At 40.4% G+C, this 59,213-nt stretch overlaps 2 protein-coding genes across 3 annotated transcripts; one reads left to right on the forward strand and one right to left on the reverse strand.

The window, feature by feature from the left end:
• The first annotated feature begins 10,828 nt into the window (after window positions 1–10,828).
• On the forward strand, window positions 10,829–25,073 carry LOC109981497 (tissue factor). The gene is made up of 7 exons (XM_020630313.3): window positions 10,829–11,046; window positions 14,969–15,077; window positions 19,263–19,349; window positions 20,958–21,064; window positions 21,905–22,083; window positions 22,492–22,663; window positions 23,500–25,073. Exons 1-7 carry the CDS (start codon window positions 10,980–10,982, stop codon window positions 23,649–23,651), a joined length of 873 nt encoding a protein of 290 aa, XP_020485969.2. The 5' UTR covers window positions 10,829–10,979; the 3' UTR covers window positions 23,652–25,073.
• Window positions 25,074–30,414: 5,341 nt separating this feature from the next.
• LOC110005710 (uncharacterized) lies at window positions 30,415–53,181 on the reverse strand. Of its 2 annotated transcripts, none has more exons than XM_020661023.2 (10): window positions 52,834–53,181; window positions 46,287–46,448; window positions 44,231–44,428; window positions 43,407–43,565; window positions 42,036–42,116; window positions 41,410–41,566; window positions 40,293–40,337; window positions 39,052–39,519; window positions 36,248–37,725; window positions 30,415–34,893 (listed from the first exon to the last, which is right to left on the reverse strand). In XM_020661023.2, exons 1-10 carry the CDS (start codon window positions 53,062–53,064, stop codon window positions 34,846–34,848), a joined length of 3,027 nt encoding a protein of 1,008 aa, XP_020516679.2. In that variant the 5' UTR covers window positions 53,065–53,181; the 3' UTR covers window positions 30,415–34,845. The 2 variants fall into 2 exon arrangements, with proteins under 2 accessions (XP_020516679.2, XP_020516738.2); XM_020661082.2 differs by having other exon boundaries at window positions 52,861–53,180.
• Window positions 53,182–59,213: the final 6,032 nt, after the last annotated feature.

Here is a 59,213-nt window from a genome sequence, read left to right on the forward strand (position 1 = left end):
TGGGCCGTCATTTGTTCCATTGTGTACATAATGTTTGAGTTTTTCTAACCATTGGTCAAGCAAGGAAGAGGGTGGGGGTGGCTTCATCCAGTTAATAGCAGCTGTTCTCTTTAAAAGAGCCACATGTTGTATTCAAAATCAAATTAAGTTATATCCTCCATTATGAATTAGATTGAAAGGTTACGTGTGAATTTTTGGTACTTATATAAGAGTCACATCCTCTGGAGGAGCATTCATTCATCTGTTTCCTGTGAGTCTCCGTTTACCTGTAAATAGTTAGTCAGACAGAGGCTCCGCTCTGGAGAACTTCAGCGGTATGAACCTGAAATGTAGTTGTCTCTCTTGGGCCGTCCTTTCTAATAAAGGCAAAAAGACCCCCAAAATGACCTTTACTCCACCAAATACTGATTTCTGAACTCTTCCTAAGTTAAATGTTAGTATCTTGTGGTTTTCAAATAAATAAATAAACAAAACCTATTTTTGTTGCATTATTTGTGGTCTGATGAATGTTTCATCTTTCAGTTTTTCTTAAACATTTGTCATTTTCTGACAGTCAAATATACATAAATGAGAGTATTTCATTTAGAAGTTGGGAGAAATGTTTGGTACAATAAAACATTACCAAATGTGTTTATTTTGTTCAAACACAAACTTATAAAAAGTAGAATTTAAGGAAACATTCTGCAGTGGTCCCCATTAGGATCTGTGGGTGCTGTATAGAAAGTAGAAACAGGACAGATGGTGCAAAACAACCCCACAAATGATCCTCAGTTAGCTAATATATATAGTCTTGGAACAAATCTGCAATCATCGTCCTTCATACTTTGATACACGGTATTCCTTTGGAAACAGATCCAAATATTCAATTCTTGTGATTTACTTGCAATAAACAAATTGTTAGTTTGATGTAATAAGAATAGTAAGATGCAGATTTGTAAGAAGTTAAAAGACAAGCTCTGTCAGGTCTGTCCTCAAAGAGAGAAGAAATGGAGGTCGAATCGATCATTTGTGATGCATTCAAAGAAGTTAGGAAACACTATTTGTATTTTTTAGACTGAAACTTTTATTTATCCCAGACGACAATTTGGTTCCACAGTCCACCAAGACCATGCATACATTTACAAACAAACAACAGATGGAGTATGTCGGCGACAACAAACCAATCAGGGCTTCACAAAGATGATTAGAAGAAGATTACTTTCAAGGAATGGACGTACAAGTCACTGATGCAGGAGTCACAGGAATACACCACTATGTGGTTGAACACAAGAACAAGGGACATGCTAAGGTTCGTATCGAGGTTTAACAGCCTTATGGAAGAGGAAATGAAAGATTTGGAATAGCGGTTTGTTTCCCTGAGGGGCGCTATGAAGCGGCGGCCTGAGGGCATTACTTTAAACCCTAACCCGGGGTCACGTTGGGACATTATTCCTTTAGCTTTTTGGACCACCTGCCTCTCCCTCAAAGAACACAAGTCCTACAGCTGGTTTTGACACGGTGTCGAGGAGATTTGTGGCTCAAGTGTAAATGTTTGATCCTGATCCGACTGTTAGCTGCTCTTACATGCAGATATGGGTTTATTGAGAGAAATACATCATGGTCAGATCACCTCTGATGGGAGTCAGGATTTAATTACGGCGGATTTGGCTCTGCCTGTTTCTGCTCTCCATACAGACTTTGTTTTTTCCTGTATACATCAAAGCCTGCTGATACTGTATGTGATTGGTCAAAACTACTTGGACTACAAACTCATAACAAAAGCAAACCACAACATTTTTCATTTTAAAATCCAACCGTTCAGTACGGATTCTACGTTTTTAAGCAGAATCTGTAGGTAGAGATTCAAACTAAGACTTTTTCACATGGGACACTTTCATCAATATGTTAACATGGACATGCTTTGGTTAAAGCTCAATTCGGCCGTTTAATTGGACTACTGTCTTAGTCCCAGTGTACGAGGGTGAATCGTTTAGTGACAGAAGTATGTCTGACTCCGCTACAGTAGGTGGCGATATGCCCCCTTTCAGTGGGTTACTATTGGACCTTGCTTTCAAGCTATCGTGCTTATGGTGATATCTAATGGAGAGACAACTTCTTCTACTATGCTACATATTTATGCTGTTGGACCTTTTGGGTCAAAGTCCAACACGGGAACTTGAAGCATACTCAGAACGCCTGAACGGTTTGGGTCTGATTGAGGCAAATACAGTACATGTCATTGTAAACTGACCCCTAACTCCAAACTGTATCAGTCGGACTCAGAATGATTTCATTTGCACTAACATGTTTGCATTTATTCTAAAAGTCCATCTTATTGTTGAAAGGAAAAGAGCTTTAAGGCATAAAGCTCTTGATTAAACTTTCCCACAAGGTGTTTGAAGCCTGCAACGCTTTATCCTGAAAGCCACACCCACCAGGGCAAAATACCGTGATTGTAAGGACATCAGAACAACTAGAAAAGTATCAAACATATCATAGTAGATCAGATCATGTCATTTATGGCATTATGGTTAAAAACGACTTTGGTCCCTCTACAACTGAAGCCAATGAAACACATGAAAAACGGTTGTACATGCTTTAGTTTTGCTTTATAATGATCATAATGATTCTGAACACTAAAGCTCTAATGATAGAAACAAACAGCCAGCTGTGATGCAGATGTTGCAGCTGCAGCCGAAGGTTACACCATCTCAGCCCACAGTGTATGTTATAACATGTGGGTAAAGCTGAGACATACAGAGTTACTCAGAGTGAGTCAGAAACATGAGCTAAATGTATCAGAAACATGATGTGAGGGGCGGGTCAGCTGTGTGTGTGTGCGTGTGTGTCAGGCAGCAAACTTCCAGGAAACTGAAATTCCTCACATGAAAGTAGGGAGACGGAGATTTCCACACCCAAAGAAAGGGAGGACACTGATGAAATATTATTCACACAAAGTCTGAGTTCCTGCAGGCGTTCTGTCTTACATCCTGAAGTCCCTGCAGAGACAGCTCAGACTTCAGGCGCTGTTCAAACCCCGCAGGAGAACATTCGGTCCAGAACTGATAACTGCTCTGTTCAGCATCCATCTGTTCTGTTTCATACTTATTGCTATTTTATTGCTGATTCAATCTGACTCTGATTGGTCTTGATCATCTGATTGGCTACAGAAATATCTGCACACACTGAATGTTTAAAGAGACGGTCTCATTTCAGGGGGCATCAAGGTCAATGTTCCAATTCACGTCTTGGTTTTCTTTGGATATTTTTACTCTTCAGAGTTTGCAAAAAGAAGAGAAAATGCATTCTTACTGACAGACTTTTTGATAAAAGAAAAGAAAATGTGGTGGTGCATTGATTTTAAACCACAGGATGAGTCAGTGGGAGAATGAGCTTCCCATTGTTTTAAATAAATGTTCCCTTTCAAAAAAAAAAAAAACATGCTTTGCTCCTTTTGTTCGTGCTTTTGTGGTGTCTCTTACAGATGTTTACAGACCTGCAGTCTGTCAGGTTACTAAGAAAAACCTCAAAGTAAGCGTGTTCATTTGACTCCATGATAAGGTCGTATGAATTATGTGTTTGGACAGAAAAGATCAGATAACACACACAGAGCATTCATTATTGGAGCCGCAATCCAGTGAGTCAGGACAAGAGAGGTCATTTTACAATTCTGTTTTATATTTTTTTTTTACGTTTGTATTTATTCAAACCCATTCGTCCCATATATATACGTTTTTGAAATGCTTGTTTTGAACTGAGATTGGATCCACCATTATTATTAAGAAATTGTCAACACATGTAGTTGACAATTTCTTATTGTACGAACATACATCTTCACTTGTCTTTATTCCTGACTTTTTGCATTTGATGTCTTTATGTCCTGACATTGGCTTAGTTTTGATTGCACTCCGTGCTACTTTGTATTTTTTTGTTTTAAACACACCTTAACTTTCCTCTGAGGTAAACTCTCGGCTCAAACAGTCGCTAAAGCGTTAAGAGGAGAGCTCTGTGTTTGGCCGTGACTGCCACAGACTTGAACATGCTTGTAAGGTGTAACAGTTGAAATTGTGGAATGTACCTTTAAGACATATTGTGTTGCTTAGTTACTAGGGGGGGCCACGTCACTAGACGGTGCAACATCGACCTAGAAGCCGTACAACTGGGCTTTGTAAGGTCGATGTGTAGTTTGTAATAAAAGACAAGCATTGTGGAAACCCCAGACACGTGTAGTTGCGCACTTTTGGCTAGAGTCTGTTGTCTCTCAACTGGAAGGTGGGGGATTTGATCCCCAGCTCCTGCAGCCAGATGTCCGATGTGTCCTTGGGCAAGACACTTAAACCTAAATTGCTCTCGCTGCTTCATCGGTGGTGTATGCATGTGTATGAGTAGTCAGAAGATGAGAAAACCGCTGTATAACCTCAAGTCAGTTTACCATTTTGACCATTTGTTTTTGGCTTTAAAGATTAGTTGGAGCCGTGCTTCTGCCATGGACGGATGCCTGTGACCAGAGCTCCTATTTTCCTTTTGCCTCTCAACTCAACAGTGATGTGAGGGTTTGTGTGTGGACACTATTTTGCTCATGTATGAAAAATAGAAGAGGTACAACTGGGCTTTGTAAGGTTGATGTGTAGCTTCAAATAAACAATGAGCATTGTGGAAACCCCAGACACGTTTGCGCACTTTTAGCTAACTTATTGTCTCCAATGCTCTACAAAACATCATAAACCAAGAGGCACCGACCCAAACCGTTACTTAGGACATATATAAAAAAGAAATCTGCAAACTGAAAGTGACTTTACTGTGGCATGATTTTGAAGGAACAATGTCTTTTGAATGTAGCTTTCTCAGGTCCGCGATGCAAGCACACGAGAAGCTACAGGCGAAAATTTTCAGTGTACGACAGAGTGTTTTCTTTCTGTTTGTATGTCCCTGCAACCAGCCGGCATTTGGCTGTGCATGGGGGGTCCTGTTTATCCTTAATTATTTGTATTATGCTGGTAAGAGCCTCACAGCTGGATCAGGCCTCCAAAGTTTGACTGATGCACCCTGGGTAAAACACACCTCAGGGGAATCTCCACCATGCTAATGTTGTTTCTGCTGTCTCACTCAGACCACAGTGTTCTCCTTAAACCAATCAAATGTCTTCAACATGTTTGCCTGTAGGAGAGGATTGAGCTTTGGCAACAAAATAGATTCCTTCTTGATCTGTAGCAGCTGTTAATGCTTTCATTTGGAGCGCTAACAGTGCTTTCAGCTCTACTTTGTCTGCAGCGATTCAGTCAGAGTGATATTTAATCTTCAATGTTTTAATTTTTATGAAGGGATGCTTTTTAACACAAACTATTTGGGTTTTCAGCGGCTCGGAGTGGAAAGTTTCTTCTCAGGCTGAACTGATCTCTGAATGAAGTGGTCCCCCCCTCAGGGTGCTGGACGATGAGTCAGAGACTTCACGCAGCTTCTCCACAATCAGGCAACAGAAAAACATCTTTATTAGATGTTTTCAGACCAAACAGTTCCAAACAGGAACTATCGACAAGGGAACTTCCCACCATGGTGACTGTGATTTCTGTCTGCATTCGCACCGTCATGGTGATGGAAGATTCTTAGAGTGACGCAAGCTGGCCGACAGTTGCAAAAGTAACGTCGCTAATGTGACACAACTGAATATATGGAGGACACTGTGGTGGTGGGAGCTGGGGTTTTTGTGTTGTGTGATTGGGTTTATGGATAGAATTGAGTTTGCAAGGAGACATGCAAGCTTAGCTGAGGCACTTGAGAGAGTAAGAAGACGAGGAGCAAAGTGTCAAAATGGCGTTGTATTAAACAATACAACAATGCCTGGACCTTGTTGTCAGCCCATTTGTCTGTGTTTTCTTTCATTTTTAATGATTTTAAGAGCTTCTACCGACTGTTTTTCCCTGTTAATGATTAACATTTACAGTGGGATTCCAATATGGCGGTTGGTAGTACTGGATTGGCTCTTGTTTTTTTACTAATCAATGTACACTGTACTGTATACTATGGACCAATCACCCTCAAAGTCTCTCTGTTGCTTGGAGAGTACCTCTGAAGCAGGAGCTAAAAGTTTCCAAACAGGATTCTAGGAACTAAAATAATTCATAGTTCATGTCATGCACGATACATAAAAAAGGGGAGGGGGAGGAGGAGGATTCCAAGAGTTCCTAGAACTATAAAAAAGTTCCTGCGGTCCGAGAACACCTGTTGATTGGCTTCTTTCCAGGCTGACCCTCTGATATGACCACGACTCGTTCGCCCATTGTTTGCATTGAGGTGGTCATGTATCAGATAATCTCTATCTACAGAGTCTACATAGACATTTTAATTCTGTGAGTCATGATCTTCAGCATGGAAAGGTTTGTGGTTTCGTTTTAGTAGTTCATTTGTAGTCCCAGCATGATAGACCAATCACATGTCAGCAGTGGTGCATGCAGGAGAAACAGACCATGTGACCAGACCACCTCTTCAAGCGGACTCGGGCACAGTACCCGGGCTTGTCTTCACACTGATTAGATGACCTGGACTTTGGGGTTAATAAGGATCCAGGCCCAGGTCCCTAGTGTGAAACTACCCTGAAATGCATCCAGTGAACGATCAGATCTCCATTCAAACAAACAAACTTAAAAGTTGTTTTCTTCTTGAAGACAGACCAGGCAAAGCTTGACTTTCTACAAATCTGCATCATGATGTTGTTATTTCAGCAAATTTATTTTAGTGTATATTGGAAGTCAAAAAATTTCAAGCTCACACCGCTGAAGTGGAGCTGAGTTGTAATTTATAATCTATATTGTTGAATTTAACTGAGACTTAACAGATGAACGGGCGTTACTCCGGGATATTATGGACCAAAAAAAGAAGGCGTTTACAATGCAGATAACACCACACAGAAAAGGAAGTCTTGCCTGGAAGTTGTTCAGTGCTTACCGCTGCCTGGTGATGGACGTTGATTGCCGATTGGTTCCACAATTGTATATCATCTGTCAATCATCTGTTCTTCTTTTTGCACCATCTGTGCTGTTTCTACGCACTATGTGTGACTTTATGACAATGGTGGGTTCATGTTTGAAACCGGAGCGATGCAGCAGAGACAAGGGCTTTAATTACCTTTCTTTTATCTTTCTTTATTATAGATTTCTCCTCAAGATATACACATGTCCGTCCACTGAACCTTATTGTTGAAGTAAGTTTGATCGTTGACCCACTGACAGTACAATAAGTACGGGTCTGGAAAACACACCCCATGAATATCAGCTTGTCTCTGTCAGACAACTTCTGATGCTAAACAATACAAATATTCGGAAAAGACGTCCAGATGTTCCAAAGCTTCCTGATGTGAACTGACAGTGAGCTATGACTTTATGCCAACAAAACATCAACAGTCATCCCTGTGTGAAAACATTGAAATGGTCTATACGAGTATTTTGTGTTTGCTTCAATGTGGAAGTGTCTCCATCATGTTGTAAATAAAGAAAATGTAGGAAGCCTAACATAAACTAAATATTCTAATGTGAGTGTGTTGTATAAGTTTGACTTTCAGGAGTATGTGCCGAGCTTCTGAGATCCTTTGTGTTTGTGAGGAGGCAAGCTACAGAAACAGTGTTTCTAATTGTTACCAGCAGGTTTCTCGTCAATGACACAGCACTGTTCCCACAGTTACTCAGGGCCATACTTTTTGTGGAAAGAGGTCATGAAATGTTTACTGAAGATCCCTGAATCATCCCGATGCCCAAATATTAAAAAGTTAAAATTACAGACATTTAATGTTTCCAGAGAAATCCCGAAGACGTCCCTGCTTCAGCTGGGATCTCTGTAACTATGCACTCTTTTTATTTTTTTTTCTCTCCAGCATTCTTTGGCTTCTTTCCCTGCTAATAGAAAACAGATGTTGTGCACATGTGTGGCACCATTTCTCGACTTACACCAAGCAAAACAGGATAATGAACATAGTTATTGTGTGAACATGTTTAAATGTTATAATATGTCATGTTTTTTACGAGGACACAATACGTTTGTTTCAACTGCAGAAAATGCTGCATTTTATGTCCAATGTTTTCTTCAGCTCAGGGCCTGATTCACTAAAGGTTTGCATGAGTATAAAACGTGTATAAACATGATAGCACCCGCAAACAAATGTGCAAGCTGATTTACTATCGACTCGCACTGAGGATTGGTGCGCCCTTTGCCAAACTTAGAAAAATTGCATGAATGATAAACGGTGCAATGATTGTGGAGGCCGATAATATTAAATTAGGCTTTTGTGTGTTTTAATGGTTTATGTCACAGAGAGTTTAGACAAGAAACTGAATGAATGAAACTCAGTCCTATGTAATTAGAGGTATTAGTAAAGAGGCAAAACATATATTTTCTAGTTGCAGCAAGAAAATATAAATATTACAAAAAGAAACGCAATATGGGAGAGTATAAGTGAGAACGTCAATGCTAATGGTAAAACAAAAACAACAGAGAAGATGGCTAGATAAAAATGAGAAGAAGAAAATAAAATTGGGCTTAAAAATAAAACATCAGCACACAACAGGGTCCTCTCTTCTCTTCCCTTCACCTCTTTTAAGGTAAGGAAACGGCTTCCGGCTTGTGACTTGATTCTAAGGCACTCGTTCACTCTGCAGCCTTCAGCTACAATGCAGCTAGTGAGTCGCCTCTGTTTGATACAACAGCTGAGGCTAAGAAATGAAGCTAAGAAGAGAAAAAAGAGTGAGTGAACAAGGAACCAAACTGGAGTACATATTTGATAGAGCTTTTAAATGTTGGCCAGAGCTTTTTGAAACAGTAGACTGCAAGATCGATGTCGACCTGGCTGTGTCAAAACACTAAAAGATTTCACTGCTGGTGCTAAACTTGTGCAAATGAGAGTAAAGGTGTGTTTCCACCAAGCATGTGCAAAGGGTGAAAGGCATGCAAACTGCAGTGCCAAGCAGATAGGGTTCCATATATATATAGCCTAGTAAAAAATGTGGCACTATACACCCTTCCATCTCATCCATAAAGACCAGCGCTCATTGCTTCAGGCAGTTACAGTGGTGTGAAATGGCGCCACTGAGACCTGTGTATTTAATCGGCGCATTTTCTCTTTTTCTCTCGCTCCTCTTACTCAAAGGGTAGGGTTAGAACCCAAAAGGACGGCACATTGCACTTAGCGGAAAAATAATTCTGCCTCTTTATGACATTCTGAGAGGGATTTTTTTCTAAACAGTGAAACTCAAATTGTTCAAGTCTGGCATCAAAATAAACCCGGAGCACATGGCGGGTGCTATTTCTGCACAATTCATGGTGCTATTAGTGGGCATGATTCATTCTGAGTGGATCTGGCCCTGTGTGTGTTTCACAACAGTGCAGTTGCGCTCAGAGACCTTTAGTGGGCGCCAAACCGCACACAACCAAACTCCCACATAATGTTGCTTTAAGCTGTGACTCCCCAAGAGGTCTACTGGTCTCTTAGTAAAGCTAAAAGTAATACATGATCCCTGTTGATTTAATAAATGTATTAATAGACTCCTGTTGTTCACAATAAACAAATGATCACATCACTGTGAGTCTTTATGATTGGTTCAAACTCGGACATTGTTTTTATAAATTCATGTTTTTATATATAAATCAGTAAAAAGTATTTCGATTGAGAGCGATGCTTTGTGTTTGTTAAGAGAAAGTGCTTTCAGAGAAGATGAATCATGGTACCTATAATGTTACTAATACATGGGTCTGATAGTTTCATGTGAAATCAGGTAATTTAATGGACGTTTGATAAATGTTTCATGAATTTGTATTTAACATGGCTGAACGGATATTGTAAATTTATTCAGGTAAAGTCAGAGTGATGGGACTGTTTATGGTGAGACAGTAAATCAAGAGTTCATCAGGATTTTAGTTTTTATTTTGACCTTTGTTGTAAAGTGTTTCTCAGCGTTACTGTTGACTTCATAGATGCTGATTTTCATTTTAAATTACACTCTTTAATGTTCATTTTTGATGCTGAAGTAAATCAATTACAGTTATGATTACAACATGAACAAACTTATTTTAAATTAATGTAATTATATTCTACAATGAAGCAGAAAAAACATGCTTACAGGGACTGGGGACATATTATGGTAAGAGTATAAATGTTGTCACCATGGTAACCACCTTATCACATTTTTACACACATAGCTACTTTGTGTGAGTAGCATGCTGGCTTCAGCTTGAGTAAGAGTGAACACAGACAGGTACGCAGACAGACAGGTCGCACTGAGCTGAGCCTTAATAAACTAAAGAACTTCTTACATTGCTGAAAGGCACACACATCGGATGTTGATACTTCTCTTCAAGGCATTTCATTTACAGATGATTACTGGTAACGTTAACAAAAGCATCCTTAAATCCCCTCTCCATCTTTATTTTTTTGTCATGAATAACTTTTGTGTGTGTCTGAGTCTTCAGTCTTTCTGTGAAAGTTTAGAAAGGATGAGAATGTTTCCTGCCAACTTGAACTTGAGCTTTATTCCCTGTTGCCTTGACGACTGATTGAATCAGTCCCAAGTGGGCCAGTTCGAGCGTGTTTGCTTTTTACGGACTACACAGCTGGGAACGCGGGCTGCATGAGAATCTGCTCCTCAGTGACACAGAATGAGTGATTTCTTCTTGTCAGGGTTGTTGCTCATCCTTCTCTCTCATCCAGTGACTAACACGCTGAACAGACTGTTTGAAAGCAGCACGAGGACATTCAGTAAACGCTTCAGTGAGAGGGGGCGGAGTTTAAAATGAGATGAAGAAACTTTATTCACCATGCAGGAATGTGGGAGGAGTCAGAAGGGAACCAAGGAGAACCTTAAACAGCTCCCCATCCACAGCTCCCTCACTTTGTGCTGCGGACCAGAAACATCCCAGTGTGTGTGTGTGTGAGCAACTTCAACATTTAACGACACACACTCCTGCTGAGCTCGCACACACTCTTCAACGAGACTGAGGGAGAAGGATTCTGTGCTAACATGGCCTCTCAGAAAACTTTACTTTATCTGGGACTGTTTCTGTTTGCTGAAATCATCACTGCTGCAGGTAAGAAGACTGAACACATGCAGACAGACAGGTACAGACAGATAGACAGGTTCATACAGACAGACAGGTTCATACAGACAGATACGTACAACAGTCAGACAGACATACAGACAGACAGACAGGTGTGTACAGATACAGAAAGACAGACAGACAGACAGATACATACAGACAGTTACAGATAGACAGACAGGTACGTACAGATACACACAGACACATACAGACATGTCCCTACAGATACAGACAGACCGATGTGTACAGATACAAACAGATAGACAGATAAAAGGCAGACAGACAGGTACGTACAGATAGTTTTATCTTTTTTCTTCTCTTTAGCTTTTTCTAATACATTTTTAGGTTTGGTGGATTATGTCTCGTCGATCCAATATCCTTCTCTCAAGCTTTACTTTGACTTTTTTTAACATGAAGAAATCATTAGCCTATATAAAAAGGAGACTGCAAATTATATTATGAAAACGGTCTGATTATTGGAAACAACATAGGAGAATGTGACAATTCAGACAAAAATAGAGAAAGAAAAATTATTCTCGATAGTAAATGTGAAATTGACAGCTCACGACATACAACGTTATAAAAGAGAGGATGTGCAGATGTTGAGGAAACATGTTGTTTCTGTGTGAACCAGATGTTAAACTTCAGTTTCTAAACAGTGTGTAATTGAATCTCTGTGCCTGGTGTTTAGTTTTTATGATCCTGACATTTGGGCTCCGTCGAGGGACTGACTACCCGGGGCCCCTAAAGAGGAAAGGGCCATCTATGAGCCAGAAGTAGATCTGTAGTTTGTGTTTGACTTTGAGGTCACTGAGTCTGCCAGAGTAAAGGTAAACATGTTAGAATAAATCAACATGATTCTTATCTCTAAAATAACCAACTGGGAAACCGTTAAGATGCCTAAAAGTTTCAAGAGTCATTTAAACTGCAACACAGTTAAAGGGTGTGACACCGAGTTACAATAAGTCCACAGATGGAGGTCGCTGCTCTCAGAGAAGGACCTGAGACACCTTAATGTGAAGGACTCTTCACACTGGCAGGATCCAGCACTTTCTACTTTCCCAGTAGATTCTGCCCGTGTGAAGGAGTCTTTTAAATTAATTAGGACAAAGTTATAATTATTTTTAAGTAGTCACGATCGCAGAATTTTAAACGTAGATATGATAGGAGAAAACATACAACAATATCAATACTTGTTTTGATACAACGGCAACTAAAACAGAAATCCTAGACGTCCTATATTGGGCGATTTCTTGTTTTTAGTGAACAAACATCATCAACTCCTGCACACTGTCTAAATAGAAAAAAAAACATGGGCAACTTTTCTATACCAAAGTGTTGACAAAGTGTTGGTCTGAACATGGATTGATTCTTCTCTTACAAACCTTTCCTATAAAAATAAAATAAAATTCAAGCTTCAGTACTTTTTGATTGAGTCGATCATTAAAATGTGTGGCATTGAAAAGTACTTAAGGAGGAAAAGTTGACGACCTTAATTAAACTCTCTATGTGTAATGGAGGTGTGGTTCACATCTCATGGTTGGCTGAGGCTGTGGTGGAGTCTAGTGTGAGGTCTTTTCATGGGGCGCAGAAATCCTGCAGACGCCCCGAGACAAGTCTGAACTATGAAGCTACAAGATGCAGAAAAAAACATTAAGAGGAGGGCCTAGTGGTTAGCATGTGTGTCCCACATACTTCAGAGTAGGCGGCCTGTGTTTAAATCCAGCTTGTGGCTCCTTTCCCCTTTCTTCTCTCTCTCTGGCTCAATCCACCGTCCATATCTCTAAAATAAAGTCATAAAAAGTCAAATATAAATCTTAAAATGAAAATAAACAGGTCTGCTGGCAGTACAGCACATTCTACAAATTACATGAAAACTATAATTTCAGACCATCAGAATCAGAATCAGGTTTATTGCCAAGTAGGTTTAAAAAAAACCCAAAACTGTCATATAGTGTTTTTTTGGCAGAAACAATGAACACATATAGAATATGAATGTTAAAGTCTATGAAACAGCACTGCTCCCACTGTCAAGGAACTTAATTATAAGATTAAATATTTAAAAACTATATATACTGTATGTATATGTGCAAATGGTAGAATAAATAAGCTGTACAGTTATAAGAGGTTAAAGCAAACATAGCTGCAGCAGCCAGATGCAGGAAATAAATCTGTCAGTTTATGAGTTAATGTTCTGACATCACTTCCCGGTCATATAGAGCCTCAGTCCATCAGAGTATAAATACATGTGTTTATTTCATGAAAAGGATGTTTTCCTAAGAATCAGAACCAGTGTTATTGCGCTCCATATATGTACACTAATGCACAATAAGTCACTAAAGACAGCTGTGAGGTGGTAGACGTCTTAATGTCAGAATCCATGAAGTGCATGAGCGGGATGATGAGGACTCCATTTAAAACTAACTGACCCTGGACTATCTCACACTAAAAAACTGTAACCTCCTCCATTACTCATTATTTATTTAAACTGTGCAATATAATAATAAAAATAAACTGTGCCATAGTCTTACAAATGTGTATATAGTCCATATTGTCCTCACTCTCTGCGCTTTTGTAAAGCACAACTTATTTCTTATTGCTTGATATTTTAATTGAATTGCTGTTTTATTAATATTTGATTGTATATAACTATATTTCTACTGCTTGTGTTTTAGTCCAACTGCAACGACCGAATTTCCCTCCAGGATTAATTAAGTATTTCTGATTCTGAAATGCCAAGACGTAAGAAACAGATTTAGATGATAGTCTGTAATATAAAACGAGACACAGTGGTGTTTGAGGTTACAAAGTTTAAGTCAGAGGAAGGAAAATGTCGGGTGAGGCAGACACTAACTCGTGGAATCACTATTAGAAATAAATAATCAATTAATATTCATGTCAGAAATAGACTGAACATACATTTGAGGGGAATCGTTCATGTGTGAGGTTTTGCCCAGTTGATCTTCATGACATCTTTACACAGTCGTGCCATTCTTCTCCTGCTCTGTGGAGCTATTCCAAACATGCAGCAGTAATCAGGTCATTAACCAACGATGTTACTGCTGCTGGAACTGACCAACCAGTGACGCAGCTTATTTTTTCTTCTGACGTGGGGATGCTTGAGTCACTAGTTTAGTAATCAAAATGTTACAAAACATTCTTTAAATCAGCGGATCTCAACTGGTGGGTCGGGGCCCAAAACTGGGTCGCAGAGCTGTTTTCAGTGGGTCGTAAATGTGGGCCTGGAAAAAAATGCTGTCAAAAAGTCAGAGAGGTGCTTTTTAAACCTGTTTGTTTTGATGCACCTCTTTGTTCTGCCACGTTTTCTACCATCTGACGTCTGCCCATTTTTCATTAAATACATTTGATAGGTAAAAAGAAAACTAATATTTGGGTCGCAGTTTCTCTTTAAGGAGTTGGTGGTGGGTCCTGAGGCGAGCCCGGCTGAGAAACATTCAGTGAGAAAGATTCATAGATGGAAACTCCCGACTCGTCCCAGAGGACATGCAGCAGCTTCATCTGGTTTGACCATTTAAAGAAGAGATTTTTTTTAAACATTGGCCTTATATTTGTAGGTTTTGACATCTTAATGACATGCAGGCTGAATGGTAAGATGAGGTCTGAAGGCTGTGTAGAGAGGGATGTAACCTCTCAAAAATAAACACAAACAAACTGCAGCTTCAAAGAAACTAAACTTATGAGTCTCTTCGTTTGGCTCACGCCCAGCTGTGCTCTCACTAAAAATCTGACTCTAATTATGATCTGTGGAGAGGAAGAGGAGGGTGGCTGTTTTCCTCGATTGTTTATCCGAGTCGTTCTACATGTTGTTTGATTTTTGAGAAAACAAAAACAGGATGTGAGAATAACAAGAGTCCGTGGCTGAGTGGAGACTAATGCTGCGTTTAATTCACAGATCCAAACTCCAAAGCGGAGAACGTTCGTTGGACATCCCTGGACTTTAAAACCATGCTGACCTGGACCAGCAAAACACCTCAGCAGACGTACACTGTAAAATTCTCTCGGTGAGTTAACACACACACACACACACGCGCACACACACACACACACACACACACACACACACACACACACACACACACACACACACACACACACACACACACACACACGGAGCTACACGCACACACACACACACACACACACACACACACACACACGGAGCTACACGCACACACACACACACACGGAGCTACACGCACACACACACACACACACACACACACACACACACACGGAGCTACACGCACACACACATTTTAGATGATTTTCTATGCCTGCATGTCATGGCTGCTGGTTAGATTCTGACATCACCATTTTCAGCATGCACACCTAAAGACCCTGTTCAGATCAGAAATCCTGAATTAATCCCCGGTGGGAAATCCTGACAACTCAGTTTCTCACAGTCATCCCTGCAAAGTCTCACAGGAAGCAAGAGGGACATTTACAGTCCCAGATCAGCTTAAGACCTTAAAGGCAGGGTTGGTAATCTTTGAAAACTAGCATGATTTTGAATGTAGCATTCCCTCAGTTCTCCGTCTAACTCCTCCCCTCTGTGCTCCCTGAAAAACTACATCGTCTCATGTCTGATTCAGTAAAGTAAACACTAAACTTTATCGTGATACATGAAAAACCAAACATGACTATTTTACTACTCACAACGGCCAACAACAAACTCACAGTATAAAGTCTGTCATCTTTGAGTGTGGGCTAGACAATGCAAGGGGTAGAGAACGCATGGCAGACATTGGCAGACATTGGCAAGTTTTTACAGGCTTACAATTGCAACAGATGATGGATTTTCTTCATTCCTTTTTCAGATCGCATGAGTTATTTATTTCTGTCAGGACCTAAAGACAATTTCAACCAAAACCTTAACAAAGGTATCTGGAGAAAATTGCAAACCCATCCATCACTGATTGAAGCGGACTCATGTGTGTCTTCATGCTCGTCTATAGGCTAATGCCGTGGCTCTGAAATCATGTGTAAAAGTCAGGAAATCAAAAATATGAATGTGCACGGTCCAATGTGTCTTTAGTAAACAGTAAGGATCTCTGTCGAGGCTTAAATCGAATGTCCTAAATTTAAGCAAACATTTGTAGGTTTGACTCGTCTTGTCCCCTACTGAAGGCTTCGATGTCTATGAAATCTAATTTCCTTCCCACTGAGGGGGCGTGGTCAGGAGGAAAGGTGGCGTCAATGCATACCCGCTATACAGTACACACAGTAGAAACAACAAAAAAACAACAAAGTCAGGCAGTGATGAACAAAAGGCAACCCCAGTATCCTGCGAGATAAAAAGACAGATTTTGTTGAGGGAGTCTGCAGGCTTTGAAGAGGATGATGTCACAAGATCGGACTCAGCAGAGACACTAGAATAACAATCTGAGCTGGTCAGTGAAAAAACAAAAACAATAACTTTAAGAGATTTTCTTTGTCTGGGGACTTCTCCGTCAAGGATTATGTTGCAGTCGTTACGTCCTGTTTCACTGCTGCCAGCTGAATTCATTCTGACACTTTTGTGCCTTTAAGTGTCAGACGCAGATTTAAAATGACAGAAATCTGCTTCACTTCATTTATTTTGTTACAGTTACATAATGTTTTAGGTTTTTCAAGGGAAAACAGCAGGCTCATGAGATTTTGCACTGATTTATACTTAATGATGATTTTTCTATACGTTTACTTCATTTGATCCAAAGTGGAGAAATGTGCAAATCACAACGATTTGCACATTTCTTCACTTTGGATATCTTTTCAACCATGATGAATGTTCTTCAAAATGATGTTAAAGTACAGAAACATGACTATAAAAACAAAAGGTTTGGCTTTAGCTGAGGAGGTAAAGGGGGCTTTGCATGGAGGCCGCAGCCGGTATGTGACTGTGTTATGGGTAAAGAATATAAACTTGGACCGAGCCTCAGTCACCTGTTTGTTTCTGAAGGGCTGATTTGGAAGCCTTTCTATTGCGATATTGTAAAAGCTGACCCTGCTAAACTTTGGTCAACCTAACGACAGACAAAGACCTGGAGCGGAGGCGGGCCTTAAGTCTCCAGACACACCGCTACAACCAGCCTGTTTGCAGTAAGATCAGTCACGGCCCTTATCATGCAAAACTCCTATCCTTCATAAAATGAAAATAGGTGAGTGATAAAAATAATGAATCCCTAGTACAGTGTGTGTCAATAAAGACATCAACTAACTTTTTGGCCCAGGTTTTAAACATGTTAATTTCTGCTGGTCAATTTAAATATGGTCCCATACAAATATGTATATGGGACTTCCAGGTCGTTTGGACCCAGCCCCAAGTGGACACTTGAGGAACTGCACTTTTTTGCACTTCCGCATTGGCTTCATTTTCCATTGCTGCAGGTTGCCGCGTGGTTATCAGAGGGACATGCAATGCACCCATGATGCACCTTACCCCATTTCCAGTAAAAAAAAAAAAAGTCAAGCATTTTGCAACATGGTGCTTGATACAAAGTCAAGTAATCTCTGGAATGTGTTCTTGCACATATTTAACGTCTGGGAAAGTAGAGCCTGGATCAAATAATAACCCTCTTATTGAAGAGAATTAGGAGCTGTGCTTGTTTTGGCAGTGGGGTCTCCTGGACTGCCCTCCTCGGGGAGATGAATGCTCAGACTGTTTAGTAAACTGGATGGAGCATCAGGGTCTCAAAAGTGAGTTCAATGTGGACTACCTTTGACCTGCATACTTTTCCCAGCAGGAGGCGACTCCACTGGTTGAACAAATAAGTGCTATTGTATAGAAGTCTATGATGACATTGTCCTACATATCAGTTGATTCATTCCCTTAGTAAACATTACCCTACGAGTTAATGGTCTTAATATCTAGTTTCAAGCCATCTATAATACAACATGACGTTATTTTTTGGTCCCATTTAGAGTCAAAAAAAGAAGGGGATGGAGGAATGGCAACTTAGCGATTTATAGAACCTGGCATGGTTATGTTAAATTACATGTTCAGATGAACTGAAAGAAATATTGTGTTGTCGACAAGAGGCAACCCCCGGTCTTGAAAAATGAAGCCTATGCGGAAGTGCAAAGTTCGTCGAGTGTCCACTTGAAGCTGGCTCCAGGAACACCAGAAGTCACACAAGCTTTTTTCACATATGCACTCTGGATAATATCTAGATAATTGCAGGAGGAACGCTCCGGGGATTCTCCCGACCTAGCTGTTCACATATGCTCCTTACAGCTGGAGACTTTCCCTGTCGGGGGGGGGGGGGGGGGGGCTCGGAGAATTTCCTGAGGTAACCGTGACGTAAATAAACAACGCGGAAGTAGTGGCCGAAGCAACAGAGTCCGCTACACAACGTTATAATGAGAATATTTGCCTTTATATCAATGCTATGTGTAATCCAATGGAATGACAACATCCACAAAAGAGAAGAGAACAACATACTGACGAACAGAAAACAGAATGCAGCCGTTTAATTACGTGCACGGAGATCGTAGTGGTCGCGGGCAGACACTTTAGGCATTCACTGTATATAAACGCCATTCTCTTTTCATTGACTCGAATTGAAATCTCCGGAGTATATTCGGCCGCGTTCAGACATCAGCTCACTCGGATATATTTTGCGGATAAAATACTAGAGGTCTGGCCGGATAAACTCCGGGTAAAGTCCGCGCGAAAAATGCAGCTGTTGGCGTTCAAATATAGCCTAAAGAACCTCCGGGTAGCCAAATCTTTCAGGAGATTTCTGTATGTGTGAAAAGGGTTATGCACACCACATTCAAAAAAGCTGTTTTCACAGCATAAATAAACATGTTTACAGCCTGGTACAAAAGAAATAGATCTGATTAGTTATTGTCCTCATGGGCACACACTGTAAGCATCCGTTTTGATTTGTTAAAGATACATGTTATCCATAGTTAGGCTCGTAGCTGACATGATTGACAGGTGGGTGTGGTGTAACAGTACTTCAAGAGGCTTAAAACCCGCCTCAGCTCCAGCTCTCAGCCTGTCGGGTTGACTGAAAGTTATTCTGAGACAGGATTTCCAACATGGCGGCTGCTGCCGATGAGCCTCTGGAGCCCCCTGTAGGAACAGATGGGTGACGTCACTTAGGCTTCGTCTATGGTTACCTTGTTTGTGTGTTTTAAAGATTGGAGTGATATGATTTGTGTTATTATTATAGTACTATATCTCTTGTGTCATTTGTCAGGCCTGAAGGTGACTGGTATGAGGCTCGTAACTGCCTTGGGACAGCGTCAGAGTGTGATTTGTCTGCGGAGCTCAAACCTTTTAACGAGTAAGTACATAACATGAACAGGGCTGTATGTTCTATACATATCTGTATACCTTTCTCTTATCTGCATTATATGTTTGCCTTGTGATCTTACTCACGGTCATTTAATGAAATATTTTAGTATCATTTGATAAAGCTTTTAACTGCAATTTAAAAATGAACACATTCATAGCAGGGTCATCAAACGTTCCCATCTCTCATTCCCTATGAAAAACCCAAATAGAAGAATGTCTTTTTGCTGAGTTAATTTTTTTTTTTTAAATGTGTAATGGATGAATGAACGAAGGGGGACAAACAGACAGACCTTACATTGTGGTCAACTCCTTCGATGTATTTAAAATCCTTTTAATAATTTTGGACTACGGCAGGATAATGGGGGACATTTCAGATATCTGTCGTTTCTGTTATATAAAGAAAAACCCTTAAGAAAGACCCATTTCAACATCTTTAAATGATTAATAATGGATTACCCTGACACTACTGTTGGAGAACTCGATATCGGTCTCATTTTTATTTGGTCTTGTCTCAGACTCAGACTGGGCGGAATCTGGATTTTAAGTCAAGAACACCACTGACAGGCTATTACTGTCATTATTGTGATTAGAAGGAAAACACCCCTTTCTAAAATAACAAATAACTTCAATTGATTTGATTTTAATCCCCCGGTTACGACCACAACTTCCCGGTGTAGCGGTCTTAGTCTGTAACATGCCCGCTGCACACAAGATGATGATTTTTCATTGATATTTATGGTCTTGGTCTTGACTCGGTCTTGGAGCACTCTGGTATGTCTTGGTCTTGGTTACTGTGGTCTTGACTACAACACCACCCTGACCCTAACAGATGTCATTTAGTACCATTATGTTCATCCATTAAGCCATACATGTAACCACCTAGATGTTTTGATGACTTGACATAACCAGCCTGAGAGAGTATATGATATGACCATATGATACAAGAGACCCGACATGGTAAAAAAACTGAACTGATGACGCTCAGGGATTATTGTGTGTTTTCCTGTTTGAATATTTAATTCAATTAAAGAGTTTGAATGTGAGAATTTTTCTGTAACAATAGCGCAATCCAGCTGTGGAACGACTCAGAGAGTAAACAAGAAGAAAAAATTACAGAAACTCTGGTGAGAATGTGAGGTCAATCAAAATTTAAAAAACTGCACCAAAACATGGACACTGCTACATCTTTGAATGTCTCCTTTCACTTGAAGAAAATCTCCAAAGTAACTTATGACCGACTTATGACATCAGACATTTAAGTTTGTTACCGTTCCTCTGAGCTGTTTGACTTTAGTTTCTGATCCCTAATGTGTTTCTACCTGAAGGTCCTTATTTTATTTCAAAATAAAAGCATGGGTTTTATTCAAACAAGTTCTCTCAGCCTAAGACAGTACAGCAATTCAAAATAAAAGCCTAAAATGTTTTTATTTTTAATGTAAATGTGAAATCATGGAATTTAAACATGTAATTAAAAATGGGATTCATCTGGATTAAATACTGAAATATAGCGATACATCACTATAAAAAAAAGTAAATCCTTTGACAGCTGTAATATGTATGTATGTAATATCTCTGATCCCCATCGTCTGTGTGACAGGTTTTACACTGCTGACATCCTCACAGACAATGAAGACCATGACAGCGACTACGGTCACGATGAGTTCCAGCACACTGAGTCCACACCCTTTAACCCTTATAGAGACAGTAAGTAGTACATACACGCGAGCACGCTCAAACACGCGCGCGTGCACACGCACACACACACGTATACACAGTTAACAGTATCCAGTCAGACAAGAGGAAATTAGATAAAATGTCTCAAAGTTAGAAAAAAATACTCTGTTGCAAGTCATTCATTCATGAGTCAAAGTATCATCAAAGGCCTTAAGTATGCTAGACAGTATCTCCTGATTGTGTCAGACACAATCATCTCTACAAAGGAGGAACTTATTGCTGTAACTATTTGACTCTGAGCTTCATTCAGATTAAGCAAAACATGCGAGCTATGCAGGCTTTACTGATTTCACAGAAGTCTTCTGAAATCCTGCCAATTCAGCGGTCTATTTAAGCTGCAGAGTTTTCAAATCTTTGCCTCTGCTCTGTCAGTTCTGCACGCACACTTTTCATTCACACTGAATTGTTGTAAAAAGTGATGTTTGTTCTCCAACGTCATGTATGGTAGGCGGCGATCGACACGCTCCTCTGCTCAGTGAGGCTAAGGGTGTCAGGAATCACCCCTCATAGTACGTGCATGCGCGGTATGCATGCACGGTGCGACCTCTGGCCAAAGCCGTTTACAGGATGGTCAGAGGGGAGATGATTGCTGCAGACGCACAACACACACAGCTCGTGCATTTCTATCTGTTACTACAGTGGCTGAAAGTTAAAATAAAAAAAATTAAAAAATGTATTCTTTAAAGAAATGTTGAAGCAGCTTTTTCAGTGTGTGTGTGATTGTCTCATCACTGTGAAGTTGGTGGGAAAATCAACATGAATAATTCCCTTTATCTGTAACCAGGAGTTCTGACTCTTTCCTTTCCTCAGGTAACATCAGCGCTGTGGAGTTCAGCGTGCGTGCCCTCAGTTCGAGCACAGTACGGCTCAACATCATCGACACTCTGACCAGCGTGCACGAGGGCTCCAAGCAGCTCACCATCAGAGACATCTTTACAAAAGACCTCAAGTATAAGATCATCTACACCAAGTCTGGGAATACAGGCAATGTAAAGGATTCAGCGCACACACACACACACACACACACACACACACACACACACACACACACACACACACACACACACACACACACACACACACACACACACACACACACACACACACACACACACTCTAACATGAAGCTCAGTTAGTTCATATGATTGAATTATTACAAAAGTTACTACACACAATAACACTTTGCATATTTGACAAAAGACAAAAAAAATTGATTTCCAATAAAACATAAAATTTAAAATATGTCGAATCGCAATTTTCCAATCCAACATTTTCTATATACCAAACGTTAGAACAGAAAAAAGGTTGAATTTCTCCCTGCTTCCTTCAGATTAAAAAAAGGACAGACTAATTCATCTGTATCCAGCTGTATGTAATGTGCTTTTGTGTCTCCACAGAGAGAGAACATATCTGACAGCAGTAGGGCGGAGGTGACCAAGCTGGACGCAGCTACCAGTTACTGCTTCATGGTCGCAGCTTACATCCCCTCCAGACCAACGAGCACCCAGCTGGGAGCGTGGAGCAGGCAGCTGTGTGAGAAAACACACGGAGAAAGCAGCAGCATGCATGGTACAGACAGACACACGCACGCACGCACGCACGCACGCACACACGCACACACGCACACACACACGCACACACTCACGCACACACACACACACACGCACACACGCGCACACACACACACGCGCACACACACACACACTCACACACACACACACACACACACACGCACACACACACACACACACACACACAGACCAGATCTATCATCACAGCCTGATGGACAAACCCGTCTTTCTCATGAAACATCTGTTAATAACTTTTTCTTAAGTCATTGTAAGGAAGTTATGGTTTGGGTAAAAAGCGTCCCAATTTGAGATATCCTGGCTTTTAATTAAAGGTCACATATTATCCTCCTTTTTATCAGGTTTAAATAAGTCTCAAAACATGTTTGTGAAGTTTGTTATGAATCCACTCTGATCCTGTATTTGATCATGTCTATAAACCCCTCTATTTCAGCCCTGCTCAGAACAGGCTGTTTCTGTGTCTGTACCTTTAAATATGTAAATGAGCTGCGTCTGACCACGCCCCCTCTCTGGAAGGGCTTTGGGTGGCTCAGGCTTTCTCGTTCCATGTCCTATTGTTTACAGTGAGAAGGTAGACTCAGAGGGCAGAACAAACACCTAGCTGTGGGAGTGTCACCCACCTGGGGGAGGGGCTACTGCCCTTTGTGATGTCATGAAGGGAAAATCTCCAAATGGCCTGGGGGGGTCACATAGTTTCGCACTGCTAGCAAAGCGTGAACAATTGGAAATCATTTTGTGAACTACTGTGTCATTTTGTGTTGCAAAAATGTTGTGTTGACATGTGACATGACTGAGCCTCTGTTTTTGTCCCCGCAGAGCTGAGTATGGGAGCATTGGTCGCTGTGATCTTCGTCCTGCTCACAGTCTTCATCATCATCGTCACGGTAACCGCCCTCTGCTGCAAAAAACGCCAACAGACAGAGAAAAGCCTCCAGACAACTCAGTCTCAGACGTCAGCTCCTGTTTAGTGTGTCTTTAGTGTGTGTGTGTGTGTGTGTGTGTGTGTGTGTGTGTGTGTGTGTGTGTGTGTGTGTGTGTGTCTGTGTGTCTCATTCCTCTTTCAGACAATTCAGTGTTGTTTGTTTACAGTTTATTGTGTTAAATGTTTTTTTTACTTGTTGACCTTGTTGGGAAAACGTTCTGCCCGCTCTGAAGGGTCGCCTCCTCCTCTCTCAGGAGCTTCTCTCTGAATTTTACCGTTTTCTGTCAAGGAGCTCACAGCGCTGCAAGTTGAAAGAAGTTTAACTTTTTGAAATGCCCGCCAATGTCACACCTCCTTCACTGACCAATCAAAATCAAGAAGGGGCGGGACTTCTGATATCAGCTTTGTCAATAACAGTGGCCAAGGAGACGCTAGTCTGACCTGTTTCCAGGTGTAGAGCTGCTGCTGTCAGGACATGGTGATATTTCCTTGAATTAAACAAACATTAAGCACACATCCAAAACACACCTAACTGTCAATACCAAGGGAAGCAGAACTTAACTTTCGTAACAATAAGGATGTTGTGGGCACTGCTGACGCAGAAAGCGTTGTCTGTGAACACACGGCCTCCGTGTATGTGTAGCTCTCGAGCTAGCGAGTCATTATCTTGGACTGACGTCATTGCTAACAGGGGTTGTTGGTTTGTGGGTTGAGGGCGTCTTTGGAAGTGATAAAGTAGCCTCATGATGAGTCAGCTGGACTGACGGAGAGCTGCTGTTTGAGTGACAGGCGTGATCAACGACGATCTTCGTTCATTTTCAGTCTGAGCAGCATGTATTACATATGTGAGAATGTCTCAGGAGGTCCTAGTTTCAAAATGCATTAAACACCTAAAGTTTAACACAGAAATGTTTTTTGTCTGATGTGATCTGAGTTGTCACGATAAGATACAAAAAAACATATACAATTTCAATATACCTGAATTGGAACCAAAAGCTTGAAAAACACTAATTGTATAGACATGCGGTATTGGGGGCATATCAAATACTGTAAATAGCAGAAAAATGTTTCTGAAAACGTTGCCGATGTTTTCATGGGCTTGAGTGTGCTCTCTTTCTATCACTCACGGCAGCTTTCTGTAAAAAAAAATATGACTGAAGATCAAAAAATTTCAGGTATGAAACATCTGAACAACCTGATGAATCTGGTTTATAGCTGCAGACAAATACACTGTAATGTGAATATTGGTTCTATCTGTGTCCTCTGAAACATGTTTTTATTTGTTGTTCTCTTATCTCACCTTTCTTTTAAAGTTCTGTCTGAACAAAACACATTTAACCACTACAGGTGGAGTAAGAGGAACCTCTCAGTGTCATGTGTCTGATTAAACTACAACATCACCAGCATACAACTCATCTCTTTCAATCTGTATTCAACTGTAGTAATAATAAATAAATTACAAACTGTGTTTATAAAGCGTCTTTCATACGTTTACAAGGATTAAAAACGTCCATAAATATTATGCTACAAAGCCTGAAAAGGTTTATGATATGAAAATACAGTTCTTAAAATGTTATTTAAAGTCACACACACACCAGTGTAATATTCAAAATGGTCACTAGAGGGGGCATAAAGGTCGTGAGGAACATAATACTGTGCGATGCAGCCGATCTGAACACAACTGAACTTGGTTTCCTCTTTGTGTTTACGTTCAGGGTTTAGAGATACACTCCTCAGCCAGTCCAGGGGAGCAACATCTGCATACATTTACAAAACTATATGAAAATATTGTAGGGCCAGGCTGAAGAGTCATGACCTGACATGAGCATGTGTTCAGAATAAACCGTAATTTAGTAGTAGAGCTGGGCACGTCTGTTAATCCGTTAACTGTTGATTATTGTTTTCACTTTTTAAATTAATGACATTTTTAAATTGATTATAGAATACTTTAACTTACAGTAAATTCAAATTCCCTGAAATGTCAAACCCTGACTCTTACATGGTAAGATGGATCTCTGACATCCAGAGCAGGAGCACACCGCCTCCTTTAGAGAGCTAACTGAATAGGAGGCCAACACACCCGTCTCTGCTCCAGGCGCTTTTATTGTGGAGTGCAGCTTGACCTACATGAAGGTACTGCCAGTGGACCACTGCAGTGAAGACAAAACTAATTATATTATTTTTAGATTTTTAATACCGACATGTTTGTAATTTAGAGTTTTCTCAGTCATCATGGCCTCTTAAGAAACTCAAATCTATTGAGCCCGCAAACAGCTGATGTTTATTTTTTTATTTTACTGATAATACCGGTGTCATGGTTTAAAGAAATGACAACGTTAGCTGACGACTTTCAGCCGAATGTGTCTGTAGTTAATGTAGTCACAACAAATGTTGAAGAAGAAAAGCAGCTTTGTTTATTTATTTTTTTATCGTAATGTCATAAATACCAATCATAAAGCCTACGTATTTTACTAAGACATCCACAGACGCGTTCGGCTAAAGGTCGCCATGGTAACACAGTCACTCTTTAAACCGTAACACATTAATGTTAATGTTAATGTTAATGTTAATGTTAATGTTAATGTCAGTTAATTATAAACAGAACTAACTGATTACAGTAAATGCTATTGAAGTGAATGTCTTTGTTAACGGATTAACGGTTAAATACTTTATTTGAATAACTGTGCCCGTCTCTGATTGGTTGATAGATTGGTAGCCGGTCGGTGTGACACATTTTCAGTGTTTGCATTTGTGTGTTTGTAATAAAAAGTGAACCTGTTTGTTCCTTCATGTTATGTGTATTGAATGTATATTTCCCAGCAGTCTTACAAATGGTGTCTGTGATTGTAATTGTTATTTTTGAACACTGACATAAATGTGAGCGAGCTTGTGTACTACACTTCAGTAAAAGTTTCCTGTTGTGTTCCAAATGTTTCTCTTCTTTTTAGTTTTTAAGCATAAGTTACAGAAAGAGAAAAAGATTGAATGCAAGGGGAATTTGAGAGTATTTAAAAGAATTTCATACTAGTTTAAGTATTTTGGTCCATTCTTGACATCATGGGGGTGTAAGCAGGAGAACATGTGATGGCTTAGGGAATTACACAGTGGAGACGTAGGCAGGGTTGGTTCCACTTAAATGGGTGGAAATAACTTGTCAAGAAAAGACAGTCATATACTCAGATTGATCTGCAGTTTTGGAAACTGTCACATCTGGTCACAGCTGAGGTGCCAATGCAGTAATGGTGGCCACCACAAGATGGCAGCGCCCACAAACCAGCTGGAGGAATTTGTCTGACATGCAGCTGCAATATCAGGACTTGTACTGTCAGACACCTTACACATTACTTCAAGGGAAGAAACATGAGTTATACATTTAGATCTATTTTACATTAATGATGAAAAAGTGATATTTTAATCCACAATCTGCACATTCACACTCAGCGACGGTTATTGAGCAAATTCTTCCTGCAGTTGTTGCAGCTGTGTGATTTAAGTCATGAGCATCTATTTAACTTCATATTTTTAACTTCAGAATAGTTTGTTCTGAGTGTATGAAACATGACGACCTGCTGACTGCAGACTTGTTCATGTGTATGATTGGTTGTGTCTAGCCTGGCAGTTAAACTCTGAACTCTGAACAGCCGTGTTGGCTGGGTGTTCATCGGCAGGTATGTCTGTTTGAGCTTGAGCCTCAAACAGCCCACAGATGTGCCCAACTACAACATCAGTGATGGTGTTCAACAAATGTGCTTCAAAGCAGTTCTTCTTTTTCTTTAGGATGTCTGGAGTGTAAATCTGTCGCACCTTCCCTGTGATAGAGAGGACCATGTTGTCTCTCATGAATCTACAAAAGGAGATCTCACTTAGATTAGTAGACAGAGCAGTGGACACACGATCCAGAACAGCCTTTGTGACTCCAACAGTCATCTTACTGAGCTGCTGGGAGGGCATTTCCCGGGAGGTGGTTTTTGGAGGGACCCATAAGTCCTGCAGGACTTTGGGAACGACATCCATCACCGTCCCTTGTGGGCCCAACTCTTTGGAAATGTGAACCTCATGTTGTTGTTCAGCAAGAATCCTGAAATATTCATGCGCCTGGCTGATGATCTTAGGGTGTCGAAAGGACGGTGGCATCTTCTCTGGTGAGTTGAGCAATCTTTTTGCTTCAAACTCCACATCTCGTATCTGCAAGCTGGTGTTCACCACCCACACCAGCTTGAGAAGAGGCTTCACGTCCACATCATCAAAATCCTCCAACTCGAAGTCCCAGAGTTGCAGTCTGAGAGACTTCTCGCTCTCCATCACCAGCAGGTCTGTCAGGTCTTCCACAGTAACCTCAGCCGGGAACTCGTTCTTCTTCTGTAGATGTAAGAATTCAGCCACCATTGCAATCTTGATCTTATATGACTGGATGTGCCAGCAGAGCTGCAGTAATTGTTCATGAATGGGAGGGTCGAACAAAACCCTGATGGGTCTGTAGATGCCTCGGCTCCCTTCAATGAACTCCATGGACATTCAATTGAAGTGTATTCAAAACAGAAGAAGATAATTTGGAAATACACTGACAAAAACTTTCAAAATGGTTTAACTCAAACAACAGACTCAAAAATACTCCAACACGATCACTCTCTAGGCACAAATGAGCAGGCTGGCTGAAGGCAGAGAGGGTTTGAATTCAGGTCTATGTTGTCACAATGAGGACAACGTTCTAGAACTCATTGCTTTTTTTTCAAACTTTTGTTGCCATAACGCCACAACTATGAAGATAAACAGCTGCTGGACACGTGATCTGGTCAAATGTACAATGTTAAAATCTTCATTAAGCCTGGCACACACTTAAATATTTTTAAATCTCATAAACAATTTTGAAAATGTGAGAGAGCCCATACATGACGACATATCATGCCAGATTAACAGTTTGGTTTCATAGTGTGCAACGAGACGACCAACTCAGCACACCACACACTAACCGATTCATTCACCAACAACCAGAGTCTCAACTATCAGAGCGTGTTATCTGGCGCAGTCAAACGTGACTTAAGAGTAAACAAACATGATGGTCAAGCTAAATGTGGCTAGCGGTTAGCTGGTACATCCAAAACATTTTGGTCCAACTCCTTTCCTTGTCAGTTGGATTGTGGTTTGTTTTAAAGGACATGTTGTATAAGTGTTGTTGCCACAAATCAACAAGTTGGTCCTGAATTTATGACATCCATCTAACGTTATGCTTCATGTTTACTGTCGTCGCCATGGTAATGTGTGTTGTCTTCCTGCTTCAGTCAGTTTGATTCCCTATTGGCTATTGATTGGTCCCATGTGACAATTCACAGAGTCTGTGCTCCTACGTTCTCCCCACACAATAGGATTTCTAATTAATACTAATATTGATATTAAACAGTTTTAATATATACGATTTCAAATTGGGGCGGTCCCGATCGTCTTCCAAGCAGATCGGGGAGGTTAAATCACTCTTAACACTCCTCACACAACAGGAGAATCTGGCAATAGAATCGGACCTTTGCTGACTTTGGTCAGAAGAAGGGAATCAGGCCCAAAATTGTCCTGATTATCTTCTTGTGTGTACTACAGTGATTCTAGAGTCTGTTGGGGCCCTAAACAAAAGGTAATTCCCACCAGCGTTTAGCAGGGCACTGATAGTGAGTGCTATCATGGGGCCCCCTTAGGGAGTTTCCTACTGTCATTGCAAAATTCGCACATTTGGTTTGTTGCTTTGGTTAAATATTTTTCAGCCCTCGGGGGCCCAAAGCAGTTGCTTGCCTTGCCTGTTGACAAGCAGTGCCCCTGGTGAGAGCTGGAGTTAAGAGATAATTGTGAGCAATGAGCGTTACAGTTGTCAAGCGCATCTGTGCGGGTTGCCTCCTACCGCCAGTCACCACTTCTACACTTCTCATCGTCTCGCTCGGTGATATTCGGGACATGGCTAACAGTCTCACACTAGATAACTAAATAATGAATTAAACTTAAAGATCCAATGTGTAAGATATCTACTGAATTAAGACAGCTCTCCAATGTTTTTTTTATTTTTTTTTGTTAAAGATTTATTTGCCTTTTTGTGCCTTTATTGGAGAGATAGTACAGTGGATAGTGCCGGAAAATCAGGGAGAGAGAGAGTTGGGAATGACATGCGGGAAGGGAGCCACAGGCCGGATTTGGACCCGGGCCGCCCGCCTGAAGGACTACATCCTCCCTACATGGGGCGCAGACACTAACCACTGCGCCACCAGCGACCCAGAATTCTGCAATGTTTTGAATTTGGTCTGCAGTACTCATTTTAAACACTAGGTGTCAGAGTTACATATTGCACCTTTAAAAAAAGATCAAGATTTATTTGTTTTCACACATGAAGTCTCAGGTTATTGAAACCCCAACAATCCTCTCATGCTCTTCATATGACCTCCCCTAACTACAACAGTTGATCAAACAGTGAGCTAATAGCTAAAGCTAATGGACTGCAAAGTTTCTTACAGCTTCACATTTTGAAGCTAAGCCCCTGACCAAGCTGCTGTTTTGAAAATATCAGGAGGGTTGGTTTTAGATAGTATTCATCACATGCATTATCACTGGATGATTCTTCAAACGTCTGTAGACTGTAGGATGTAGCACAGGACTGTAGAATCAATGTTTCAAAGTATTTATATCTTGACAAATATCCTATTGATAAAGGCTTAAAATTGTCCAAACCTGTGAACCACTTTTAGTAAATCTGTGACACATGTGAACCATTTGACAAGAAGAGACATTAAACAGACGTGACACATGGATAAATTCTTCATAATTTCTGTAAATGATTGATGTTGCCTGATAGATTTTTATTATTACACACTCATGTATTAATTTTGTTCATAGAACCACTGAGACCTCATACACGTATTTAATCTCTAAGTTATACATTAAATAAATCAGCCTTGTATCTTGACTGCACATGTTCACAAAGGGTTAAATCACACAATGTTTACAGGGTTCACAGTGTTGTCATGCATGCATGGCAAACAGTAAGGAGGTAGGTGTGAACTGAAAATGAATAATTCATGATTCTTATGTTTGCACTCTCTTTTTCAGCATTAAAGCAGACCGTCATCTGAGATATAATATATTCAATATGTGCACCTGACACAAGACACATAAGGATAATTGTTTATATATGTATATGACCATTGCATAATGAATCGGTTACATTGTGTATTGAATGTTTGTAACCACATCGGTTTAAGGTAAACAGTACTTTTACATTTTTCTTACAGCAAGCAGTGTGTGTTACAGTAAAGCGGCTTTACAAAAACAGTATTAACAAAATGAAATGACAACTTCAACTTTTGAAATGACAACTTTTGTTAACTCAAAGAAGAGCTCACAGAAAGGTCAGTCCCCGGTTCAGTCCACAAAATGTTTTTCTTGAATCATCTGTCTCAGTTATTTTACTGAGAAACAAGAAAACAGTTACAAAAATAAATAAATGAAGGCTCATTTAAATAAACATGTTTGTTGTTTCTGTTCATCTTTTGGCCACTAGAGGCAGAAGTAATCCAGAATAAATTTATACCTGTTGAGGCCTGGAGGGCACAAAGGGTTTTTGGAAAGTGGTGTCCAACCTTAAACTCTCTGCAGAGCTGCAACAAAAGCTTTTTAAACTTATATCACTTCAAAAACATTGCATGTTTACATCACCTGGCAAGCACAGGCTCTCTTTGCGATTAAGATAGATGTCTTGTTCTAGCTTTGAATGCATTTGTTGCTCTTCTGGCCAAAAGGTAAATTACAACAACAAAACTTTTTTTCTCACTTTTTTTGAAAAAAAAAAAAAAAACAGCAGCAAAAAATATAATGGCAACTTATTTTAGCTGCATTAGCAAAAAATTAACTTGTGTAATAATAATGTCAAAGAAAAAAAAAACATTTAATGAACCTCTCGACACACAAAGAATGAAGGACTGTTTTTCCTCCTCACATGTTCTTGTTCTGAGCCACAGAAGAGAAAACAGACTTTCTGTGATGCCTCTCGATGTTTCTTTCTCTAATATTTTGTTTGATCTGATTCCATTTTACAAACCGGTCCAGACAACTCTATCCCCCAACCTAGAGCCAAACAAGGACCCCTGGCCCCCCACAGTGTCTTTGGTTTGATGACCGCTAAAACATGGAAGTTGATTTCATAATTACTTTCTGCTACTGGAGCGTCAAGCCCATTTCTGTATTGTTATTATTGTGCTGTAATGTGGAATAAAGCTGCTGGCACATGATCCCACCTGCTGCCTGTTTCAAGCTGTGTCCCAGTTCCATACGTCATACTTAATCTAAGCAGGTTTAGAGCGTGTAGCGTTCAAATCCACCTGCTCAAAGGTGTCAGGATGCTTCATAAATCTGCTTGATCTTTGAGTGAGCTTTTAAGGAACCCTTTGTCCCAAAATGTATCCCTCAAAGTGGTGTAAAGATTCAAACTTCCGTTGGAGGAGCGTTTGTTGGCAGTGGCGTCTTGATTTTTCACTTCAATGGACAATTTTCATTTTTCATAAGTCAGAAGTCTTCCTCAATAAGGCATCATGTTCATTTTGTGAAATTTGCTCAACTTTATTGTAAAAATGCCAAAAAGCAGGAGGTGTTTTAGAGCATGTCTTAATTTGATGTTCCAGTCACAACCATGCAGAGCTGAAAAACATCTGTTCAGCTTTTGGTTTTTACAAAAAAATACTCAAAGAAATCCGCTGTTCAATAAAGTTTATCAATATATCAATTGCATTGCAAAACAACAAATGCCCTTTGGAGTTCAAGTCTGATTTCAAACACAGCCACAGTCTCTCCTACTCACTACCAAACTAGCAGGCGGTCAACATAAATGCATGGTTGTAGTAAATAAAGTAATCAGTATATTGTATGGAACTGGGACATCGTTGCAGTGAGATGCTCTGTGGAAACAATTTTCAGTGTTCATGTCAAAGTAATGGTCCATTCGTTTAACTCTACTAATCAAGAGACTGAAACTCTTTAAAGAATAGCTTTAAACAGTAACCTGTTTATGTAGACCTGCTGTGACTTAACATCCAGCCTAGTGGCAGTGCTGTGCAGGTGTACTCCAGGATGCCATGACACCACTGTCAGAGGTTACAGGTAGGGATGAGGATTGTTGAAGGTCAAATCTGTAAAATATCTCCTGAATTAAGTCATAAAATGACCTTACCAAAGCATCAAAAATTAAGGAAACATGCTATGTTGAAGTGCTGGCTTCTCTAACAACAATGCAGCAGCCAGTAAGTCCTACTCCTAAGTTTCGACTCTGGTCCTGAATGGTCTGGATTTGTTTGGACCAGAGAAGGTGGCCAGTTTTAAGGTTCCCGGCTGTCTTGGACGCCCCTCAGTTTGCCTGGCAAACGGCAAACCAACAGGTGTTGCAGTGATGAAAGCGGAAAATTGAACTGGTTCAGATAGAAGTGATTGTACCCGACCTAAAAAGCCTCTGCATGTTTCTAATAAGCTCCACAAGCAGAAACGTGCTCAAACTAGGATCAATATTGGAGATGCTTTTGAAAAATGGAGAGAGGTTAGAACACAGAAAGGTTTACAGACCCATGCAGAGCTGGATAAACACTGAAGCTTCAGTGTCCAAGACATGGCAACCTGCATGCTCATCGACTCTAGGGAAGAGGGGGCGGGGGGAGACAGCTTTCTAGTTTTGAATTTGGACTGCAGTACCCGTTTTAAACACTAGGTGTCAAGGTTACATATTGCTCCTTTAATAGTAATATTTATTGACACTGATATTATCTGTACTTTTCTATTATCATGGAAAGAAGAGACAATGACAAATTTCTTAGAGAAGTGGTATAATCTTGGAAACCAGTTAGAGTAGAGCTCATGTTTGGAAGTTAAGGTTGTAATTCCATCTGTTATATCAATTTTATATTTCTGGGAAAATAAGCTTTTTTTCTCCTCCAAACAGTTTTCTCATCAAAACCTAAGTTTTCCTTGTATTGAAGTTACATTTGAACACATCATCATGACCTTTTATTTCCTTTCGCATTTTACTGACCTGACTTTGAACACATTGTAATGTTACCATACGTCCCCTCGTTAGGTAAGCTAACTACCTTTTTCCTGTCAATTTCAACACAGATTTCATCATAAGATTTGGGGTTTTTTTGTTACAGAGTTTGGGAGATCTTACCACGGCTGCTATGAGTGGAGGAGGATGATGACTGTCCAACAGCAATTAATTTGATATACGACGCTGCTTTGAGGTTTTGTTTCCACTAGCAAGAACTGATGTATGTCTGGGCGCCAGTGATTTGAAAGGTATTACATGACGTTAAAGGACCAACTACACTCATAACAGTATCTATAAGCTCAAAGGTGATGGATGGTCCTCGTGGAACCGGGTTTCAATCCTCATCCCAGGTACCCTTCTGACAGCAAAAACCGTGTAGCCGTGGTCTTTGGTGGAAGAAGTTTGAAACTTTACGCCAAAGATGGCAGTGAGACACTGCATATTTTGGGGTTGACTTTGAGGAGCACCTTGAAGTAATTAATGACTGAAACTACTGACATGTTCCCGTGGCACAGATATGCACTCACTCTTTACATCTCACATCCAATTTACACTGAACTAAAACTATTCATCGACTAATCTGAAAAGCACAGTAGAATATAATGACTTATATACATTTTTATCTATGAGACAAAGTCCACTGACACGCGTGCCGACATTTAGTTTCAATCACAAAAGGGGAGATTATTTTCAGTAAGACCTGTGACGTAAGGGAAGCTTAGGACAGAAGGTTGTGGTGGGACTTAATATTTATAAGCATACTTTGACAAACTTAAACAAAATGTCAGTTTTCATCTTGTTGTTTCCAACCATAAATTCTATAAATAACTCTTAAAAAACTGAGGAATGAGCCAATCAATGTTCCTCCAGAGAATGAATCAAATCTCATGGTGTCAGCAGGTCTCTTGGTTAATCTTCGTTACTTCTCATCTTTCCATTTGGACAGAAACTTTCCAAAACATAAAAACATCTGAAACTATTATTATTGCCGTAAATCACAGCAGAATGATCTTTCCCTTAAGTCCAATGTCTCCTTTTTTTATTCCCCGTCTGTCTGGATTTGATCGCCCTCCCTCTTACTTCTCTCCTCTTCTTCTTCTTCCTCTTCTTGTGTTGCCATTGTTGTCAAAGGAGGCCTGCTGACGTGGTTTTCCCCCCATCATGAGTGTTGTTTGGTGAGAGATCACTTCAGGTCGAAGCCCTGAGTCTGGGGCTGAGCCTTTTCCTTGGCCTAAAATGAAAATAGAAGAAAACGGACAGCAAGATGATAAGTGTGATTGAAAACATTGCTGCTCCTGCATGAATACATGTTGTTAGAAAATCCCCAAGCAGCATGAAACAATTGGCGGCCATGTCTTCAATATCTTCTATATGGTCGATTGGTGATTTTTTGTTTGAATAAAGATTACTCTGATGTATTCAGAACACATAGACAGTGGTGACTGCTTCACACACTCTGCCTTCTCTTCACTCATATCATATACATTATTCTCAAACATGGATTCTGTAGCGAAGGTTTAGTTATTATCATGCTGGACTGAAGCAACCTGAAGGACACTTGCCATTTTAAGTTCAATGTGTCCTGCATTTAGCAGAATTGGTGTGGTGTCAATCCTGCAGTTGAGCAGCCAGCTCCCTTGTGCACGTCTTGACTCAAAATCACGTCACCAGTGCAATTCATACCTTCTACCTGACGTCACACAGTTATGGAAAAAGCTTTTTTATTGCTGCACCCCTTGTGATGCACTGGCCGAGGAGGAGACAAGCCCGGGTTGTACCTCTACAGAATCAAATCTGAGAAATAAATGCCCGAGAGGAGGATATTTTTGGACCATTACTGTTAGACACTTCCCTGTCCTTATAAGAGGGCAAAAGAACAGACTTCACCTAATTCTGAATCCTAATAAAATATTGGGTTAACTTGAACAGAATATTACTGCCTTTTAACTTACATTGATGATGAGGAATGTCATAACCTTGACTTCCTAAATCTGCAGCATTATTGACCCAGCTACATTGGCTTTAATCCTGGCGGCGGTGGAAGGGGAAGGATTGACCACAGGATATAAGTAAACATCACTAAGGGGATGCTCTGGTAAGGACTTTTTTAAAAGATTGAAATAGTGTAGATGTGTAGATATAAATATGTGTCATTTTGATGAGCTGGATACCAAAAGGTCTGTGTTGTAGCTCCGCAGTGTTCAATGGCAGCCGCCACTTTCCTAAGCTCGTTTGCTCTCCAAGTCTCCGCGCTGGTCATGTGACTGAAAGCTGTGAATCTGTCAGTACATTGCAGAGATCTATTCAGTAGAGTCGGAGAAGCTCTTAGTAGACAGTTAATGGATTCTTCACACTGTTTTATAAATGAGACTCCAGATCAAGATGCTGACAGCCAACCACACTCTGACCTGCTCCCAAAGACTAAAACATCCAAAATGTGGATGATCGTAACCAAATACAAAGCACTCAATGTGATTAGATCAGGCTGCTCGATTATGGGAATCACAATTATTTTAAATTGATATTGAGATAACGTTTTTTTAAACATGATTACTGATTGATTTTAGATCAGAGTTCCACCTTACCTTGAGCGAGGGTCGAGGGGGCCTCACTGGTCTTACTGGTCGAACTGGCTCTGGTTTTGGCTTTGCCTGCCTTCTGTCCATAGGCTCAAGGTCGTCGGCCACATCTGGACATCCTATGTATCCTCCAGCCCCAAACACTGATCCCAGATCTCCTTCTAACAGGTGGTGACTGGTGGGATTGTTGGATGTCATGAAGTTCTGGCTGGCAGACATGTTTCTGACACTGGAGTTGGTGTTTGTTTTGTCAGTAGTGCAGATACTGATGTTACTGAGTTCAAGTCCCAGCAGGTCTTCTGATGTCACATCACTGTCTGAGCTGTTATTGGTGGAACTGACGTTGATCTCTGGTTCAACAGTACATTGGTTGTTGTTCGCTTCAGGTAAAACTCCCCTACAAAACAAGTCCAGCACTTCCTGGTTGTCATGGCTACCTAAGTCTACCAGTTCCTGATTTTCATTGCTACTGAGATTCAGTACTTCTTGGTTGCCATGGCTGCCGGAAACTAGAACTTCCTGATTTCCTCTGCTACCAATATCCAATAGTTCTTGGTTTCCATCGTTATCTACATCAAACACCACCTGATTTTTAGGATGGGAGAAATCCAGCAGCTCCCTGTTGCCATGGCTACAAGATTCCAGCACTTCTTGGTTATCGTAGGTACAAGGTTCAAGTAGTTCCTCTGTATTGATGTTGCAAAACGGTTCCAGCACCTCCTGGCTGTTATGACTACACAAATCAAGGAGTTCCTGGTTTTCGTTGCTAACTACCTCCCAGTCGTTGAGGTGAGAAGTTTCCAGCACTTCTTGGTTTCCATTGTTACACAAATCCAGCAGCTCCTGGCTGTTGGGGCTACAAAGTTCAAACACTTCCTGGTTTACATGGGTATGAGGTTCTAGTGCTTCCTGGTTGCTATAGTTACATGGTTCCTGCTGCTCAGTGTTGTCTGTGGGGCAAAGATCCAGTACCTCCTGGTTCTCTTCCTCAGGACTGAGCTTAAAGCCATAAGGGTCAGAGTCCCGCCCCAACTGAGAGGAAGTAACATCAAACCCATATGGGTCAAAGGTTAGTTGGTCTGGTTGAGTAGAGGAGGGCTCTGGGTCGAAGCTCAGATCATTTTCGTTGGGTTCTGGGCTCAGTTCGGCTTCATCAGGGTCCAAGAGGGTATGGCTAGAATGTTCTGGACTGAGTTTGAACCCGTATGGGTCGAAGGAAGACTGACTGGTTGGATCGTACTCAAAGCTCAGCTCTCTGTCCTGGTCCAAGTCGGGTTGGGTGAAAACGTTCTGACAGTCCAGAGAGTTCTGGGGAGTTGCAGGGTTTCTGGGTTCTTCTGCAAAATTGTCGCCCCATGCTGCCCCCTGGCTGGAGGTAACATCACATGATTGTTTTTGCTCTCCGCTGCCGGTCCCCCAGTCAGCTTCCCACAGGACGTGTTCACTGTGCTCAGGGACAGCCTCAGCCAAACCAGACCTCAGACCTAGAAGAAGAAAGTCAGGATGAGGTTAAGGCTAGAAGTTTAAACCTTATAGGCAAGACTTAATGAAGCCTGGAAATACCATAACTTTGATCCTTGCAGATATAACAATTTAGCACATTATTCACAATTACAATAATGTGTAATAATGTGTAATAATAACAATAAAGTTTTTGTCCAAAGCTACCTTCATCTGAGAGTAAGTACAACACAAGCAAGCAATAACTACTTGGTACTTATTGCATATTTTATTGCTTATTTTATTATCTCTATTTAATTTTATTTCCTATTGCTGTATTGTGTAAAGAGCAATGGTAACACAGAATTTCCCCCTGGGATTAATAAAGTATTTCTGATTCTGATTCTGATTCTGATTCTGATTCTGATTCTGATTCTGATCTAGCAAGTAGGAAACAGCGTCAGTATAAGTGCCAACAAACAGCTTTAAGTCACATCAGACACAGGGGCTGACAGATAGTGCTCAGAGGACATGACCAAGGCGTATAGAGGTAGATTTTTTTTATATCACTATCATCATCATGAATATTCTTAAATCATTAATATCTTCTTTACATCTTCTGAAGCATCAATATCATTGAGTGCATTGTGTTCATGGAAGAGCTGAGTCTTTAGCTTTTTCTTAAAGGTGCAGAGGGACTCTGCGGATCGAAAGGAGTTTGGAAGTTAGTTCCACCACATCCGCGACAGATGAGAGGATTCTAGTTAGAGACTTGGGACCCTGTTGTGGAGGTTGGATCAGACGCCTTTCATTGGCAGAGCGTAGAGGGCGTGAGGGAGTGTAGACCTGGATGATAGAGGAGAGGAGTCTGGCTAGAGACGTAAGGCCCTGTTGTGAAGGTATCTTGTAAACTGATTGGAGTTAGCTGTGTGGTTATAATGAAGTATCCTTAGGGGAGAATTCATCCATCCATGATATATGGGACAGAGCTCAGATCCTGTTATGGTGAACAGTCCCACTTCAGTATTCAGAGGGGCATGAGATAAATTGAGATTATTTTGTATTTATAGTTGTCTGTAAGTATCACAAATTAAATTCAGACTTGATGAAGGTCTTTAGGTATTTATGTGTTTTCCATGCTCATCCAACTATCTTTGCATGGCTTATAAATTTAAGTGGAGGTACTGAGGATTTGTTTATGTAAATGAAGCTGCTCCATAGCTCCAGAAGGCCCTCAGTAATGCCCTTTAAGGCATGAAGCCCAAAACATAAGCCTCAGCATGAGTCAGCTGGATGAAGAGAACAAAACAAATCAACGTGAAAAATGTGTGTACAATCTGAAAGGAGGAACAAATATAAGTAAACATTACCTTGCTCCTGTTCGTCTTTTGCCTCCACTTTCATCTCTCCAGTTAAAGATCCCAGACTTTGTTCTTCTATGTCGGAGGGAGGAGAGACAGCACCAAGGTCCAGCTCATACCCGTTTGGGTCTGATTCTACTGAGTACTGACCCTGAGACCTCCAGCCCTGGATTGGCTCTGGCCCCAGCTCCTCTGACGAGCTCTGAATGGGTTTAAATCCACGAGCATCATCAGCAACAGCGATGGCGTCCAGGTCCTCTCGGCTGTAGCTGATCTCTATGTCGCTGTCCTCATCTGGGAACTCAGACTCGAAGCATTGAGTTCCCGTTGAGGCTTTGTTTTCAGCACAGGACAGACTGGTGTCTGCCTCGTCTCCCCCATTTCCTGCCCCGTTATCAGCGCCGACATTCACCTCCGGGAATAAAACATCTGCTGCAAAAGGGTCACTGCCTTTGAAAGGGTCTGAAGCAAATCCATCTGTAGAGTAAGTTATTAAAGATCACTTTCACCTTTCATGATGTTAGTCTGTGAAACATATAGAGCATCTTTCCATGATTTCAAAAACCTCCTTATTTATCTGGTGTCAGGAAGAACCCTCATATCGGCCTCTGCCAAAAAAACGGTTTGTTTCAGCTGCTGTCTCCTTAAGGACCCCCTCTTCATGTGCCCACTTTCCTCTGATTGGCCAGCTCTCTGGAAGACTTTCAGGGGGCAGAATGCTGCAGGGTTGCTAGTGGAGGGCCTACATAGAGACCTGAAGTCGTCTCATGAAAGTCTTGCAGAACAAGTTTAGCAGAACAAGCCGTTTGGCGACTTATCCTGGGACAGACGTTTCCCTCATGAGATGAAACTTTGCCCACATTGAATATGGCCATCCAGCATTAGAACACTATATGTGAGTTTTACACGGGGATCAGCACAATAGGTCAACTTTAAAGAAAAGTTTTGGGACATACTGTACCAGTCAGGAATCAGTCCCTTAAGAAGTTAATGTTTGTTGTCACAATAAAAATAGAAAAAAATATGTTGAAGTCGGATAACATGATACATGGTAATGAATACCCTTGTAGTGTTAAAGTGTGTTTCCCCCTGCAGAACTATCCAGTTTAATACACCACAATTCTGCACCAGGACTTTATAAGAGCGAGACACTAAACACCTGACACTCCAATTAAACTGTGTTTTCTTCCTGTCTCTCATTTCACCAACGACCTGTCAAGGACAAGTAAAACAAAGTGTTTATTACTCACCAGATGTATCTGTCTTTGGGAACAGGTCTTCATTGAAGAGGTCATCTACAAATCAAACCACATTAAACCAATGAGACTTAGAGTGAAGTTACAGCATAGTTGTATTACTGGATGGCAAAATGTTGATTCTTGAAGTTACCCTTTGGGATCTTATCTTATCTTATTCAAGAAAAACAGTGTGCTGTGCCAACTAGTGGTGACTGCAGTGACGTCGCCCACTGGTAACTGCAGGGGGTTTTGGAAGCCTGACAAGCCTCACTCTAACTTTAAGTCAACCTTTCTACTGGCTATGAGGTGGAGCTGAGGCTCAACTTAAGCCTACTGATAAACAGCTAGTGCCTCATTATAATTATTTCTTGATCTTAATAAAATCAAAATAGACGAGTTATAAAAAAAATTCCCCACCCGTACAGTGTGTGCCGATAGAGGCATGAATTAAACAGACACATTTTGCTCATTGAACCAGGCTGTAAACTTGTTAATGTTTACAACATGTTAATGAGTTCGGCTGTGAAAAAGGTCATTTTGCCTCTCAACTCAAGAGAAACGGAAGGGTTGATACAAACACTATTTGGCTCATGTATGATAAAAAACTACAACCAGGCTTTGTAAGGTTGATGTGTAGTTTGTAATAATTGACGAGCATTGTGGACATACTTCTGTCTATAAATAGATTCTCCAGAGATGCTTGTATAGTTTGACAAAGACAGAGGTCCACTTAAATGTCCTAATCGTGCTATAACCTAATGACCTATGACCTAAATTTACGCGTTGAGTGGTTGTGAAGAGCAGCGCTGAGTGAATGAAGTAGTGGTTAAAAATATTATAATAAATAAAGGCTCTTTGTGATTTAATAGGCCAATGGTTGGCGTCATTGATCAAGACTGTTACAGTCCTGGACTAACTGTGTCCCATTAGTCATCACCATCAAAAATCTGATCAGAATCATGTTTAGAAATCGTCCCAATGTTTGTCCTGCATCCTTGTCTTGATGATAGAAAACCAGATGTATCTTATATATGGCCTGTTATGAGCTAGATGCTTACTGGTATTATGCTAATACTACCTGTGCCCTGATGGATGAACCAATGTGCAAGGCTCAGTGTGTGATACATACGTTCACTCTGGCAGTGAGCGAAGGGGTCCGCCTGGTAGAAGTCCAGTTGGTCGATGGGTTCTGGGTTTGTAACGGACTCTTCCTTCTCCTTCTCTTTTTCCTCTTCATTGAATGTCTCCCCCTCCTCCGGGTCGTCCTCTAAGTCAGATCTGTCCATCTTTTAAGAGAGGAAAAATAATGTTTACATCCATTTCTCTGGCTTTGATAACTGATGGAAATATTTAAGGTAATAAGTACTCAACAAAAAAACATATAACATAAGGTTTAATCCAGATATCCTCAATACTTTATTGTAAAAATTTTAATAAAATTCTACATATTGTCGGAAACAGGCTGTAATGGCTGCAACATAAGTACATCCACTAAAACACAGGTTGCCAATCACCAGGCCTTGTAAAATAACAGTTTTTCAGTTGAGATTGGAGGCTTTGAAGAGAGGGATATAACCTGTTTGAGAAAGCGGCCTAAACGTTTTTGTACCTTATATATTGTTCAGACCCTAAAGTATGTAATATAAGGATTGGTTTTAAAAAAAACATGCAGCAACTTAGACAATTTCAGTCTGCAAACCATCATAAAGTGGTTTGTTGTGCACTCTTCATGTATCGTACTGGTCGTGCAGGTACCTTTGTAGAGCTTGTCCCGCTATCATCAGCTTCTTCTCTGGTATCGACGAGATTATTGCAGAAAGATGAGCCACTGGCCCTCTGGAAGTCCCCACAGACAGACAGAGAGACAAAGACAGTGGATGATTTTTATTATATTACATTATAATAAATAATTTAATAGATAGATAATAATCCATGTGGACCAAGCACTGACACTGAAGTAGCAGAGTTTGTATTTAAGACTAGATATGTGTTTTAAAGGTCACATATTCTCCTCTTTTTCAACCAGTTTAAATAAGTCTCAGAGCTCCTCAAAACATGTGTGTGAAGTTTCTTATGACTCCACTCTGATCCTGTATTTGATCATGCCTATAAACCCCTCTATATCAGCCCTGCTCAGAACAGGCTGTTTCTGTGTCTGTAGCTTTAAATGCAAATGAGCTGTGTTTGACCACACCCCCTCTCTGGAAGGGCTTTGGGTAACTTGTGCTTTCTTGCGCCATGCCCAAAATCATAATTAAAGTCAAAGCTTTGTTAAAGCCCAGCACTAAAATTAATCTGAATAAAAATAAAATATGAAGTTCATATTTGGAATACCTCAAGTGATAGTTGTAGTTTATGTTGTTTTAAACATAAAGCTGCAACTTAACTCTTGAGCATCCACCAAAGTCATTGATATGATTAGCATCAGCAGCCTTTCCAGACTCTGCTGTCTGTGCTCACAGCTGCTGAAAGACTCTCACTCTGCCTCTCTCTACTGCTTCTCTTTATTTTTAGGTGTCTTTGATGCGCCCCTGTCTCCTGTTCCACACGGTGCTCCTTTCATTAATCATCTCATCAAGTCTAAAAATAGTTTTTCATTTCTGGAATATTTTCACGTTAGCTTTGGGAGAATATGTGCAGGTTACGACCATGGTGATGCTTTCTACGTTCATGCTGCCCTGTGTTCACCTTATGTTGTATACATGTTTACTGCATGTATATGTGTTACACAGTGTACTCTGATTGAAAAGCTATATGAATTGGGCATCTCATAATCTGCCTTAACAGCTTCTTTTGTTTACACCTCCCTCTTACTCACAAACTGCTGACACATGCCTCATGACGTTAGTGTGTCAACATCTGGCTAAAGTGAAAACGCAGTCGTCTGAGTGGTCCTGTGTTTGCATGCGTTATGTTGTGTAAAAGGCGCCTCCGTATGCTTGGTGAAATGCGCAAAGTGATTTTGCCTTGGTGACAGGGCCCAGTCCAATGGGTGGCCTGGGCCCCACTGGAAATTTGACGTTGCAGTAATGGAACTGATTTATTGAAGACTGGTTTTCAGACATACATTTTGTCTTCTTCAGTCGACACCCTGACTTAGAGCTCACTGTGATTACTTGGATTTACCATTATCAGGTCAGCGTAGGCGGGCAGTGATTGGCTCCTCCCCCATGGCTTCATTGGAAGTGGATCGTCCTCGGTGGTGTCTGCGGGAGACGCTGACTCCTCCAGCTGGCTCTCTGGAGTTACTGCACCTCCTGACAGAGAACACAGAGTGTTCTCCTCCTACCAGAGAGAGAGGAGGAAAGACCGATGAGGAGGATTCAGACTGAAGACTTTTTTTAATGATTTACAGAAGCAGAACACGGGTCTGAAGCGTCCCAGGCAGACCAGACGGCAAACACTAGTCAGACTTGTGTTAGGGTGTGAAGCTCTGCACACTGGCACATTGTACACTAACAAACCTGAGAAAAATAAGAGAATAGGCCTTGAGTTACCATGATGAACTCGGCAATTAACATTGCTACAAAACTACTGTTGTATGGAGTAATGGAGTTATTATAACATCTGGCTGAACTTCAGTCCGATTGCATTGTACTGAAGTTAATCATCAGGGAGGCTCTCAAAACAGGGGACATCACAGAAACACTTAACTTGCTTGCAGTCCAGGTGGAGCTACAAGCAGAGTGAAACATCTGGAACATGAGTCAATAGTTTGTAAAATCAGAGAGCACCTGTGCAACGTGATGAAATAACATCTGTACTATTTCAAAACTATAATATTAACTGTGTTTGTGTGATCATTTCAGGATTGACAGCTGTGTTTTTTTTTCTATCTCCACAGAAATACAACATACATACCAAACACAAGCACACACACACACACACACACACACACACACACACACACACACACACAGACACACACACGTAAATAACAGCTCTCGTACCTGCAGGATCTCTTCGTAGGACTGTCTGATGGAGTCCTGCAGAGGAGTGTCCCTCTCTCCCGCCTCGTCCACCTTCCTCTTCGCCTGCTTCACCTCCTCTCTGAGCCTCCTCAGCCTCCACCTCGCTCTGGCAAGTTCCTTCTCGTACTCCTCCACCTGGCTCTCCTTCTGCACCTCCTCGGTCTGCAGGGACAGGATCTGAAAGGAGAGGCAGTGTGATGTTATTTACCATTTTAAAAATAACTGTAAAGAAGCCGCCCGAAGACAAATGCTTTATGTTTATACAGCAGTCATATGGTGGATGTGCAACAAGACTGTAAAGGTAGAACTAATAAAAAAACAAGCTGTGGGATTTAAAATATCACAGTAAGCAACACTTACATCTATCAGCAATTTCACACACTAGTATTATTCAACCAGCATTCGTTATATGGTAAGTATGCTAATATCTATTACATAACAGGTCTACATTTTAGTATACAAAAGCCATCAGTCCATTTTATTTTATTTATCCAGACAGCAGGCATCACTTCCCCCCCAACAACATTGTCCAGGGAGATGAGATAATCTCTCCAGCAAGTTTAGGGTCTATCTATTTTAATTGTATTTTATTTTACAGGGACAGTGCATATTAATAAACATCTTCTCCTCCCAGTTTGACACGCCCTCAAGACCTCCAAAGGAAGGTGTCAAGGAGGAATCAAAATCAGATGCTGGCCACTTTCAATGTGTAGGAGTAGCGGCTGAGCCAAGCCATGGTGCTGAGGAAACTCAATTCAGGTGCATATCTGCAATCTCACTCTTTCTGTCACTACCCAAAGCACATGACTAAAGGTGAGGGCTGGTGGGTAGATTTACTGTCTATCTGCCCTCAAAAACACAGTCTTCTAGATGATTTGTCTTCATACTGTGTTTCATTCAGAGGCTTGAGGCCCCAGACCAGTGGGGGGCCTCTAAGGTCTCACAAACTTAAACTGAAGCAGTAGCCCAAAATTAGCAAATTTTGCAATGACAGTAGGAAACCTCCCTAAGGGGACCCATCTGACAAAGACTCACTCTGCTTAACGTTGTGTGCATTATTGCAGTGAAAACAAAACTTTGTCAATGGAAGTCAAGAAAAATGACGATGAATTATCTATAGGAGAGAAAAAGAAACAGGGAACGAAGAGGAAGAGGAAGAGAGGTAAGCATTGGGACACTGGCAGACACAATGGTGATGAACACTGATGGGCCCCCCAATTGATATTTGCCTATAGGATCCCACCAGACTCTATCATCCCGACTGGTTTGTGGGATGTGGGACCCGTAGTAATGTGAAGCATGTTTATGGACACTAGACACCCCCCCCCCCCATTCTAAATGTTTTGTTTTTGATATTTTGTATATGATCTTGTTTCATCATAATGTGATATATGTTCTTGAACAAAGGAATCTGTAATATTTAAGTAGGTTTGTTTGTGGTCCAAGTTGAGTAAGTCTCACAAAGGCCCTTTTTGGGGCAGCATAGGGGTCTTTGATGCCATGCATAATTCACCCAGATGTCGACCCAGATGTCAGGTAATATGCAGCCAAGCTAAATTGATGTGCTTGTGTTTCTGTATTTCAGGTGAGCAACAGTGATGATGCAATGTATAAATGAAGCGACAGATGTATATTGACACAGACTTTTGTTACTGCAAATAAGTCATGTCATGAAGAAAGTTTTGAAAGTTAACTGATAGTCTTTGAAGTGCTCAGAAGACAGTAGTAAAACCACAGGTAGCCTTCTTTAATATTAACTGTGTTTGTGCAGATTATTTTGTATGAGTGAGAATCACAAGCAGTGCAGAGTTAGTAAGAGTGTGAAAAATGTGTGTAATTCAGTCGACCCAGATGTCAGCTAATTGATGTGCTTGTGTTTCTGTATTTCAGAGAACAAAGTAAATTATTATTATAAAACCCATGCACGCTTGGAAGTTCAAGTGTGTAACTTACACTTAATTTGACCGATCAAAGAAGAGCTGGACAGATTTGTCTAAGTGTAGAGAGATAATGACCCAGTAGTTTGTATATTTACCTTTTGGCTCTCTTCATAGCAGAGCTGTCTCGTGGCCTTAATCTGCTGAATCAGCGTCTCTTTGTGATCCTCTAACTTCACCAGAGTGTCCTCCAGCTCTTTGCGGTCGGTCTGCTGCTCCTGAAGCTCTAAGTGCTCCACAGCCACTGCATTCTCCAGCTCCTGTAATCAGACAAACATACACACACACACACACACACACACACACACACAAACACACAAGCACACACTATTAAGGATGTAGAATGATTTAAAGTCATCTGTTGAATTATTAAACATACATTAAGGAGAAACATTTAGTAAAGATTTTATCATATCCCTGGTGGCCGACTGCAGGGAAGAACAGTATTGGTTAGAATAGAATTGAATAGAATAGAACTTTATTTGTCCACAAAGTGGAAAATTGTCTTCGGCTTCACAAGAATAAGACAGATGACAAACAACACAACATTCAAGCACAGCAGGAAACCAGGAGAGCGCCTGTAGTCCTCGACAACATCACAGTCAGCATGGTTCTTGAATTTAAAATAATAATTTAGTATAGTAATAAGCCAGAGTTTTAATACATTTCATAAAGTTATAGGTTTAAAAACAGTAATTTCATAAAACAATGTGCAGTTAGAGTTGGGGGGGGGGTCATTTTCTCCTTTATGAATTTAATAATTTTATTGCATTTGGTACAAATGATTTTTTATAAACATTTTTTGTGGCTCTTGGCAGTCTGAATCGCCGACCTGATGGAAGCACTTCGAACTGGGAGTGCAGTGGATGAGAAGGGTCACTTGTTATGTCTTGGGCTTTCTTTTTAGTGTTCAGTACATGCCTGTCACAAAGTGGCATCTGTGGTTTCCCTATGATTTTACTAGCGGTATTGACCACTCTTGTCAGTTTGTTTTTACATTTAACATCTAAATGCCCGTACCATGCGACCATGTTAAAAGACAAAATACTTTCTACCAGATTCTTGTACACCATTTCAAGAACCTTTTTACTCATACATACATACATACACATACACACTTACTTACATTCATAATACATATCAAAGTACAGTTTTAAGTTAAATACTGTTATTCTCTTTGAATGTGATGGCAGGCTCATCATATTCTGCAGAAAATATCATTAAGTATGCTTCCTAATGAAAGAGAATCATCCTTCACATTTCACAATCTAAATATGTTCAGAAGACAGTCTTTCATTTTTTTATTTGTTTTAAAATCTTTGTCTGATGTTAATGGAAGCGTCACAATCAGGCAGGAATGAATCATAAATATTTTGTAGGCATTTCAAACCCTCATTCTGATATATCTTCCTCATATGTTTCTCCTAAATATAGCTCACATGAAAGTGAAAGTGAGTCAATACACAGGCAAGTATACAAAGGTCATCCCATCAGCACCATCAATATGACTTTTTAAAAAGTTTATTGATTAATTTGACAGGGACATGCACAACACAACATTTGGAACAGAGTTAGCTATAAAGCTAATTTACATCTGTGGGCAGAAAGAGGTCAAAAACAAACTATACAAACCATTAAAATCAGTACACAACAATTAAGAACAATTCAACTGTACAAACAATATATCACATTAAGACAAAATGTATGTTACAAAACTCCATTTCAGTCTCCTCAAGGGTTTGAATCAGTTCATGATTGGTTTTGGTTTAAAGTTGACTTTTAAAAACACTGAAGCAGTGCAGTTTCTGATCAGTGTGAATTGAGTTCCACTTTTCTGTGGCTCGCAGAGAAAATGATTGTCCGAAAGCAGTTTTTCTTTTATGTAAAAGGCAGACATCTTGTTGGTTTAAGGGTTTGGCTGAAAGATACTTGTTAATTTGTACAGTACAAATCTGATAATGGGTACATTTTCTGAAATGTTCTTTGTTGCGTCCTTGAGTAATGTCATCATCACCAAAAAGCTCAATACCCATATCAGAAACCAGGTGGTGTCACTTCTAATAATGTACCAAGTCTTTTGTGTTTCACTCCAAAGGGCTCAATTATTGAATCAGTGAAATAATTGTCCAAACCTGGATTTAATTATACGTTTTTTTCCTTTCCTGAAGTCTTTTAAAATGCTTTGAAAATATAAAAATCATCATAATAGATCAATAAATGACTGACTTAAAAAATGATGCGCTCTCAGAGATTTTAAGAATTATCCAATAAATACAACTAAAAACTCCACAGTGGGTTTTGGGAGCAATGGAGCTGGCTGACCTCTCTGGAGTCCAAACACTGCAGATACAATATTCTGTAGTGGACACAAACTTTTACAATTGAACCTACTCTATCTTTCCATGGCAACGCCTTTCGATGAAACTTGAAAAAAATAAGCATAGAGCATCGTAAAGCTCTAAAGATTTTCTAAAGATGTTTCTGATCAGATAACATGACGATCCTCTTTAACTGCAGGGGCGTTATTAAATATGGTGCCAGTGAATGGCCAAAGACAGCCTTAATTGGTCACGCTTTGTTTCAAAATGTTGACCTTATGTTTGGTTCAGAGATAACAAAAAAAATCAATTTTCCCCCAAGTTTTAGTTTCTAGCGATAATGAGCCACTTGCAGCTTTATAAACACTCTTAAAAGTACCTCAAATAGTTTCTTTTTGTTGAAAAAGTCAGACCAATCAGACGCTGGTTATAACCAATGAGGTGACGCCTGCGAGCTCGTTCAGGTAGACAGCTTGAGCTGCACTGATTTCACACTTAGCACGAGTCACCATCACCATCACTACTATTTAGTGGTCTATTTAAGCTGCACGACTTCCGGTCTCTCCCTCTCTGCTCTTTCATTGCCTGCACTCTTGCTCAGCCCCATCACCCCCCCCCCACCCAGCATCCACCTGTAGGCTCCGACAGGGGGTTTAATGATGCCATCTCATCACTCCTCAAGTTTCTGCATGTAAAATAACACTCTGAGGTGTGATGAGGTCGGAGCTTTGATGCCGAACACAAACAATGTTCTGCTGCTGCAAGAAATATTTTCAACAAATACAAATGTGAGTTTTCTGACTGAACTGCGTAGATACAAATCCCAATAATCTGCTTTAATCAGATGTGACAGATATTTGGCAAGTGCATTCAGGGAGCTCAGCAGGATGATGCGTGTCTTTTTCATTTAGGAACAGTCAATCACATTATTTCCAGTTATGGTGCAAAGTTTCATGTCTGCAGCTCATAACAGTGCATAGTATATTAACATTAGATCACAACCACATTAACCAGTCAATACAGCCCAACACATATTGGATAATAATTCCCCCCAGAGCACGTGCACCTACTTTTACCCTCTGGAGAGCCCAATAACGACCCCATTAAAATAAGTCAAATTAAAATGATGCGTTGCACAGGGCCGGGAGCTCAGAGTCTTTGTGATGTTTTACTGCTGTCGTTTGCAAATCCTGCACATGTGGGGACGCTGAATAACTTTTTATTATTTCTCAGTTCATGAGCAGCTGAAAAGATAAAACCATGATGAAATTCTGAAGGGACATTGAGAAATATATTTCATAACTCAGTAAATACATACAGCAGAAAACTTATCCAGAGCTAACACTGACATTCTTTCATTATTGTTCATCTTAGCTGTAGTCTAACAGCAGCCAATTGGATGTATGAAATATGTTGTTTGTTAATAAAATGCCTGAAATTGCTCCAGATTGTTTCCACCTCCAGTCTTTCCAGTTCCTGATCAGAGATGATAACTGTGACAGAAAAATTATTTGACCTGCTTTGTGTCAGTTAGTGGTTATGATCGACTCTGGAAACCAAAATGACGTTATGTGAAAGCGTCTCTTATTCCCAGACACAATGTTCTTGTGTCTACAAGATGCAAACTAAATATATATTGTCAATGTGAGAATTGCTTGATGTAAAGTATGTTTATAAAGCAGACAGAACATACTGAAGACAGCCCAGACATTAAATCAACAAGAGCAACAAAAATAGTCAGCAAAGATTTCAGTGTTTTAGGGTAAACAAGCAAAAGTTTCAGGTTCTTAACTCTTTATTTTATTGTTTAAAGGTTTGTGAATCTTCCATTTAATAGATAAAACCAATAGCAAATAATTTAAGTCCCACTAACTTTGATATCATGTTGAATTAAATCCACTCGAGCTGTGTTTATCCCTAAAAGATAAAAAAAATTGATTTAAACAAAAGTAATGCCGCTCAGTCATCACTAATGGACCTCCATTCATGTGAAGTGGTGACACTGCCCTCTGCAAAGGATTTTGATGTTTTGGTTGACATGGGACGGTTTCTGGGCGGGGAGCTGGTGTGTTTTCCTGAGCCAATGATAGCACAAAGGTGAGTTTAGGAGTGGATACAATTCAGTGACTGGACGATTCAAAATGGCGAATATGATGGACATGGACGTAACGAGAAAGAAGACAAAACGTAATCATAGTGATACGAAAAACATGGAGGGAATAAGCTCGTTCCTGCTTTCTGTTGGTTATAACTGAGCCCTCCTATTTGGGGGGGGGGTTACATCTATATGTACTCACTGAATAAGCCAATGCAGAATTTGTTTTTGATGTTTTGACATGTTGAAATTCTCATCTTCCATACATCAGCAGTCTTTTACTTTTGTTATTATTTTGTCTTGTGTTAAATATTCGATTGCAATCGCCAATCTTCAATGGTTAGCATGTTAGCTCTTCGATGCTAACATGCGATTGCTTGTAGTTCAGGTACAAGCAGTAAACATAAACACTATGTCCTGCAGTGAGTGTGCTCTTCTGGGTGCGATGAGCCCAGGAGGAGGGGCCCAGTTTGAATGTTGTGTTTACAACGAGCAATGGCTCTACCTTAAAGGAACAAACACGGAATGGCATGATTCTCCATTGTAGATTTCTCATAAACACTTACAGCTTTACTATCTGAATGCACCAAAAGTAAAAATAATACAGTGGTCCAAATTTATACAAATGTGCATTATTCAATGTACCTGTCAGGGCTGATGAAAATTACAAAAATAGATATTCAATAGGTAAAGCATAATTAGTCAGAAGGCTAGTACAGGATGCTAGAGATGCATGCCTGTCAGTTACATTAAACATAGACTGTAAATATGTAAGCAGGGCATGTAGGCAGCAGATCGTGTTTGGGCTTGGACCCTGAAGAAAAAGACATGGCGCATTCTTTGCTCTTTGCAGCTCTAGCTCAGATCTAAAGCAGTTTGCAAGATCAGTATATTTGTAATATGATCCCTGTCTCCTGCGGTCCAAAATGTCCAAGTGTCCTTGGTCAGGATACTGAGACCAAAATGTTCCTGAAGGCACAGCCAACGGAATGTTAATTAGTTCTTGATGGGCGGTTTAGTATCAGCCTTCAAATAGTCTCTACATCAGTGTGTGAATGTATGTGAAAGGTGAATCTGAAGGTAGTTTAAAGTGTGTTCAGAAAAGCGTTCTGTTTTTTAGAGGGCTTAATCGGCCTTCGGTCCGCCTTGCAGGTTAATGTCGACATATCAGTGCTGAATGTGGTTAGGCATTGCACTGTTCAAGTGGTTATACCAGTTTAACTCGACATAGCCGCCATACAACTTGATCTTCATTTACTAGATTATAATAGGCTACTGCCAACCTACTCAGCACCACCAGATGCCACTCATACACTGTGCTGGTTTACATCCATGCAGTAGAGTGGGTAGTATAGGCCCAGTACAGTACAGACCCCACTAGTGGCAGGTGGCTGCGTTACAACTTAGGTACAACTGACATTGAGGGCCAAAGGAAGAATGTACATTTTACACATAAATAGAGCAGAAAATCAAGTATATCTTATGTTAAAATCTTGTTGAATCATTACTGTCTACAATAAATGAGAAGCTTGAGTCCCACTGGCTGTGTTGTTGTCAGAGCCGGACCTGACAGCTGACGTCTCCCCTTGTGTATAAAAGCTGTTTTATTCAAGAATGACATACTAACTGCATATTTGAATGTTATATAAGCGTTTTCAGATCACGGTTGTTCTGTGTCAATTTACATGCATTGTAAAGCTACTAGCTAACTAAAGAGCGCTAACATTTGCCTGCTAACACACCAATGCAGGCCACAGCTGATTGCAGCTCGAGTAAATGACAATCTTGTCCACCGCTTGAGCTTAACAGTTTGCTGGCACATCCCTATTTACTCCAAAATGAAACCTTAAAGGATGACAAATACAGAAGCAGCCTTTAGGTTCCTATTCAGATTCACTATAGACAAATTATTACCAGTTAATAGCCATGATAATAAATGAGTCAAGACTTATAAACAGACATTACACATTGGGCCCTCAGGGACCTCGAGAGTCAGAACTGTGCCTTGAACACATCTATAGTCTAATTCAGCGACCACAGCATCGTGACCTCAGAGAGCATCATGGGAAAAGCAGTGATGCGAGAGTCCCAAACTGGAAACAGTACACATGCACATGAACACACATGATTTATGTCCTGTGCACATTTTTTATACTTAAAAACTTAAAATATGTCATACTAACACATGAATAAAACCAAAATACACACAGAAAACCAAACACGCACACACACCAGGGATAGATGCTGCGGTCTTCTTACTCTGATCTCTCCTGCCTTGGCAAGGACTCTCTCATCCGTTTCCATGACATCTGTGTCCCTGGGAGACGACCAGCAGAGGAGACAGGAGTGTTTGAGGAGGGAGGACAGCGAGCACTCGTTCTTCTTCCAGTCTGCCTTCTCTGCATCGTGCCCCCCTTCCCATGATCCCTCGATTTTTTCCTGCTGCACTGCTGGCTCCTCCATTGCTGCCCTCGCTGGCTGTCGCTACACTGCAGAGGAGGCGGAGCTGCCTTGCTGAACGTGACTGTGTGTGTGTGTGTGTGTGTGTGTGTGTGTGTGTGTGTGTGTGTGTCTCCGTGGCAATTGATGCATATAAGCAGAATGCACCAATGTGAGACTAGAGAGACAGAGGGGGGGGGATGAGTCAGAGTGAAGCAGCAGAGCAGGCTCTTCATTGATAGGAGAATTTACCTCCTCCCCTCTAGTCTCCTCCCTTCATTTCTCCCCTCCTCCTTCCTATTTTTTTCTCTTCTACCATCACACTGCTCCTCTCCTCCTCACACATCTCTCCTCCCCCCACCCCTCTGTCTCCATCACCAACCACTGCAGTATGCATCAATCCAAACACGCACGCACACAAACACACACACAGACATAAAGCAGTAAGCATGCCATTCATAAAAATCCCAGAGAGCTCACCAGCAGGTGACTAACCTTTATTCATCACTTAATTTTAAAATGAAAGGTATCATGATTTTACTACAGTTACTTTTTATCACTGTATACGGCTAATTAAATTCAATAAAAGCAACTGTGTTTTCAGTAAAATGTAAAAAATGGCACTTTACAGCAAAATAAATTAAAAAAACCCTACAACCTTTTTACATGTAGGCAGCAAAAACATGTTAGGCACATAATTTACTCTCAGCCTTCATGGTTGCAAAGGCCAGCGTCTTTTTCCCTCTCTCTTATACTAAGACGAGTTCTCAATGCCTTTTTTTTTAAAGGTTCCTTACTTAGTAAGATGAGACTGAAGTATTTCATTGTCAGCTGTGGCAAGAGCTGTTTTAATTCTCATAATAACACGGTAAGATGTTTCTTAAATCCTATTTTATGTTAATATATTGACTTAGATTCTGGAGCAGGACAACGCCCAAACCACACCTTCTATCACCTGACAAGCCTACTTATACTGAGCCATCCACTCCACCCTCATTTCTCCTTTCTTCGACCCATCCTCCCTTCCCTTCCTCTCATCCATTCACCCTCCTTCCTCATGCCTTCATCTCGTTCGTCTAATTCAAGGCACAGTCCAGGCCGTGATCAGCTCGGGCAGAGTTACGCTTGAGAGGGAACACCCATCACGAGTCTCAATTTGCCCTGCAGCCAGTTCATCCTTCCTGACCAGTCAACTGAAAACATCCTCTTCCATCATAATCATAATCCTAACATTCATTAATCTGTCTCATCATTCATATGATCTATCATTAAATATCTAAAACGCATATGGTTGTGGCGTGGTCCTTGCTAGTGAAATCTCCATTAGCATAACATTGGACAAAAAAATACAAGACATAAAGAATATAACTTTATTTTTCCACAATGTGGAAGATTGTCTTTGGCTTCACAAGAATAACAACATGATGACAAACAAGACAACATTTAAAGGTCACATATGATGCAAAATACACTTTACCATGTTTTTCTAACACTAATATGTGTCCCCAGTCCGTCTACAAATCACCCAATTGTGAGAAAAGTCCATCCTCTCCACTTTTCAGAAAATGTGTGCTCAAACAGACTGTTTGGAGGTTTTCCCTTCATGACATCACAAAGGGCAGTAACCCCTCCCCCAGGTGGATGACACTCTCACAGCTAGGTGTTTGTTCTGCCCTCTGAGTCTGCCTTCTCACCGTAAACAATAGGAGAAAGCAAGAACACCCAAGACACTCAAGTCCTTCCAAAGAGGGGGGTGTGGTCAGACACAGCTCATTTACATATTTAAAGCTACAGACACAGAAACAGCCTGTTCTGAGCAGGGCTGAAATAGAGGGGTTTATAGGCATGATCAAATACAGGATCAGAGTGGATTTAAAAGAAGAAACTTTGAGCCTATAATACGAGTATAATACGTGACCTTTATGTACAGTAAGAGATTAGAAGAGCAATTCATATCCAACAACTGCTGGTGCAAAAACAACAACAGGTAATTCAGGTGCTCATTAAAAGAACAATTCATTTTTTATTGGGGAAATATGACAAAACTGCGACATTCATGACAAAAAAGGAAAGGTTTGCTGTAATTCGTCTGCACACCTGTTACAGAGGTCAGGGTGGGGTCACATAGTTTGAAGGAACCTCCTCCTTTTTTCACCTGTGCCAGATGCCCTGCTCATCCACTGTGGTAGAAATGACCTTACACCAGCAGCTCTCCCAGATGAAGAGTCCTCTCTGCCATCACCCAGAGGAGCTGATCGACGTCTGAAGAAGGTGGACAGAGTCTGGTGCTTTGTGACAGTGAACAGTGATAAGGCTACCATAGTCATCCTCAGATAAAACACAGAGGTCCAGGTCAATATTCAATTTATTTTTCTTTACATGATGTTGCCCTGTGTTTGAAAGGCCAGATGCTGGAGAGTCGTGTTGGATTTGCTTTTCCATCATCTTTTAACAGTCAAACAATCATCCAGGATCTCTATACTTTATTTGATTTTTGTTTGGATTTCTTTGTTAAATTATTTTTTATACTTTCTCCTATGTCCCAGCAGTTTGACCTAATGGTCTCCCTTTCTTATTTTCCACATGGTTAATGAAGCCAGGGGTTGTTTCTTTTCATAAAATGTTTAAATAAACTTTTTTAAAATCTGAATTGACTGTCTCTGATTAACTGGAGTACAACAACGTGTTGGTCACAGTAAAATAATTTAGCAGTTAAGTTTATAGTTCACATTTGAAAAGGCCTTGAACTGACAATAATTTCTTCTTGACCAACAACAGCGAAGACAACAGAGGAGCTCAGCTGGTCTCGTCTGAGATAAATGGCCTTCAAACTTATTTAATATTAAACATTTAAAGCCAATAAGCATAGCAAGATATGTATGAGATTCCATTTCCATTTATTCAATCAAAGACTTGTCAAACAGTCTGGCATGTTGTGCTGCTGTTTTCAAGAGTTAATCACTGAAGAGAAGAAGACCATCGAGAGAGGACAGGAAACGCTCAGGGGACGAGTCCTCCATGTTGTCAGTGGTTGCTGATGGATCTGAATCTGAGAGCATCTTCTGTAATAAAGAAAAACAATCACAGAGTTAAATGTAAAGTATAATAAATTGTACTGTGATGTTTATGCCTCAGACCTGAAATCAGATCTGTCCTCAGGTTCTGCTAAGCTTCAGGTTCTAAAGTTTGTTTTTAAGACAGGAGAACTATTTATGAGGAAAAACAAAATATATAATAAGACATGATGAATCCAACAATATGATCAGCTTTATGAATTTATGTTTTAAGACAAAAGTGTTCCTGTCACTTTCTATTGAAGATTATTTTAAACTGTCATCACATGGGCCAGCCTGATAAATTAAACTAATCTTAAATATTCTCAGATAATCAGACAGCCAATTTGTGTGCTGAACCTCACTGGAGCTGGAATCAGACTCTGGACTGCTGTTTCCTTTGAGCATTGATTTCCTTGAAGACAGAAAGAAGAACAATTTAAACATGAACTTGCAGAACCATAGAGGCTGTTAAAAGCTTCTGCTAGTCTTCCTTACATTTTAAGAAGGATTATAAATTGTTACTAAAATTACTTTGATGCCAATAGCGGTTACAATAACACGGTCCAATCATATGAGAGGTCATTTTACCTTTGAGTCCTACGTGAAGGTGTTCTCTTTAGAATCAGCACTGCAAAGACAAGATGATGGCGTCCACCTTCACAAGCTGCTGCTTCAGTCTGGCTGCATCATGGTCACCTACAGGAACACCACAGAAATACAATCAAAGTACTTCACTTTATTTATCAGAGGATGTACTGTATGCAAAGTAGAATTTTTTTTAGCTGTAATTCCTCAAAAAGATTTGAGACTGCTTTGTTACTTGAGAGCACAGATTGTTTCTTTTCCCTTCTCTGTGTTTGCCTGTACATGACCTTTTAGTGCTGTAAAAGATGCTACAGTAAATCCTGGATCAGCTGTGTGGATGGTGTGACTGTGTGGTAAAGCTTTGTTAAAGTTGTCACACACATACTCATATGCCTTTGGAGAGTAAAAGTACAGTGTGGTGGCAAACTGCTTATAAAATATAAAATAGTATTTTATTGGTGAGGTGCCCCAATCAAAGCGTCCTACAGAGTAGCAGCAGCTTTAGAGGGAGGAGACGAGCGCATTATGGAGAGGAACGCACCAGAGGGGGCGAGCTGGGGGAGAGACGCGCAACCCGAGAAAAAGGAAATCCCAGTTTAAAATGTAATGTTGGCGAGAAGAGGGAAATAGGAAGACATAAATGTCAATGTTGAAATTCTTTTGAATGCAGAGGCTGTGAATGTTCAGTTTTCTTTGGCTATAAAAAGGCAACAATAGCCTGTAGTTTAATCCTGGTGTTTCTCTTCGTTAACGATTATTGAAGCGAAATCAAAAATAAATTCATGACATTTAAAACATATTAACATGTGTGGGGGAAAACGCGATCTTTATGTCTTCTTTTATTGTGCCCATGTCTCCTCCTAACTACAATAACAGCAGCATGTTGTGTGTAACACTGGTCTCCTGCATTAGGACCTTCCTTTCAAAGGTGTTAAATACAGACACCGTCACAATCACCGCAATGTTTGTCAGGTTTTGTCAATTTTTAGAACAATTTCTCAATGAGCGTCATTAAATTTACAATATGATCAACTTGTGACTGTTGAATTGGTGTGTGTGGAAGACAATGCAGAATATTTATCACGTTTAAGCAGCATGATGCTCGGTTAATATTACATTACACCGCCGCCGGTTGTTGATGTTTGCGTTCACGTTTCGGTTAGTCTCTTAAATCAGTAACGGTTATATTAAATCACATCTTACCTTTAGTTTTATCTGGATACATAGAGAAATATTCTCCCCTTGTATATAGTACTATGAATTTCAGCCTGCACGGTCAAAGTAAAACCTGTTCCTCTCGGTATAGCCCACTTATCACTCAGACTGTAAACATGTTCACATTAGTAATGATGCAGGCCAGATTACAATTATGTCACTTTGTTTTTGCCCTAGATACTTTTCAGACTTTACCAGACGTTTTTATTTTTACTGTAAAATAACTGTACAGTCAATGAACCGCATCTGTGAGCGGATTTTTTATTACGATTCTTATTTTTAAATACAATTTCAATCACAGTAACGACATAACAATATCAAGAAACATAGCATGTCAGTTATTAGGTTTGCTCATTTAATAAAATAAAATAAAAAGATAAATCATGCCGGATAAGTAACCTAGCTTTACAACATTTCAGCTAACCTTAGACTGCTTTTGTGTTAGCTAGCTAGATAACGACTTTAACCAATGACACATAAATCACACTTTTTACTTATCGAAAAAACTGCAAAGATCCCTTATCTCCCACAGGTCGATTAGAACAGTTTACTGCAGAACAACTCATTTTTCCAGCTCAAAAAAGATGAAAAAAACTGAACGGAAAAATTCAATGGCGTCTCAGCTTTCCTTCACTACGTAACTTTTGTTATTCACGAAGACAGCTATGCAAGATCGGCGGCTGTCAATCATCGTCAAATATGACGTAAAATCCTGTTTTTCAACCTCAAATAACTTATTTAAAACAAACTTCACAGAAAAATGAGCACTTGAACACAATGTAGGGTGATAATAACCAATGATCACAGCAGAGTTTAGGTTTGTAAAAAAATTATGTGATGAGTATTTTAACTTTACAGTTTGACCCACATCCCGTCTGTTATCATTGAGGAGGCGGGGTTTATGACTTATACTGCAGCCAGTCAGTAGGGGGAGCTCTAAAAATAAAAGCTTCACTAGACCGGGGACCTTGTCCCGTCCATTATTTTTACAGTCTATGTGACAGAAGAGTTTAATTCATAGAGGGGGCAGGACATTGTTGATTGACAGACAGACAGTCACCATGGTTACTCACTCTCACCTGCCTGCTGCTTTGTTATCTGCTTAGTTAACTGTCGGTTTGAGAAAATATCATAACATTTGCATATAACTTTACTTTTAAGTAGGTCCTTTTACACCATTGTTCCTTCAAAACTAGTGTCAAAGCTAAAAGAATAGGCCTCTGAAATCCTCTCTGCATGTAGATTCATTACTCTCTGACAGGCAGACCTCAGACGGTACGAATTAACACCAACTATATCATCCGTTGTTGTACTTAA

Source organism: Labrus bergylta, chromosome 4 (assembly GCF_963930695.1).
Source record: "Labrus bergylta chromosome 4, fLabBer1.1, whole genome shotgun sequence".
NCBI lineage: Eukaryota > Metazoa > Chordata > Actinopteri > Labriformes > Labridae > Labrus > Labrus bergylta.

Coding starts and splice junctions, on each gene's coding strand:
- LOC109981497 (XM_020630313.3), top strand. CDS start 10,980: ATGGCCTCTCAGAAAACTTTACTTTATCTGGGACTGTTTCTGTTTGCT. Junction 19,350..20,957: donor GAGCTCAAACCTTTTAACGA/GTAAGTACATAA, acceptor TCTGTGTGACAG/GTTTTACACTGCTGACATCC. Junction 22,084..22,491: donor AGTCTGGGAATACAGGCAAT/GTAAAGGATTCA, acceptor GTGTCTCCACAG/AGAGAGAACATATCTGACAG.
- LOC110005710 (XM_020661023.2), bottom strand. CDS start 53,064: ATGGAGGAGCCAGCAGTGCAGCAGGAAAAAATCGAGGGATCATGGGAA. Junction 42,117..43,406: donor CCTACGCTGACCTGATAATG/GTAAATCCAAGT, acceptor GGGGACTTCCAG/AGGGCCAGTGGCTCATCTTT. Junction 40,338..41,409: donor CGCTCACTGCCAGAGTGAAC/GTATGTATCACA, acceptor TTTGATTTGTAG/ATGACCTCTTCAATGAAGAC.